General features: G+C 43.0%; 1 protein-coding gene across 1 annotated transcript; it reads right to left on the bottom strand.

The window, feature by feature from the left end:
• Positions 1–7,566: 7,566 nt before the first annotated feature.
• Positions 7,567–55,184, bottom strand: LOC126184077 (protein obstructor-E-like). Its single transcript, XM_049926438.1, has 5 exons — positions 55,102–55,184; positions 37,755–37,955; positions 27,200–27,403; positions 19,895–20,108; positions 7,567–8,196 (listed from the first exon to the last, which is right to left on the bottom strand). Exons 1-5 carry the CDS (start codon positions 55,154–55,156, stop codon positions 8,142–8,144), a joined length of 729 nt encoding a protein of 242 aa, XP_049782395.1. The 5' UTR covers positions 55,157–55,184; the 3' UTR covers positions 7,567–8,141.
• Between the last annotated feature and the right edge of the window lie 16,905 nt (positions 55,185–72,089).

Below are 72,089 nucleotides of genomic sequence, written 5' to 3' on the forward strand. Positions count from 1 at the left end.
TTACCGTGACCTCAGTGCTTAGGATTTCTGTCTACAGGGACACCTGAAGGAATTACTTTTTACTACAGACATTTCAGTTGTATAGATACAACATCTGCGGGTCATGGAATCTTACTAAACCATCCGACACTGTTTGAGGATAATTGAAAGCGTGCGACAGCCTTTTATCTGTTTCAACCTTAAAGCAAGTGGACGATATTTTGAAAATTATCTATAATCTTATCATATTGCAAAGAGATGATTTGTTTTTATGCAGTATTCTTTCAATAACGAAGCTGTTGTGGACTTACGTGCGCATATTATTATTTTTTTTTATTTCGATGTAACGAAAACGCTTGTCCAAATATTTCTGATACAGTATGTACATTAGATGAACAGAAAGGCCAGCACGATAGCACTCCAGAATTTCTATCGACTTCACGTGGGATGCTCTCGGCCGTAGCCTGACTTACTTTACCCACTCCTCGATGCCAGCAACAGTTGCGAAATACTCTCGAAAACAATGGACGTAGGTATCTGTTACACTGCTCCAAATCTTTACCAAAGGCAGGTTGCGTTGTCGTGAGCCACTGTACTGGATGATTAGTTGTCTAACTGCCTTTTGATTACATTTTTGTTGAGTTTACAAAAAAAATGGTTCATATGGCTCTGGGCACTATGGGACTTAACATATATGGTCATTAGTCCCCTAGAACTTAGAACTACTTAAACCTAACTAACCTAAGGATCACACACACCCATGCCCGAGGCAGGATTCGAACCTGCGACCGTAGCAGCCGCGCGGTTCCGGACTACAGCGCCTAGAACCGCATGGCCACCGCGGCCGGCTGTTGAGTTTACACTTCGCTTTCTTCGGATATCAGGCTCAAAAAATATTTCTCATCTAAAAAGTCATCTAATATTAAACATACCTAGTATTAATTTAATGATAACACATGACGTGCACTAGAAATTGTTGTGTTACATTTCCACTGATTTCTATTTGTTGCATAGTCACTGATAAAAATAACAGCAGATGAACGAGATAAAACGGGTCTTACATCGCCTTGTCCCTATCATATCCCATCCTTTGTATCTTCGTATTACAGACCTGTATGGTAATGGTCCAAGCGGACCTCCATATGTTAAACAACTGTAAATGGTCTGCTCTCCTAACCGTATTCCAGATGTCGCAGGAAGAAGATCTATACAGCCTACAGTCTATCTTCTACAGAAAGAAAGTGAATACTTAATGCTGAATGACCATATCGCAATGATTCTTTTACGGAAGGTGTCTAGAAACCGACCTGGTGATGGACACGTCTCGATGTGACGTTTAGAATGAATCAAAGGTGTAACCTGCGAACTCCAAGCAGCCGTATGTTAGATTTGGTCACGTGTCACAATTCTTCTGAGTTGGTATCTTCGTTTGCGTCAAGGTATCTTGGTGGAATAACACAGATAACTCTGTCAGTTTGTTTGAATTATTTAAGAAACTTGGATTAGAGTTTGCCGACGTGTCGACGTAGGAATACGGAGGGAACACTACCTCTGTTGCGCAAGAATAGGAGAAAGTGTTGTCCTAACTAGTTACCGCCTCAGAATTCGTGTAAAGCGATTTAGAGAAAGTAACAGAGATGTTGACAAATTACTCTTGAACATGATGGTCTGATTTGGTACAATATATGATAGAAGTGACGCTATAGATTTCTCTACGAAGGAATAAATATACGCTGTTGCCCATTAAAACTACAACATCACAAGGGTTGTAAAGAAATTTTGGGTATCTATACAGTATGATAGGGAGCATACATGATTAAATTTGTAGGTTATGTGGGTTCATACGCGCGTAGATTTTAGTGCACAGAGCTCCCACCACTGGCAGCAAAAAAGCTTTAACCCAGATGGACATACGGTCGAACTGACCATAGATGATAGTCAGGAGATGTCATTGCATGTTTCTTTACTCTGTGCCAGAGTTCATCAACGGCTGTGGATGGCTAGTGGTGGTTTGTGTCTCTCAGCAACAAATGACCCAATTTTTTCAGTGGGTGAGAGATCTGGAAGACGCCCTGGCGGAGTCAACAATTGGACACACTCTGTATGGGGGAAGCTCAAGACAGCAAAGGTAACCTGCGGTCTTGCGTTATCTTGTTGAAAGATAACAGCACAGAGACCTCTAAAGCAGGGGACAACCACTCTCTGGCCTTAACACGTCAGAAATGCCACGCCTGATGTCAAGATTACCGACTATGTGAACCAGAGGTGATCTTGTGCACCCAGTGGCACTCCATGCCATCACAACAACGATGACGATGACGAATGCAGCCTGGGAACCTTCATTCTCCTAGGAACTTCTACACGGTTATGTCCATAGTGATCTTGTACGCAGAATCGGGATTCTTATGAAAAGGCTAAATGGTGACGCTCCAGATTCCAGTGGTGTCGCTGAAAGCATAATTGTCGGTGCGCCTCTCTCTGCAGCAGCATAAAGAAAGCCTCAGTAGTGCTCGCCGTGGCGACACTCCATGGTGCTCCAAACGTCGACGCACTGTCCATGTGAATAAATTTCCTGCAGCAAACAGGACTATTTCTTGAGTCAAAGTCGCGACCTGGGGCTATGATCCTACACTACAGAGCGAATAATATGTCTATCCTCTCGTGCGCTAGTCGTACGGGACCAGTGAGATCCTGTATAGCGTTGAATATGGCCGTCCTGAACTAATCGATTCGGTATCAGCATGCCAGTCCTGAGATTCTCATCAACGCGAGCGGCAGTATCGCGGGACTATGAACAGCCCATGATAGTACAGTCAAATTCCGAGACATGCTGATGGACGTTGCTACTTCTTATACGAGGCGTAACACGGTCTTTAACCACTATTCGAGTGCAATTTCTATATGATAAACCCGCTGCATAGTCTTTCCTTATATACAGAATGTATATGGCGTTTACCCTCTCTACTTTGTACGCTTACGTTGAAATGCTAATTATTTGTATGTCCAAGCATCGGGTACACCTCACAAAAATTTGACCTTTTTGTACAGAGTGGCTCCGTGATGATATTAGAAAGTTACAGGGAAGATGAAGAAGGGAAAATGTATCAATGTGAGGTAAGAGACCCTTGCAAGGAAACGACGGCGTCAAAATTTATAAATGAAAATGGTTCTGATATCTGTGACACTGGACCTCTTCTACTGCAAGCTCTTTGCTTTCGATAATTTTAGAGGAGGTAGTATAGACCAAAACAAGAAAAAATTGTCCACTAACATGGGCTCTAAAATCCAAATCTTAAGAGCTATGTGCAGCTGTTCATCTTTGCTACTGTGAAATATGTCTCTTCTATTGTACAAATACTCATAGCTCTTAAGTATGCGTTTTACAGCTCATGTTAGCAGAGAGTTTTTTCTTATTTTGGTCCATACTATCTCCTCCCAAAATATGGAGAGCAAACAGCTAGCAATAGAAGAGGTCCACTCTCAGAGATATCAGAACGATTTTGGTTTGTGAACTTCGGTTCTGTCGTTTGTGGACCAAGGCCCCTTGCCTTAGTTTGACACATTTACCCTTCTCCATCATCCCTGAAAGTTCCTAACATCATCATGGAACCAACCATTATGCCTTCTTTATGCTGCTGCAGTTCAGAGGCCAACAGTATACGTTTACAGCCTGTCTTTTGCTCGGCACGTATTCGTTCGTAACTCTGGATATTGCAATCTGAACAGCACTGGAGGTGAGGTATTGGTCCGCTCCAGCCAAGGTGCTCAAGTGACCAAGGTGAGGGGGATCGACCTGCTACGGTGCTCCACATCAATTAGGACAATACTTATTTTGTCTCTTTGTATCTTGGCAATAAAGGACACGATGGAAAAGAAATCTATTGTGGACTGCAGTTGGAATCCAGACGCTTTTATTCTACGTTCTCAGAATGGACATGCTATAAAACTGTTATAGGAGCAACTATAATAACAAATTAAATAAAATTCACAAAATTCTAATATTCAATTCTAACATCATTCGAACTGTTCTTAACAACTGCTATGCAGCATGATTAAAAAAATTTTGGACTGTTAGACGCGTTCAAATGATGACGCGACAGTCGTCGAAAAGTACTACGGACGATTTGCTTATCTCAAAAATAATATCCACGACTCTAAAGATACTGATTGCATTGCAATGTGTGACTATCAGTCAGTTTTCCACGCAAATATCCAGGACAGTACCAGATCCTTAGATGTACTGATGCCTAAATTTCGTAATTCGTTGAAAGATTTTGCCCAAGAAAGCTTTTCTTCTGAAACGTGAGAGACACACGACGAAACATCCGGAGTGAATGTTGCACCGTAAATACGGAAGGCGAGTAGACTCTGTGGAGTGATATCAAAGTTTTCCTTGATAACGATCAATCAGAAACACAAATGTTAATGTTGCATATGCTTCACTTACAGCTTACCCTCAAGCACAGAGTTTTCTCGGTACAACTTTTATATATTTTTTCTGATTTTTTACATTTATAAGAAAGATATTCGTGGACGTTATTCTGCATAGCGTGAGGAGGAGAATCTGGATCCATCAGACCCCTAAAAATTTCTATCAGATGGGAACTGAAAGGTAAGTCTCAAGTTGTCGTAAACGTGCTATCAGTTAAGCAGTAAATTTTGATATAACAGGACCTTGAACAACATAGTTTGATAGGTAATCCGTTTTCATTTATTGTCCCCAATACAACACTGACTACTGTTTTTCCTACGTCGAAATACATTACCGCACACGTCGCCTCGTTAAATATCAAGCCACCTAGTCGAATCAATAAAGCAAAATTAGGAGAAAAAAAAGTTGCATCGTCGTAATTTTTTTAACAGTGTGGGGAGGGGGTTCGGGCGAGTTCCATGAAGAACATATTAAAAACCCTGACTGGTGTGCTGTCAGCGGAGGTGTGAGTGCGTGTGTGTGTGTGGGGGGGGGGGGGATGGGCGTTTACAGGTCACTTTTTTGGATTTTTCTTGAATAACTTTTTTTCTTGAATAACTTTGTTTCCTACGACAAAATTGAATTACATGAAATTTCCAAAAAAAAAAGATCCTATTGAGTTTTTCTCTAGGTGTAATAGTTTCAGGGTAGCAGTGGGTGGAAAAAGAGCAGAATAATAAAAATGTATTAATGGATAAAAGTACTGTTCATTTTTAAACAAATGGGTTTAAAAGCAAATATTAAATGTGTGTACCACGTCTAAGTGGAGTAGAGCCATATTAAGGGATAAATTGTATTCTAGGAGTGTACCAGGTTGGGGAAGGGACGAGGGTGGAGGGTAGGAGCACAAGGGAACGTAGGTCGCTGGATTGTGGTCATAAATTTCCCTTCTTCATAGATCTGCAATCTGAAAAGCGACCAGGTAATTCCCCACTCTATCTATCCCACTACGTCACAAGAAGAAACTACAGAGCGTATCACAAACTTAAACCTGCTCTTCCGCAGCCCACCTTATGAATCACTGACGATGCGGTGCAAGATGCCTGATGCAGTAGGAAGGAATTAGACTCGCAAGAACACCGAAACTGTGGGAGTTTTACACTTCTCTCTTTTATAACGGCCTTCCAATAGCTTAGATTGCTGAAATACGCCACAAGGAGAATCGTTTTTAGATAGTGGATGAAATGTCAACAAGTGAATATTCGACTAACATTATCAGTAACAAAGCTACAAAACTAAATTGATTGAAATGACTGTAGTCAAAAACTCCAGAGACTCAAATGCCTGGGATGCTTTAGAAAGTACGGTCTTTTGATTATACAAGATTTTGCGATTATTGTTAGAATGATTCATATTAAATAGATTCAAAGACTGTTTTATAATGATTCTCCGTGTTGCAGATGTACTACACTTCGCCGAGCGGAGTGGTCGTGCGGTTTGAGGCGCCATGTGATGGGTTGCGCGGCCCCTCCCGGCGGAGGTTTAAGTCCTTCCTCGGGCAAGGGTGTGTGTGTTGTTCTTAGTATAAGTTAGTTTAAGTAGTGTGTAAGTCTAGGGACCGATGACCTAAGCATCTTGGTCCCTTAGGAATTCACACACATTTGAACACTTTTTGTACTACTCTTTGACATAGTTTCAGCGACAAGGAGATCAGTTTTGTCACTCTATTTTGCAATAACGACACAAATCCCAATATTTTTCTTAGTTCTGTAATCCAATAACTTCAAATCAGCTGATACATGAAACCGTAACCTTTGAAGGTTGGAAAATTTCTAGACATGTGCTTTTCTCTGTTAACTGAAACGTGTTTGAAGACTTATCATCTTTATTTAAATATTGACACAGTACAACTGTTTTGATTGTTTGACATATATACCTTGCAGTTTATTTCTGCTACTACTCCTACAAATCAAATCGGTTCTTGTGCGATTCTTTCTTGAGTATATATGGTGAACCAGAACTCCATCGACAAGCTTTCAGAGATGGTCGTGTGGGTGAATACAAGAAAAATTTTCGAGGAAACATGGGCTTTAAAGAGCGTACATTAAGAGCTATGAGCACTTGTTCATCTTCGATACTGTGAAACATCTCTTGTACTGCAAGTTCTTCACTTTCCATATTTTAGGAGATACTACAGAACAAGACAAAACAAGATTAGTTAATATGGGCTCTAAAATGCATACCTTAGGAGGTATGTGCAGCTGTTCAGTAGAAGTGTCCCATTGTAGCAAAGGTGAACAAGCTCTCATACCTCTTCAGGTATGCATTTTAGAGCCCACGTTTTATAGCCCTTTTATCTTGTTTTAGTCCATACTACCACAGCTAAAAGTTTTTCGTTGGCGTTCTGGTCCACCCTGTATCTTCCAAATAAATGAAATGTGGTATATTGAGTGCTCAGTGTTGTACAGTAGTCTAGGAAACACTCAGCAGTTCTCATAACAATTAATCTGCAGCTGTCAATGAGAACAGTGTATTATAGCATCAGACTTCAACAGATAAAGGAGTTCACCATATGTTTTCGTACTGAGAAATTCGAATTTGAAGAATGAGAGCTTTTATATTACAACTGTTGTAGGCGTATAATAATGCAGGGAAACAAAGAGCCCTTTGCACTTCCTTTCTACCCGCAATTTCTCTAACGTTTTAGGCACAAGCCATATAAATTACCATTTTCCTGCAAAAGAAATACAAAATAATAAAACTTATTTATCACGGGCTGTGTAATTTCCAAGTATTTTCTTTTTCTCACTTATTTATGTGATGGGTGTCATTTTTACAAATAGATTTCTGAAATTTCTATGTACATGCAGAAAGGCACGTTCTGAATTCGTATCTACTCGGCACGAACACTTTCAAAACAGATCCAGCATGCAAACCTACAAACAGTACATGGTACATAAATAATAAACATCTGTAGCAAGCTAATAGTAAATGCATCTACAACTATCTCTCCCCACTTCATGTCATAGGACACAACGTCGCAAAGCGATGTCTAATTGTGCAGATCCTGGAAAGGAAACTTTCATTTATGGCCAGACTCATATTTTGAATAGTGAAGATGTAAGATAATACGGCTGGCAAATAATAAAAGAAAAATTCATTAAATATACAAGGCATGAATGGCTGTATATTGTTTATATTTTATTTAGGAAAATGTACATCTTGTTGCTTCAAACAGACAATTTCATAAAAATCTCGTACTTAATATAGAAGGCAATATCTCTACATTGATATATCTGTTACAATTCAGTTTAATAATTGATTCAGGCGCATCAGTCAAGAAATGTAGAACCTTATTAGTAATTCGCTCAAGATTGAACGGGCTTTCACGCCTTGGAAATGTCTCTCAGTTCTTTTACTTCTGTACAAATATGGTTGTGACTGGAATCATTGCACAAATAGAAATCGAAAGATTTCTTTCACAATATATTTCTTATTGCTGTTTAACTTGATGTATCTCAAGAGGCAGTCAGGTCACTTTCAGTAAAAACTGACTGTTCTCCCGAGAGTGGGAACCATGGCTCTATTTCCTTCAGTTCTCACATTCACTCACTTTGCCCAGTCCGCTTCTGACTCGTCGTTTTTGCAATGCTGAATGTTGAAGTATGAAGGCTGGTGAATATCTCGAGACCCGATAGCCCATAATAGAAACTATTTACAAGTGGGTTCCCACAGCAGATGTGCTGAAGATTTATGACTTCTTGGGCTTCGGCTTCACATCTGGACTGTCCTTGTACCAGTCCTCGCTGTAAAACAAGAACCATAGTCTTATTAATCAGTTTCAGTCCACACAGAATCATTCAAGCGTTATTTTCAAGGATATGCAGAGGTTTACAGGAACAGCTTTTACAGATAATGGCAAATCGTAAACAAAACTGGTGGAATTATATGTGTGAACTTATGTCTGTTTTAAAATACTGATTATGGTGAACTAACTATCCAAGATTTCTACGTAAGACAATAGCTGCACTCCATAGAAGCACACTTGACACTGTATATATACGTCACACACAAAGTATCTGAAAGAAATGACGCTAGTGATCAGCAAAAATACAGTTTGCAGTTATGTGAAGTCACAGTTTTTTTACAGCATCATTAGTCAACTACCTGTTTTAAGGTCTTCCTTGCCAACAGAGGGCTTGAACCCAGTTCCGACCAGGTAGATCATGCTTAAACCACTTTTAAGTTTTTGTGATTTTTAACTGAAGCCTACGCTACGCTTCAAAGTGAGAAGTCTAACCTTGGGCTAAATGAAGCTGCTTAGAACTACAAAAAGTTCTTAAAAACCTCATGTTGTGCTCGAATCAGATAAAAAATTCGTCAAAAAACAGTTGTGTCACACGATTTGTAACACTGCCATTAGCGTTTCTGAAAAATTTCCATTGAATTCATAAAGAAAATTTCTCATTAATCAGTTTCAACCACAGTACTAGCATTAGTGTAAGTTCCCTATTTGTTAGATAGTATAACATCATACAAAAGCTACTGCGTTAACAAACATATGATAGTAGAATTCGCATTATTAGTCGTTGTGGAGTAATCCTGGTACAGCGTAAAATTTGAAATAACTAAGAACAGTGGAACTGAAATAATGTCATAAACAACATTCTTAGTAATTCGTCTTTATCTAGCATAAACTGAACACAAAAGATGCAGACGTACAGGGTATAAAGTGACTTCTTCTTGTCATTTATAAAATTCACTTTCAATACGTGTTCCAACTTCAATTCTTTTTTCTTGCGCATTGCAGGTACTTCATCGCTTCGGAAGTCTCGATAGTGATCACCATAGCATTCTTTGTAAAGTCTTTTGTAGGTACCTTATAAGACAACGTGGATGTTAGTCCATTCTACTAAAAATTTCGGAGAAAAACATTTATTTATTTCTGAATAACGTGCGAATGTCCTTTAAATAGGAACGGCAATCCCTAGAGGGAAGACGACGTTCTTTTTGTGAGACACTTCGAGAAAATTCAGATAACCGTCACTTGAACGATTCTAGTACCACCGACGTAAAGACCACGAAGATAAGATACGTTGCGACTCGTACAGAGGCATATAGATAGTCGTTTTTCTCCGGCTCTGTTAACATGTGGAACAGGAAAGTAAATGACTAGTAATGGTACAAGGCACCTCTTGTCATGCATCATACGGCGGTTTGCGGGGCATTTAAAAAAGAAATCCATCACTATTGTATCATGGAAGTTGCATTTCAGCTATCTCTATTACTAATTATATAGAAAAGAGTTTCATTACGAGATAGGAGACTGAGTATTTAATTTGGTAGCTTCAGAACTATTTATCCTATAGAGCTGGCCCTGGCCGAAAGGTGAGATAGTCACAGAATTCAAAGTATAGAATTTGGTACTGAAACGACGCAAGAGAAATCGGCATAATATTTGAAACAAAAAAAGGAAATCTTCCCTCACTTACGGGTGCTCACGGAACGATGAACATTATGTTAACTATTTCCTGTCATTAAATGCTGCCATCCTACTTAAACTCCCTTGGACGGCTTGAACGTAGCGTAAAGTTCACATTTGCTTTGCTCTTTTGTCGAAATTTCTGCTTCAAAGGCGTTCATTTTAAGTGCAAATTTTATTTGTGATACAAGAAAATTACAAGTTTCGCAAGGTGCTGGTCACGCTAAATAGGATTCACGCTACAAACGCCGGCCGCGGTGGCCGAGCGGTTCTAGGCGCTTCAGTCCGGAACCGCGCGACTGCTACGGTCGCAGGTTCGAATCCTGCCTCGGGCATCGATGTGTGTGGTGTCCTTAGGTTAGTTAGGTTTAACTACTTCTAAGTTCTAGGGGACTGATGACCTAAGATGTTAAGTCCCATAGTTCTCAGAGCTATTTGAACCATTTGAACCACGCTACAAACAGTGAAGATAACATATTCATATTTGAGTGCATGCATTCATTTCAGAGGAAACAATGGAAAGTAAAATATTGGATTACTATTGTAGCTGAGCTTTTTTGTCATGCTTAACTGTAAAAAATATTGTAGGATTTGTAAATAAAAGAAAGATAGTTTCAGAAGGGGGAAAAAATTGTAGACTATAAATTTTGTAACCAAGAGAAAAATACACTCAGACACACAAACACAAACACAAACACACACACACACACACACACACACACACACACACACACACACATACACACGCTCGTACACACACAAGTGAAGCTGTAAGTGATCTCCTTTTACATCAGATTACATTCAGGCTCTGAAACAAATACGAGTACAATGTAATTAATTTGAGAGCAAAAGACTTTAGTTTTCTTGATTGTCAATTTTGATGGAACAGCATTATATTGCACTTCAACGCACACTATCTTTGACAACAAACTTTTTATTGGAACACAATTTATCTTTTCAGTTATGAGTAAAGATATTTCTAGAGTACGCTAGTGTGAATATGAGAAATGATCGAGAATTCTGTGCTGCCGTTAAGCGCTGACATCGACAAGATATTTTTCAAATTCCTTTGCAGGGGTCTAGGGGTTCTGTAGGGTGAGTCAGTAGGAAAGGTATATATTTTGAGGGGTGATAGCGATTCTGAACAAAGACCGTCATATGAACATATGTCCTGTTCTTAACAGTTTCCGAGGAAACTAATAAAACCGATGGAGAACAGGACGAATGCAAATGAAACATTGTGATCTAATGTTTTGGTTAATTTTGTACAAAAAATGTTCAAAAAGTACACTGACAACTGCAATGAACTTTTCAGCTCTTGTAGACAATGCATGTATTGCTGATCTAAGCTCATTCGTACGGTCTTTACTTGCACACGCGCATGTGAAATACGAACCAGCCGTTTCTTCTTCATGTCCACTTTGTGCTTGTAGAGTTTGTTCTTAAGCCAATCCCACAATCAGTAATCTAATGGAGTAAGATCGAGTGACCTCGGTGGCAAAGAAATGACTCCACCGCGACCGGTACAGCGTCCAGGATACGCTTCAGTGAGATACTGTCTCATGGGCCGTACGGAATTTGCGCTTTGAAATTGTCAGTAAAGACAACACTAGTACTCCAATGACGCTTTGATTGTATTCGCATTGAGTGCTGGTGAAGAATAAAATGCGACTAACGACCGTGATTTTCAAACAGCTGTATGTCGGATAAGGCTACGAAAATGGCATGCACTGATAAGCCAAAATATTATGACCACTGCCCGTCGCGATGCTGGATACGGTCTGGTGACGTTGCGGTCACGTGACGCGCTATGAAAAGTATGTAAGCGTAGTAAAAATAGATTTGGATAGCCCTAGCGAAGATATGGGCTGCAAATGGGGAAAACATTGAGATAAGCGACTTTGACAAAGGGCAGATTGTTATTACGCAGTGCCTGTGAACGAGCATCTCTAAAACAGCGAAGGAAATTGACGGAGATCCGAAATGTGGAATAATTTGGGTGAAGGTCACGGTTAAAGCAGGCTCAGACATGGTAATTGGATGTCTCTATAGGCCCCCTGGCTCAGCAGCTGTTGTGGCTGAGCACCTGAAGGATAATATGGAAAATATTTCGAGTAGATTTCCCAACCATGTTATAGTTCTGGGTGGAGATTTTAATTTGCCGGATATAGACTGGAAGACTCAAACGTTCATAACGGGTGGCAGGGACAAAGAATCCAGTGAAATTTATTTAAGTGCTTTATCTGAAAACTACCTTAAGCAGTTAAACAGAGAACCGACTCGTGGCGATAACATATTAGACCTTCTGGTGACAGACAGACCCGAACTATTTGAAACAGTTAACGCAGAACAGGGAATCAGCGATCATAAAGCGGTTACTGCATCGATGATTTCAGCCGTAAATAGAAATATTAAAAAAGGTAGGAAGATTTTTCTGTTTAGCAAAAGTGACAAAAAGCAGATTACAGAGTACCTGACGGCTCAACACAAAAGTTTTGTCCCAAGTACAGATAGTGTTGAGGATCAATGGACAAAGTTCAGAACCATCGTACAATATGCGTTAGATGAGTATGTGTCAAGCAAGATCGTAAGAAATGGAAAAGAGCCACCGTGGTACAACAACCGAGTTAAAAAACTGCTGCGGAAGCAAAGGGAACTTCACAGCAAACATAAACATAGCCAAAGCCTTGCAGACAAACAAAAATTACGCGAAGCGAAATGTAGTGTGAGGAGGGCTATGCGAGAGGCGTTCAATGAATTCGAAAGTAAAGTTCTATGTACTGACTTGGCAGGAAATCCTAAGAAATTTTGGTCTTATGTCAAAGCAGTAGGGGGATCAAAACAAAATGTGCAGACACTCTGTGACCAAAATGGTACTGAAACAGAGGATGACAGACTAAAGGCCGAAATACTAAATGTCTTTTTCCAAAGCTGTTTCACAGAGGAAGACTGCACTGTAGTTCCTTCTCTAGATTGTCGCACAGATGACAAAATGGTAGATATCGAAATAGACGACAGAGGGATAGAGAAACAATTAAAATCGCTCAAAAGAGGAAAGGCCGCTGGACCTGATGGGACACCAGTTCGATTTTACACAGAGTACGCGAAGGAACTTGCCCCCTTCTTGCAGCGGTGTACCGTAGGTCTCTAGAAGAGCGTAGCGTTCCAAAGGATTGGAAAAGGGCAAAGATCATCCCCGTTTTCAAGAAAGGACGTCGAACAGATATGCAGAACTATAGACCTATATCTCTAACGTCGATCAGTTGTAGAATTTTGGAACACGTATTATGTTCGAATATGATGACTTTTCTCGAGACTAGAAATCTACTCTGTAGGAATTAGCATAGGTTTCGACAAAGACGGTCATGTGAAACCCAGCTCGCGCTATTCGTCCACGAGACTCAGAGGGCCATAGACACGGGTTCACAGGTTGATGCCGTGTTTCTTGACTTCCGCAAGGCGTTCGATACTGTTCCCCACAGTCGTTTAATGAACAAAGTAAGAGCATATGGACTATCAGACCAATTGTGTGATTGGATTGAAGAGTTCCTAGATATCAGAACGCAGCATGTCATTCTCAATGGAGAGAAGTCTTTCGAAGTAAGAGTGATTTCAGGTGTGCCGCAGGGGAGTGTCGTAGGACCGTTGCTATTCACAATATACATAAATGACCTTGTGGATGACATCGGAAGTTCACTGAGGCTTTTTGCGGATGATGATGTGGTACATCGAGAGGTTGTAACAATGGAAAATTGTGCTGAAAGGCGGGAGGATCTGCAGCGAATTGACGCATGGTGCAGGGAATGGCAATTGAATCTCAATGTAGACAAGTGTAATGTGCTGCGAATACATAGAAAGATAAATCCCTTATCATTTAGCTACAAAATAGCAGGTCAGCAACTGGAAGCAGTTAATTCCATAAATTGTCTGGGAGTACGCATTAGGAGTGATTTAAAATGGAATGATCATATAAAGTTGATCGTCGGTAAAGCAGATGCCAGACTGAGATTCATTGGAAGAATCCTAAGGAAATGCAATCCGAAAACAAAGGAAGTAGGTTACAGTACACTTGTTCGCCCACTGCTTGAATACTGCTCAGCAATGTGGGATCCGTACCAGATAGGGTTGATGGAAGAGATAGAGACGATCCAACGGAGAGCAGCGCGCTTCGTTACAGAATCATTTAGTAATCGCGAAAGCGTTACGGAGATGATAGATAAACTGCAGAGGAAGACTCCGCAGGAGAGACGCTCAGGAGCTCGGTACGGGCATTTGTCAAAGTTTTGAGAACATACCTTCACCGAAGCGTCAAGCAGTATATTGCTCCCTCCTACGTATATCTCGCGAAGAGACCATGAGGATAAAATCAGAGAGATTAGAGCCCACACAGAAGCATACCGACAATCCTTCTTTCCACGAACAATACGAGACTGGAATAGAAGGGAGAACCGATAGAGGTACTCAAGGTACCCTCCGCCACACACCGTCAGGTGGCTTGCGGAGTATGGATGTAGATGTAGATGTAGATGCTGGTGGAATGTCCATGTGCTACTGTCGTGAGCATCTACAAAAGAGGTAGAAGGACAGGGAAACTACCACTAGGCAAAATGGTTGGACGTCCACGGCTCTTCACAGATCGTGGGGTTCGGAGGTTTGTCTACTATGTAAAGTGGGATCTCTGCTGAAAGAACACAGTGCTGGTGCACGAACAAGTGTTTCGGAGCACACCGTTCATCGTACATGGAGCTTCGCACAGACCACCCCTACGTGTTCACATGTTGACCTGACGACAGCGACAGTTAAGATTCCAGTAGGCAGGGGACCGTCGGCATTCGACCGTCTATCAATGGAAATATGGGGGATTTTCGGATGAATCACGTTTTGCCACACTAGGTCGATTGTTGTCTCCCCAAACGTCGTCATCGTCGTAAACGGCGGCTCGAAACGCGCAGCATGCCACGGACGCAGGCTGGTTGGAGCGATATAAAGCCATGGGAGACATTCTCCTGTACTTGTATGGGTACTGTGATAGTAATCGAAGACACGCTGACAGCTTGAACTACCTGCATCCCCTATGCTTGTTGTCCTACCCGACGACGATGTCATCTTTCAGCAGTATGATTTTCCGTGTCTCTGAGCCAGAACTGTGCAACAGTGGTTTGAGGAGCATTATAGTGAACTCACGTTGGTATCTGGACGAGCAAATTCGCCTCGTGTAGATCCTGTGGAATCTATCTGGGACGCTATCGGGCGCAATCACCGCGTACCAAATCAGCGCCGGCCGGAGTGGCCGAGTGGTTCTAGGCGCTTCAATCTGGAACCTCGCGACCGCTACGGTCGCAGGTTCGACTCCTGTCTCGGCATGGATGTGTGTGATGTCCTTAGGTTAGTTAGGTTTAAGTAGTTCTAAGTTCTAGGGGACGGATGACCTCAGATGTTAAGTCCCATAGTGCTCGGAGCCATTTGAACCATTTGAACCCAAATCAGCGGCTCGTTATTTACGTGAACTACACGACCAGCACGCAGACGTCTAACGCCCCACATCTCCGCAAACCTACCAACAAACTGTCGGATCCTTGATACACAGAATCGGGGATGTATTTCCTTCCAATGAAGGACAAATCAGCCATTAAGCAGATGGTCATAATGTTTTGGCTCATCAGTGTATGTCCATTTGCAGTTCCTTTGTTCGGAATCACCAATATTGTCACCCCTCCAAGCATGTACCTTTCCTCCTGACCCACCCTGTAGAGAGGACTTTAGTGCACAAAGTTTTGGTAAAAAGCACATGTCCGGAAATTTACTATTTGGACATAAATTGAGTTTCAAAATTGGATCACTGTTAAATCTTCCGTTTCTCCGTACGCACTGGGAAGAGGGTGCAGTCATCAGTCCCTGAAGTATGTGCCGTCTCTTTATACTCACTACTTTAGCGTTCTGCTCAATTTTATTTAATCGCATGGCTAGCGCCCCACGTCGGGCAGGCCGTTCGCCGGGTGCCGGTCTTTCAATTTGACGCCACCTCGGCGACCTGGCGTCAACGTGGATGATAGAACGATGATGAGGACAGCACAACACCCAGTCCCTGCGCGGACAAAATTCCCTGACCCAGCCGGAAATGGAACCCGGGCCAAGAGGATTAAAAATCCGTCACGCTGACCATTCAGCTACCGGGGGCGGACTCTGCTCAGTCATCAGACCGTCACTGAGCAGTAACAACGACATAAACAGTACAGCATGGTGCAATACACGTTTGAAGAGTACGGTGAGCTGTTGCTAATTTACGGTGAAGCTGGATGTAATGGTAGAGCTGCACAACGCATGTATCGAGAATGTTTTCCGAATCGTCTCGGTCTACCACATTTTCTTCCGCTTACAACAAAGGCTGCGAGAAACTGGTACGTTCGCAGCTAGGAGGCTCGACTGAGGTGCTACGCGATCGCGCCCCACTCTCAACTTTGACGAGGACGTCATTCGTCACGTAGAAAACAACTTGACGACGAATACTAGGAACAATGCCCATGCAATGGACGTCAGAGCTCATTGTCTCCACGGTGTGCGTACCGTGAAGCGGGAAATCTGAAAGTGATCCGATCTTCAAACTTCTTTTACATCCGAGTGGTACATTTCCGAACATGGGTTCATAATGAAAAAATTTTCTACTAAGTCCATTCTACGACCCGTAGAAGCCTGTCATATGAATTACGAAACAACCTTACACGATTTAATTTCAAGGGTGCTCATACTTCAACTGTAAGTTGATATACCATCACAGAACGTAGTGCCTTTCCTCTAGTGCACAACAAAGTGATGAAATACCATTTTTGTTCTTAACTGTAGCATAAAATGGTCCATGACGTGAAAATTGGGCCATCTGTTAATAAAACATTTGTTTGTTACACGAAAATGGAACTTAGAAATATCTCAATGTGATCAAAATAGTTACTGAAATCAGAAAAAGAATAAAGGAGACAACTTTTGTTTAAAAGAAGCTATGCGTAGTCTGCTGGTATGAAAATAATTACAGTGATGTGATTCTTCAAGCTTTCCCGGCGGATGTGTTGTAAATAGTCTTCATGGGATTGCCGCCGGATCACGTTGTGCAAATTCCACAATATTTCCTCGGAGCACGTACCTAGGTACGTACCTAGCCACGAGCAAGGTTGAATCACCTGAAGATGTCGGACAGTTGCTTTGAGGAAATATTGTGGAATTTGCACAACGTGATTCGGCCGCAAACCCGTGAAAACTATTTACAATTACAGTGTTCTTTCTTAACCCCTATGCCTGGAGAGGCACAGGGACAATGTTTGTTTTATTATCAGATTTCGAAAAATTACCGTGGATTACAAGTATACGAAATGGTCTAACGATAATAAGTTGCCATGAAAGGTGCAGTAACAATAAGAACTTTTGCAGTTATTTCAGTCAACGACTTGTGCATGTCAGAAAATATAGTCTCGCATGAACATGTCTACGTGAAGTGAATTATGAAAGTATGGACAGGGGATATTGTTGTGCATTTAACATTACTCGGGCCGTAGTGTCAAAATTATAGCAGAGGTATCTCCCCGAAGGCATTAGTTCTTATCACTAATTTCACAGTTGAAAACAAATTCAGATTAAGGATCATCATGTTACAGCGCAACAATATTTAAAGACGCGATGAATCAAGATTTACGTTGGTAAGGGTTCCCTCAAGCAATGTGCTCAAGGGATCATCAAAAGAGTGCAAGGTGTGGTTTGCGGATGGTTTGAATGCCCTACTGTAACTGAACCAAGCATTCAGTGCAGTTTCCTGCTAGATGATCATCTACTCGCCTTTATACACCTGATGCCCTCAGTTAACGTGACATGCTCCTGGGTGACAAGGCGTTTTTTCGTCAGGTTGTAGTAGTGGAAATCCCTGTATGACCATTTTAATTCCGATTTTCTGCGTTTTCTCTACATCACCTAAACTCGGTCTCGATCCATTTCCCTACCCATCCTACTTCAATCGGAAAATATGCTCCGTCTCTAACGACCTCGATATGAAAGAGCCGTTAAATTCCAACGCGCTTTCCTCTTCTCCTTACCCAGCACATGAAAAATGCTCAGAGCCTTATCAACAATTTCAGTGAGTGATTTGGGCACCTAAAACCATCTAAGTTTGATTTAATTTGATTTGATTTTAACAGGGAAGCTAAAACAGCTTAGGTCTAACCCGCCACTGCCCGCGCCGAAACTAAGTTTATTGTGCGGTATCGCTCCATGTATATCTACTAAAGCCAACCAATGCCCTTAAATAGTGCAAGGAGTCCCTCTACCAGTTTTTTGTTGAACACAATTTCTTTGGGTCTAGTTGTCCCGAAGAGTCTGTATCTTTTTCTCTGCAATGCCATGCATTCGAAGATTACGTGTGATGCAGTTTCTTCACCATCATTACAGAGCCTACATTTAGGTTCCTCTTCCGTTACACCCATTGTGTGTAGGTGTTTTTTGAAGTTCCCACAGCCGGTCATCAGTCTAGTCATGAGTTTGATCTCTTTCCTGCTCAATCTCAGAATTACAGAACTTCTTTTAAAACATGGCTTTGGCATCATTACCTTACCATGTTTTTGTTTATGGACCTTGGTCCAATATCCTGCGTGCTGTTTCCTAAGCCAGTTCCGTAGTTCTAATTTGATCATAGCCTTGGTGATTGTCAGTACAGGTTCCGGTCCAATAAATGGAGTTATTGCCCCCATCCTTGCCAATCTGTCGTGTTCATTGTCACAAGTCCCTGAGTGGCCAGGGAGCCACACTAGGTTTACCCTATTGCTTCCCCCTAGCTCCACAAGAGCCGTGTGGCATTCTGCAACAATCTTAGATCTTGTTGCAGGAGCTGCCAATGATTTCAGGGCTGCCTGGCTGTCTGAATAGATGAAGATGCTATTGTCCTTGTAGCACCTACGTATATTCTCCTCCACACATGCCCTGATTGCAGTAATTTCAGCTTGGAATACAGAGGCCAGTTTTCCTAGAGAGATGATGCCCTACAGTCTCGGCTGAACCTCGTATACCCCTGTTGTGGTGTCACCGCCAGACACCACACTTGCTAGGTGGCAGCCTTTAAATCGGCTGTGGTCCGTTAGTATACGTCGGACCCGCGTGTCGCCACTATCAGTAATTGAAGACCTAGCGCCGCCACACGGCAGGTCTAGAGAGTCTTCCTAGCACTCGCCCCAGTTGTACAACCGACTTTGCTAGCGATGGTTCACTGACAAATTACGCTCTCATTTGCCGAGACGATAGTTAGCATAGCCTTCAGCTACGTCATTTGCTACGACCTAGCAAGGCGCCATTACCAATTACTATTGATGCTGTAAAACATGTACCGTCAAGAGCGATGTTCACCAATTATAGATTAAAGATAAGTATTCCAGCAGCTACGTATTATTTTTGCTAGTCTCATTACCTTGTCCTGTTCCAGACCTCACGCCAGCCTGCGTGAGCTTAAACGCGTGCCTTTCGGCTTCCTCCCAGTGGATTGGCTGTCTTGCCAGTCCACAACACCTGCCCCAACGCCTTGGTCTATTTTCGACCCATCAGTGAACCAAACAATGTCTCCCGTACCATGTCGAACTGTTTTTTCCCACTGCTCTCTGCTTCCAATCGTTATATTTTAAGGCTTGTTGAAGCAGTTGGGAGTTATTATATAGTCGGTAGGCATTTCCGCAGCCATTCCTATATTTACCTCACTCACTATGTTACTGTGTGATTCTGGATATCCGATTGAGACCCCTAGACATTTCTTTTGGACGCAAGAAAGTATTTAACTTCTCCTCTAAATCACACACTTCACTAAGCAAGGAGCTGTAGGAGGTTATCAGAGTCTATTTTATATCTGCCAGAGACTTCCTTCGAGCATTGAATTCCGGGTCACATTGAGCTACAGTACTTCTAGCGGATAGACGACTTCCTGCGAGATATTAGGTAGAAACGACGTGACTTTCAGCGCTTGGAATAAAGCCACTGCAGGAAGCAGATTTGTAGCTACTGACCATCCAGGCACGTTGTCGGGCTGGTCGCATTTCTGGTCCTCGTCATTGTAGACCTCTCCGACGGAACAGCCCAGCTCTCGCGGGTCGACGCCGTTGAGGCAGACGTAGAACTTCTGGCAGTCCGTGGGATGCGCGTACTTGGGGTGGGCCACCGCCTGCCCGTTGCCGTCAGCCTGCGCCTCCTTGGGGCAGGTGAAGCCGTCCTTCAGCTTCTCTGTAACAAAACGTGCGCATTAACGCACTGCTGGACTTTCATCAATATACACTAAACCGTCACCACTGTAATGTGAAAATACTTCTAGTGTAAAATACTAGCGCAGTTAAACAACGTATGGAACAGTTTAAAAGAGAATGTTTGAGTGAGAATCAATTGCAATAGGAGTGAAGTAATGTGCGGGGTGTCCATAAATTATCTTCGCAAAATTAGACATTCATAGCTTTAAAACTATACTAGATAACAACAACTGGCTTTCAACGTGTGACAAGATAATTCACAAAGCTTTTTTTAATTTTCCAGATCCTCAGAACTGATGAAAAATGTGGACATCACAGGAAATCTCATTATGTCATCGGGCTCATAGAGACGAAATCCGATACACAAGTGTAACAAATATTTCGTGAACGGTATGGAAGGGGATAGCACCGTCCCATCGAACTATTTGGGCTTGGCATACGTAATTCATGAAAACAGTAAGTGTTCTATATAAACAGGGGCAGGTCGTCCGTCTGTTTCAGACGCCAACGTGAACGAAATGAAGGTACATCTGCTTCAGGCATTAAAGCCGAGGGACAAACCTCAACTTGAATTGTTTGCCGTGGGTAAGGTAGCCAAGACAGACCCAAACGATGATTTTTAGAAAAGATATTTCCGATGTCTCAACTTCTCATATATTCGGCAAAATGAACGGTTTTAATGTTCGCATCAGATCAGGATGTCTTCATATTACACATGAAATGTCGGTGTGTGGACTTATGCAGAACTGCATCATTGTTCCATTATTTTTTAGCTAGTCTACTGACTGCAGTGATGTTTATCTGCACATATTACGTGAGTCTGTGTACCACAACTGGAAAACACTAAACGGCAGTCTTATTCCAGCGGGATGGAGCACCACCTCATTGGTCCACAATGTTTGCCCGTTTCTGGATGAAAATTGTCCGAATAGGTGGATAGGAAGAGATGGTCCATTTCGGTGATCACCAGGATCACCTGACCTCACATAGATAAACTTTTTCGTGTGGGATTTCGTAGAGGATCAGGTGCACCGAACCAAAGCTGCAGACCTACATGAATTGAAGACACACATTCGCAATTTATATAAACATTCCACCGTGTTCCTACAGCATATATATATAGAAATTAAATACCGACTGGACGTTGTCCGTGCCACTATGTGTGCACGGACAACACAGGCAAATCCAACACCTTCCATGAAAACCCTGACATGATAGCAAATCTGACAATATGTCACATAGTTCCGAATAAATCCTGACATTAAATTAACCAAAGTAATAGTATCAACGAGTGAGCAAATGGAATACCACAAACTAACACATGTCATACCTTCCCACCATGAAACAGACGCAGTTCCGAGGGGAGAAACAAGAACGGAAGCCGAGAGCAGAGCCATGTAGGCTAGAAGGCCCTACGATAAGAGCGGGACAATGGGACACCCACATCACCGGCCGATCGCCGGGAGGTCCATCCCTCAGCCCATGTTAAAAGATAGGGCCTTCCAGAAGAACAGTATTGATCTTACGACAACACTAAAAGGGTCACACCAGCTGCAAGTTTTAGCATGAGACTATACGCATCTCTGTTACGTAGCAAACATTAAAAACATTGCCCCACCACAAAAATATAACGTTCCTCATTGGATAGGCAGACTTTTTGTAGGCAGAGCTTAAGGTTAACATTGAGACACTGATTGGTCAGTTGAAAACACAGCCAGATACCTTTTTCTTAAACCAACTTCGGTAAACAGTAGTAAGGATAAGTTCGAGAGAGATGCTACCGAGACGGTGAGGTGTGTGGAGCTCCGCTACCAGCCGCCCCTGACGCTGCCTAACCACTGACAAGGTAATGAACGCACGCGATGCCACATAAGAGCGCATAAGGCCTCACTCAGAACTGCAGAAGTCTCATCTGCTACATCCCCTTTTTACGTAATACTAGTGTCGATCGTCAATTAAACCTCATGGTATTCACATTTGCTACTTGAAGTTAAAATCTGAAACGCGAAGATTTTTCTGTTCTATAATCTGGATGGAGAAAAGGAACTTTGAGTGCCAGCTTGTCACATCAGAAAACCACTCGTTATACTTACCACAGTTTTAAAGTTATTGAAGTTTAAAGTTGTAAAGATAGTTTATGGACACACTGTAAACTCTACCGAAAAGAAAAGAAAATACACATTAACAATGAAATCATAAACCCAGTTTGGAAGTTTTCTTATTTTGGTGAGTTGAACTTTTACACAGAAGAGTAAAAATGTTCTCGCGGGGTTTTGGTAATGTACTGTCAGTGTGTTCTACACGTGTCTATACATGGCCGTGACATACAGACTTTTAATGCGAAAAATATTCAAATGCCGATGGTAACTGAACGAGAAATGGAAAAAATGCGTACTGACAGTAGAAAGGAGAGGAAAAAAATATGGGACCAGGGAACGCTCTGGCATGGAATACTTAAATATGACTGTAATGATAATGAAATGAAAATAGGTGGCTGTGCGAGAGAGTAGACGCCAAATGATAAAGGGAGCTCTCTGGTGGACTCCAGGAAATAAGAAAATACTGAGACAATCTTACGGAGGGCGTACAGTCAGTTAAAAGACACATTGGAGCAACGTAAATACATATCACTGAAGGTTCTAATGAAAAAGGTCGAGAGGAGGTTTATGCAGCAAAAGATGCCTATTGGCTTATAATGACAGTAGGGCAAGGAGAAATGTTTTCGCTCTGACACAGACACAGAATTGATTTCGATGAAAATTTTTAATTTTTTTTAAACTTGTACATTTTTACAATAACATAAATCAAGTGGTATCTTGATTTGGAGAAAAAATTTATTTTTACTTTTTACTCTTCTGCTCTGTGCGTTTCTTTCAAATGGGTAAACTGGAATATCGTTCCACCATAAAATTCTATGTTTTGTAGGTTTGTCGCCAACAGACCTTATTCAAAGTCACTGAAGGATTATAAGGTGTCTGATATTTTATTATCAACAGTTAATAAGTTGAAAGGTAGTTTTAAGTTCAAACATGTTTCATTCTAATAGAAATTTATGGTATTAACGTTTGCCGGCTTAGAGCAGACGCTAAACACGATAGAGTTTCATACTATTATGGACCAATTTATGCTCATTTCTGTCCCTTTGTTTGTTAATCCCCCTTCATAGAGTTTCTTTCGCGAAGTTTCTTTCTGTTTTAAAAAACTGGAAAATCCCCGACTTACCGGATGGACGGGACATCTTGTGCCAGACTTGTGAATGGGGGTGTTTATTTTGGTTTGTGACATGACGTGAAGTGATGTAGGCTTCCACCCGTTTGCAGTCAGCTGATGATGTCGTTGGTGGAAATACTCTCCTCTGGGAATAGTAACTGAAATGGGGGTGTGGATATGGCCTCCCGTCGAGTAGACCAGTCGCCTGGTGCAAGTCTTTTTAGTTGACGTCATTTCGGCGACTTGCATGTCGATGAATATGAAATGATGATGACAACACAACACCTCATCCCTGAACGGCTAAAATCTCCGACCCGGCCGGGAGTCGAACCCGGTCATCTCGCATGGCTTCCTGCCGCGCTGACCATTCAGCTGTGGAAGCGAAGTTCTGTGAGTAGTTAGACGAGCAGACGCAGCCATTGTCAAGTGGGGTCGACACCATGCAATAGGAACTTCAGGTTTCCATCCAGTTTCAGCTATGTAATCCGTAAAGTAGACATAGATACGAGAGGTTCAATTTTTATTGCCGCGATATAATTCTCCGATTACCTAGTGGAGCTTATCATTTTTGTAGGAAAAAGTCGTTGCATACGTGGGGCTATGACTCACTTCGGTTCGTCGACAAATATTTTGACCGATACGTGAGACGATTAAGTGCAACTCCATGTTCATGGAATGAACGTTGTAAGTTGTTTCTGTTCCTATTATATATGAGAGATTTGCACAAATTCAAATTTAATGTTATTCAAATCGACAGAAAAGGATTATTTCAAATCGTCTGGAGCGAAAAAGGTCAGTTAGGTTAATATCATTCTACATTCATCATTTATAGTGCGTCTGTTACGCATATGACTATCATTACATGTCTTACAAGTTTTAATGAAGGGAGATAAAATGAAAAATTACATTTGAATAAGATCCGAGCCTGAATTTACTGTTAAATTTGGTGTGAGTGTTCTGGGATCACATTGGCAATTATATTCAAGTAACACCCAATAAGTCAGAGAATTTTTACAGTTTGTAATACTGCAAGGATAGTGTTTCATGGGATATTGTGATTAATAACTCTTTTCTTATGCGCTTGTATCGTATCCGATATCATATGACAAGAGTAAAATAATGTAATATGTGCTCCGCCTGTCAAAACTGTGGAAATAGCACTTTATACTATACCCTTTTGTCTCACACTGCCCTCCCACTTTCCATTTAGGTAGATAAAACCTGGCGAAGTTTTGAAGTAAGGCATGCCCCACGTGTGCAGTGAGATTTTCCTACCAAGATTAAAAATTCCACTAGCTAATCGGAAAACTAAATAATGGAATGAGAAGTAAATCTGTCGTAAACAGCAGATATATCTATACCCCACTAATTACATAGCTGAAACTAGATGGAAAACCTTACTAAATTTCCTGCTGCACGCTGCCGATCGTACTCGACGATGGCTCCATCAATCCTCCTAATTGCTCCCATAAGGGCCTTTCCACCAAAGACACAGAAAGTGGTAAAACTAGAGGAAGTGCGCATGACATCACATCATGTGACATATGAAAACAATCATCTGAATTCACTAAATTGCCTTGGGGTGTCCCGTCCTTTTTGTAAGTCTGAGATGTTCCAGATTTCCAAAGAGAATGATTACTTGTCGAAAGCAACTGTAATAGTAACAGAAGGATGTGGAGCGAAAGTGAAAGAGACTGAATACGCATGCCGTGTTCTATGTAGACATCGATCATTGCTACGTCTGTCTTCTACTCCAAGTAGACAGACAATGTTCTATATTTCTGTTATGATAAGAAATTGTGGAATTAACAACCACTTTTCAAACTGTGGTGCTGGATTCAAACACGAAAGTGAAGCTGCAGAAGATGATCCATGTGAAGGACGTCAGGAAACTACCACAAAAGATGTAAACACAGAAAAGTACACAATTTGAGGTATTTGATGGTCGAAATTGTATGATACGCTATATTTTACATGAAGAGTCAATTATAAAAAATGGTTATGGAAGATGAGAACCGCATTTCAGGACTCTTCACAATGATCTAGACACTGTCAAGTGACTGTAAAAAATGGTTTCATTGGGATAATGTATTATGTAATTATATGTGTGGAAACAGCAAGTCAAGAAGGTTTTATTCCAGTGATCTCCAGTAATATGGCTGCAAAACTAACGGAGCAGACATTTTGCGTAATTCAAGCAGCAATTATAAGAGGACATCGATTTCATTTTTCAGCAGGATGACACTCCACTGCACTTCCACAAGGATGATCGTGAGTTCTTGGATACTGAGCTACGACGACGATGGAATGGACGTCCGTCGGCTGGCAATCTCTAGTTGCTGGCGTGGTCCTGTGATTTTTACTTCTGGGATTACATTAAAGATACTGTTTTCACAGGTCCCCTTCCCTACAACATCGCTGTCTTATAAGGACGTCTCAGGGCAGCTGTGACTAACATCGATGCGCACGCTTTAGGGCTTGTAGGCCTAAACAGATCATTAGATTAGATTAGAACAGATTAGATTTAATTTTAGTTCGACAGACGGAAAAGTGAGGTGATTTCCGTGGATGTTGCGCATGTCAGAAAGTATAACATAAATAACATAGAACTCACGTCCCTTATCATTTGTCAGCACATTGTCGAGATAGGTGAATATGTTACAGTAAACTGGAACTTCTGATATGTACAGAATTAATACACTGTCAGAATGAAACATAGTTATACACTTTAATAAATTTATCATACACAAAGTACCTGATCTTGACAGTTGTGACCAAGTCCTGTTAAAATTGAAATCTAACAGATATTTTTACTTAAACTGGTCTAACAGTCCCTATTAAGATACCACCACCACCACCACCACCACCACCATCAACATCCGACGGCACAGCATCGCAAATCTCATATTGTACTTTTAATCTTTAAACTAAGGTGGCCAGACCTCAATTCATGCTTTGTCCTCAATTCCTTTATTTTTTCCCCTCCGTTTGTTAAATACCCCAAAATAATTGAAATAGGAAATACGTGCTGAATACTTTAAAATCTAGAACTCAATATAGCAGTGCTACCAAATTTGGCATCAATTATTTATTTTATTTAATTGCAAGACTATGGACTAATAAAGGCGTGGAACTATTTCCTGGAGAGAATGAATTTTTCCTTGAATTTAGAAATTAAACTATATTGATGGAACATATGCCGAAGCATCAAACTACGCCATCTGGTGGTGTTTTTTCGTTTCTGTTTTAGATGAAATACTTTTCGAATGAGGAATAAATCTGATCTTTTTCAGTATCCACTTTCACCAAAGTAAGTAATTACTTATTAAGTAACTGTTCCGTATATTTTTGTGACCAATTCGGTGTTTTAATTTTTTCTTTTCTTCATCTTTTTCTCCTCATTTGCTCAGATTTTTCGCTTTTGAATTCGAAATTATTTTTTCTGCCCTATAACTATATATACATTATACTCCGCAAGCCAGCTAATAGTGGTTGGCGGGGGATATATTTGTAGCATTAACTGAGCCCTCCAACCCGCTTGGGAAGAATGATTGTCGGTAAGCATCTGTATTGGCTCCAATTTCTCTATTTTTCTCCTCGTGGTCATTACGCGAGACGTGTGTGGGGGGGAAGTAATATGTTGTCCGACTCTTCACGGAAAGCGTTCTCTCGAAATTTCAGTAGTAAACCTCTCCGTGATGCACAGCGCCATAGGCGGCTCCTTAGTCTTGCCTAATGGTAGAAACGGCCCTGTAATTGGATGATTTGTTGGACGTTACCACAGCCGACTTGGTTCTCCTCCCTTCTCTGTGAAGCATGCCGTGTGCCTTGGGAAATGAGCGTTGTGTCAGTAGGACTCACTCTCAGAAGCGCCACAGCCTGTCCTGCCGGCGGTGTCTGGCCACACGCAGATGCCCTGGTATTCGTCGAAGTGCAGGCCCGGCGTGCACGCGATCTCTGTGTACTCGCCCTCGATGCAGTTGTAGAACACGTTGCAGATGGACGGGTCCGGGTGCGCGAAGAAGCCGTTCCTCCTCGGGCAGTTTGCGTTCGACTTGGGCGGTTCTGGAACGTAATACGGCCTACATTAGTCTCAGTTACATCACATTAAATTTTCTTATCTTACCTTACGTTAGATACTTGGGACGTAAAAATGAAAAGAATAGTCACGTCTCGCAGAAGCGAGTTTAAAGCCCCTGAAGGGTTTGATAAACAGCAGGATAACGTGCACAGAAGACTCCCTTCCAGACAGGTGCTAGAAATGTAACGATTTCCATTTCACAGATACATTGCAGAGCCTAAAGCAGCATAAATTACCAGTTCTGAATCATATTACATCCGCGTTTAACTAGTGACCCGTCCCAACTTCACATGTATAGCTGGACGACTTACCTGACGTAGTGTCGAGAACTTACACACACAAACCATCCTCGTGAATCAATCTATCTATCAGTGGAAACCATATAAACTCCCCTACTGTAGTTTCTGCGAACCTTCACCATCAGACAGTAAAACGCGGATGGATACTTAAATTTTAAATTTGCGTATATGTGTATATATACATGTCATTCAGATTCCTGTGTTCAAACATTTTTCATATCTCAGTCTTCACAATTGTACGTCTGAAGAAACGAGTGTTATGAATTGACTTTCTTGTTTCCACAATATGTCTATAAAATCTAGCAAAATTTCTTTGATTCCTTGAATATATGACAGAATATTTAGCAATTTCCTCTTATTTATAGCAGAAATTGGCTTTGACAATGATGTAATGCTGCTTCCTTTGCTTGTTGAACAGTGCTGCTTGATATACGACATATTTTCCAAGTTGCGCGTTCAGTCTTTTCATAGCTGATTACCAATTTTTTGTCATTTGTACATTTCTAATTAAAGTGTGTCTTCAAGTTGTAGTCAGCTTATGGACATGTCTTTGTCGTGAAGCATACATTCTGGCAAGCCTTTAATAGGACCAAATAAAAATTTTTCCATCCATTCGCCTTGATGTTTATGGTTTCTAGAATCTGTTTTCGCTTTCTTCACATATACTGAACGATGAAAAACAATAAAGCACCCAGAAGGGGAAGGAGAAACGAAATGGAAATTTCACTGGTCGAGAGAATATGTAGTGTTATTTGAGTGACTGCAAAAATCGAGAAAATTTACAAATAACTTGGTAGTATGAGCCCAATTATCAGCAAGACGTTGACCTCCTCTGGCAGGATGCAGCTAGACTGCTGCTAGACTCCAACGAATGGTGGAGGATGACACAGAATGTTATAGAGAGTATATTACTTGTTCTCTGATGGCAGGCGCAGATGTGAAAGAGCTATAATGTGTTTGGTGCGTAGTACAGTGATCCTTCCCTGTGGCGGTCAGACATGGTCAATCGGTTCCTTGACGAGAGTATGTCTGCCCTCACGTTCCCACACAATCCAACATCAGGCCGCTGTCACATCCAAATGTCCCACAAATCTGGATATTTCACGATTCGAACAGCGGCCAAGTGGAGGCCGATAATGAGGCCATTTTCTAACTCTGTCACGCGCTTTTAAGATTGTCTCACACGAATAAGCGGCACCTCCAAGAACCTTCACAGTGCTCACTCAAGATCTGACGCTGTTCACGCCCATTATATACCCCAGCAAGCATGGTAACAAAACTAAACATGAAAAACGTAACTGTACTTTGGTGGGTGGTCTAGCTGTCACAGAGCACAGCAACTCTAATGATCTACATACCCATCGAAAGTGCATTGAAATCAATACGATGTCTTTCTGGTACTTGACTTTTTTTGTCAGATAGCATAAAACCTCAAATTGACCAGAATTTTGTAAGAAATACTACCAAACACAGCCGACTACCACACCACAGGCTCTGCGTTTATGGGTTTGTATGGGAAATACTGAGGTAAGAAAGAAAAAAAAATTCTTGGGCTGGCAGATTCTGTCCGTGAAGTGCGTTATTAAAAGTTCTGTAGAATACCCGTCTACAACTGCTCTAACCTCTTCATTGCAACCAAAATATTTTATAACAGCAAATTTCTAAGAGAAGTCAGAGTATGTCAAACCTGATGAACAGGAAATTGTCCCCACAACTCATTTTCAAATAGCGTCAGTTTTCCCGTTGCCAAAACACTATTCTAGGTAGCTGCATTGTCATAAAATATGAAACTTTGGCTTAGAACCGAAGCCACTCCTCGTGTATTCGTCGTGTCCTGTTTTATCCTTGCATTCCAAAAACATTTGCCATCAGGTGTCCGGTAGAGAAAGTGAACTTCATCTTTTTTGGTGTCGAATCGTAGGTTTCCACAAACTATTTTGATTGCAGTTTCTTTTCTGTTGTGACATGATGGATTCATCTCCCGTTCATATTAACAATGGACACAAATAATTTCGTTTAATTCTCCTTAAATGCTGCAAAACGTAGCAGGGATAATTTTTTTCGCATTTTTCTCATTTTTTCGTCATAAAACCAAACAGGGACCAAACTTTCACTAAATTTTCCCATAGTTAATCCTCCATTCCATACGTGTGCCTATGGCGTCAGCGTCTGTCGACCAGTACAATATTGGCTGGCTGGTTGGCTGGTTGGTTGACTGGGATTTAAGGGACTAAACAGCAACGTCATTAGTCCCTCAGTCAAGAGACACTTCATCTGGAGGTATTGATGTTCATCGAATCATGAAAGTATGCAAGAGAGGTAAAATCTGTACACTGAAAGCAATACTACTGCCAGAGCTAAAAAACTATTTAAAGAGAAGTGGAAGTACATGAGTCTGATCAGCTCTTATGTCAGAGAGGACACGAGGAGTCTCTCGAGGCTCATCTGTGACGAGAGAAACCCTGTCAACCCGATTAAAGGCAAAGACAATTACAGAGTAAAGAATGCCTTCTATTCGGAAGATTCGGAATAGTAAAAATGAGAAGGCTAAAAACGCAGTGGATGTCAGTTGAAATGGTAATAATAAAGTGAGGTGAGAGAAATGATTAGATCAGTAGGTGAGTGGGGCAAGGTGAATGTCCCCTGAGGCTCTGCATTCGATGGAGACAATTCCTCAGGTAGCAATCCCACACATATTTCATCAAAGTGCTACACCTAGAAAGAAAAAAAATAGCGTGTGGCAGAGAAAAAGGGCAAACTGTGCCTAAATGCAACTAAAACAGAGTAAAAGAGGGACGATCAAATAAGCAACGCAATTAGCAGGTAGAGTCGAGGGGGTCCCAGACCCAGCATGCTGCAGGAGACACACCAACCCCAACTGCCCTGCCCCACCCCGATAATAAAGGGAAACATGGGAAACTCAGGGGGGGTCGATGCCCCTTGCATCCAAAAGAATCTAAAAAGTTGGATGTTTAGGAAATTGTCGGATGGTGACTGCGTAAGTGCGCAAGCTTAATTAGTTCAGCAGGAAGGGTGGTCATTTCTGCAACTGACACAGACAGGTAGTAGCGCACAAGGTGAGTTTGCGTGGAGTGGTTGACCACAGCCACCACTAATCGGTCGCATGTGCACCAGGCATACGTCCGTCCGAAACGTTAGCACTTTAGGGTTCGCACTGTTGGGAGTGGGAAATACTGCTTCACATCACTGCGGTAAATCGTGAATTTTGGACCGAATTCACCTTGAAAAACCCGAGAATGATTGCTCCAGTGTCAACCTTGTTGTCTGGTGGTGCTCGACGTACGCGACGCACAAAATGGATCTTATGCTTGTGCAAATAATTGCGTAATTCTTCACTCGACTGCAGCGTTAAGTCCTGGTGAGAAATGATACCCTGTACCATGTCTACAACCTTATGGGGTGTTACAGTAACAGCTACATCACCAAGCTGTTTCAAGAGAGTAACGCGCGAGACTGAGTAGGATGCGCCGTTTTAATTGAGATGTGACCACTTCGTAATTTATTAAGCCAAGAGATTTTGCTGAACACATTTCAAATATTCTCCAGAAACAGAGAAAGTAACTCATATTAGGCCGAGTGCAAACCAGGAACTCATGGGAAGTTTGTGCTAGCCGCTCTGGTTTGCTTTCCTCTCATGATGTGGCCGGGTAGAGGAAGTTATGAGGGTCGTAGCGATCAACATTGTATTTCAATCTGTCCGTATAGAATGCCTGCGCCTCGCAGCCACCGGCTGATAACTTTGGTCGTTTCATGACGCCAAACAGTTGCCATGACGCCACCTACTCGGAACGAGGTCTCCCTGTGCGCCAGCAATCACCACCTGGCTTGATGACCACCACTGCCCTTAGACCCTGTGTCCCGAAACGGACGGGCATCTACTCCTCGGCGTGCGTAAGGAGGTAACACCTCGGGCGTCAATAGTACGTTACCCACCGCATGGGTACCCGACACCCCCTCCTCTCCCCCTCCCCCACCCCACAAACGCTGGTTACCATGTTGGGTGTTGGAGGACGACCAGGTCAAGCCCAGATATGGGAACTGAAATTAAATTAATCGAATTAGATGGTGTAAAATAATGAAACAGAGTGGGAAAGGCTTAATCGACATCCTTACGACCAAGCTAGGTAGAAAGAAGGGAATCTACCCTAGAGACAAATTCGAAAAGGAAATTAGTGAGAGAGTTTTGAAAAGCCTTAAAGGACCTAATTATTCAGCAATTCGAGTTGACACTTGGCTTACATTATTGCGCAACATAATAAAACCTAAACTTCATTCATATTAGCTCAATCACGGTGTCACTCCGGGTAATTTCTTCGTTGTCCAATATGTGCAATGAAATGTGACTGCTGGTTCGTGTTACAACATCTCACACTGGCGAACGGTTGAGGTTTATGTTCACATATCACGTGCATACATTGTTTGACTACAGCACTATCCCGACGTCTGTAGTATGAGGAAGACAACAAACCTTCAAATCGCACTTAAACTGTGTCAGAGTGGCTAGATGATATTCCACATAAATGCTTGTCTTCTGAACACAACTAATCTTTATCTTGCTAATCACAGTTAGTACACTGAAGAGGAATTTTATGCCTTTGATCCTGGCCTATTTTCGTGGGCTTTGGGCAGTAATTGAGTGATTTTACGTGTGTGTATCTTCCTAACCCTGAAGTGAGACAGTGATGAAAGAAGGAGTTACTATGGAAGTGTCCCACTCTTCCTTGCTGTTTGCAAAGCACTGATTATGTCATAGCGCTATCCTTGAAATCGTATTTAGACTATGTATAGGAAGCAAAACTTTGTCTTTCCACTTACTGTTTCTTTATGAGTAATGTTATTTACAAAATCCACGCTGTACCGTGACTTGTCTACACGTACGTTATCATCAACAATTCTTACTTTCTTATAATCGTACGGGATACCCTGCCACTGAGGCAAAAAAAAGAGAGGTCAATAAGTTATGCAAACTGGGGAGGCGACGTTTTAATGACAATAAAACACTTGAGGTTCATCTAACGATGATTCATTGTAGCACACTTATCATCATTTGTAACTGTTACTGGGAGGTGAATTTTCGAAGAGCCCTAACACAACTAATCATGAACAAAACATCTTACCGCCTGAAAGCGAAATGCATAAGATAATACTTGTACATATACTCTCAGAGATTCCACACAAGACCTCCACAGTTGCAGAGAAAACTGCATATTTGTTAAGGCAGATAACAATAAAATGTTTTGTTTACCTTTTCGATACCTCAAGATGAGTACCAGTGCATCCAAATGGGTAGATACTTAACAAATATACAGATGCGGGTCGTGTGTATGACTTCCACTGAGATCTCATGAAATGAATCAGGAGACTGCTCCGTTTTGCAGAAACAGCTTAACATAATGAAAAATCGCAACAGCTTCTCAATTACAGACTTTGCGTCACCTTACTGAGCAAATTATACTGAACTGTGATGTCAAGCGTACCAAACATTTGCTTTCGTCGTCGCGTAGCGAATTCAAAGCGAGCCACGTTATTACCAGTTGGCGAGTCGTAACACGCGGCGAGGAGAACGGATTGGAAGACGTAAAAAGCGCCGACATGCTCCATCACTTGGCGAACGCTTTCTCTTTCCTTCCTCCGCTGCAGGTCGCGTCTGGCGGCAAAAATGAAGCGCCGCGGCTACTGCGCCGTCTACTGGCTTCTTCCCGCTACCTGAATTTCTCGGCCTGCCTGCTCGCAAAAACGCTTCCGCCCACCCGCAGAGGTTCATTGTCGGCTTTCTATGCGAGTTTATCTGGGAAGAAAGTAGATGCTTTTCGGTCCTGCCATTCAGAGTGAAACACTATAGAAAGTACGATACACTGTGTAATAATCAAAACAATTCCACATCTTGTGGGAGCGACATAATATGTTTGCTTGTGCAGAAGAGCTGATTTTCAAAATGTACAGATTTGGTATAAAAAGGTCTATCACTGTTCTTGTAACAGTCATCCAGTTTCTAACATCAAATGTAAAGCGCAGCTATACAGAGACCCACTACAGTTATGCCCTAGGTCCTTAACTTCTCGATAAATAATCTATATCTGAGCTACGGCGTGTTGTCCGCTCTCTCGATTTGTTCCTTATATTTTCAAGTAGAGTTAATTTAAGAACTATTTTAAAGCTCACTTCCCTGACCCCGCAACAAGTAACACGTTTTATGTTCAGTGTCATCGCGAGAACCCACAACAAAACAATATTGTATTTTCTCTTCCCACAGAAGACAAAATTTTACCGTGTTTCGTACAATAAACTGTAAAGAGTGCACTCATAGACAGTCGAGCCCGATATGTAACTCTCTTACACTTTGGAGGATACCTAAAGTTGTACTTTATTGAAAAGTTTTCTTCTCTTGAAGTTAGCGAAAGAGCTGCCTCACTTTGCTTTCGTCATTCCTCCTGACACTACCTCATGGACGAAATTTTTGTTACAAGAACAGTTTGTCGCAGTTTCAGTTACATGTAGATGGAATGATGTTTTTTTCCGTTCCAACTTCATACTTTTCTTACCTCGTCTATTTTTCGAGTGGGAGAATATTTTGGTATGTACGCCTCCTTCCCATGTCTCCTCTTTTCTCACCCCGCCACTTTTCGCGCCCCTTGCAGGGACTATTCACCGCATTTCCTCTCGTTACGAGTTTCCGTTGGTCGAATAGCATCGTTGCATCATTTAACTGACGGTCTTTGAAAGATGGCCAGTGACAGGCAGATAGCGAGCTGGTGAAATGTTGAGCCTTCTGTTGCTCAAGGATAACAGTAACTTGTAACTCTAGGTTGGAGGACTCGAACTTCAATCGAAGACGACCAACGGCTGTCACTTCAGCTGCAGAACGTTAATTATTGTTTTGTATTCGTGGGAACAGTATTGCAGGCCCACCTCCACGACGGTCTGGTCATTCTCAAACATTTCAAGGACGATTCAATCGAGTGCGGTGTACAAAAGTCTTTTCGTGCTCGGTATATAACGAAAGCGGCCATCTCCCTGTGTACTCCTTATCTTCCATCACAGAAGCGTTTGCAGTGACCATGTCAGTGTCCAATCTGGATCGTATATCAGTGGTAAACCGTTCACTACACGTATAGCTCCCGGTTTAGTTTCCAAACTGATTTTACTTCTATTTCTATTAGGTGGCACGCCAGAACCTGGTATCACTTACCTAATTTACATCAACTAGAAACCTTCTCGGGAGGCAGTGTCTGTGTGCGAGTTATTCTTAGATGGACTCATAGAAATCCAAGTCTCACCACGTAGTATTACGCCTGCGTAAAGATGACATACATTATGCTTATCTATGCCTTCCTGCCTACAGGATGATAAATCTTACAAGGAGAGGTCCCCAGCGATGGGAATGACTTTTTGAAACCATCTGTAGGATGATGTAGGTTAAGACCCCAGGTATCACTGTCTGCAGCCAGTCATTTGGTGGGCTCTCGTTTGCAAGTAAACAATGAAAAAAATTTCAGAAATTCACTGAATTTTTTTTTGTCGATTAATTACAAACGAGGGCCCACAAGAGCTGCAGATGGTTTCGAAAAGTAGATCCCAACGCTGGGGAGCTCGTCTCGTTAGCCATAGATGGTTCGTGTCGTTCACTAGTAGCTTCGACATCAAACAGTTCAGTACATGAAGTAGCTAGCTTAAACTCCTGGCTTTAAACTCATGAAGCACGTTTTCGGAAGACGAGGTGCTGCTCACAGTAGTACTCTGCACATATGCAGCAGTGACAGCAGCATTTCAAGAATACTAGCATCCACTGACTACGCATGTCATAGGCTCCATCACATAACGATGTATGTGTTTCATTACTGCTCAAACTAACCACATTTCATTATGACATCACATGTGCTACACTAAACTGACACATAATAGTTTTCTTCTTAAAGAAAGTATCATGTATTCCTACGGGAGGTATTACTGGTCCAATATAAAAGAAAAATTCCAATAATGACGTCGAGAAGCCTATACCTGATGAGACGTGGGCCAATCTATCCTCTCATCCCATCTGTCTGTTGTTAGGAAGTAGCACTATAGGCAGCGCTGCAAATTGTTACCGCACATCCTGGCACATGCTTCACCCGTTCTTCGTAGTGAATCAAGCACTCTTTCAAATACACCTGGCTCCATTCGGATGCAGTCACATGCATGGTCACATGATCCTGTAATGTCTGCACACTGTCGGTGGGTTGGGCATACACCTATGCCTTTAAATGTCGCAATAGTCATAAATCCAACGGATTCTAGTGCGCTGAATGGGGAGCTCATGCAACTTGACATCCTCAACCAATCAATCACCCATAAAACCTCGTGCTGAGGTACTGTCGCACCATGGTGTCCCGTCGTGCATAACCCACAGTCGTCTATCTGCAAGGGTAACTTTCTCCAGTAGCACTGGTAATTCGTCGCACAGAAATCAGTCATACGCAGCACCTGTTAATCTATATGGCAAATTGTATGGCTCTATGAGTGTGTAATCGACAATTCCTGCACTTACATTGATGCTGAAGCGATCCTAATGCCTCACATCCACGATTGCTCAAGTATTTGCATCTGCCCACACATTTATATTGTGGTAATTTATATGACATCATTGTGAATCCTGCCTTCACCAACGAATACTATACATTGCCCCTCACAAGTAGTATTGCTTATAACTTAAGAGGTATTGGTTTCTGGACAAAAAAGTATAGGAACTTTTGTTCTAGTTTTAACTAATACTACCCTTTACTATCTGTATCTTATGCTCATTTCAAATCTGCTGTGAGTTGGAAGATACATACTGAATTTGGGTCTGAGTTTTCACGTTTTACTGTTACGTCCATGTTATAAACGTAGATTAACTTGTGTTGCGTTCTATTCTTAATGTTTTTGAATTTGTCTTAAATTTGAAATTTTTTCCTCTTCCCCTCGCACTGTAGCAGCGCCCTCACTCTGAGGTCAACATAGTGTCGAGCTAGCAAGAGCTCTCGCCCAGTTTGTGACCTCACCTGAAGGAGTCAGCATAGTAGTATAGGACCAATGTGACAGTTACAGTTTCTGAGGAACTTGTTCATTTAAATGTAGACCATTGTACTGCTAGAGAACAGTTTGTTAATCTGCGCATCGAGTGATACTTTAATAGTCTATAACAGTTGTAAACTATCAAGCAATCCTTTAGCAAGGATCTGTGTCAAAAAAACGACTCATCGAGCAATCAAAGAACCCACAGTTGTGGCCAGACCATAATAGTTTCGGTTGGTCACAACTGTTTTAACTAGTATATGTTCATGAGACAGCAAAAAGCAATTTCCAGTATGCTCATCGCCTTCAAGCTCATATGCATCCTGACTTTAACAAAGTGCATCACTTCGTATGTGAAACGAAGCAAGATGGCGCAATAATTAAGGCATGAATTCCAAATTCGGGGGCTCAAATTCCCGTTCTTCTATCGAGATTTACCTTTCCATGAATCTCCTGATACTGCTGCCTCAGTGGTTCCTTTAAAACGAATATGGTCAGTCTACTAGTTCATCCTTATCCAGTTCCATCTCGTGCTCTATATGTAATGATCTCATAATCGTCATTCTCTTCCTTCCGGTTATCAACACACGTGGCTGCCATAGTGTTTCGCAAGCTGAATGTGTCACGTTTCTTATATTAACATCATAATTACTATTTACATTTTAGGCTGATTACTTACTATCTGCTACGTTACGTAAAACGAGACTGATGAACCTCCAATGGCCGACTTGTCAACAAGAGTTTGTGTCAGTGTTAAAATTTCGTAACAATACATTTGCTCTTTACTAGTCCACACAAATTCTTTGCAGTAATTCTGCTTAGAAAATTTGTAAGTTAAAACTAAATACTGAAAACAAGTGTTTCTGCAATCATTTATGATAGGCTAAAAACTATTTAACAGAAGTATAGAAAGGGCCATTACAACGACTTCTTTTCGTTTCTAGTGAATAGTTGAACAGAAATGGCAGTAATATGTGAAGCTTACGCAGTTCTATTCTGTCACCGCAGTCGACGTTGAAAGGCTGGTCGCACTTGTTGATCTTGCGGATGAGGGGGTCGAAGACGAGTCCGTCCGGACACAACTTCTCCGTGGCGACCCCGTCACGGCAGTCGTAGAACTTGTCGCACTGGCGCGAGTCCTCGAACAAGCCGTCTTTCTCCGGGCATTTGAAGTTGCTGGCCGCATCTGAAACATTTTTTGCTCATTAATCCTCCGCCACCAACTGAGTATCCTTCAGACACGATAGCTACAACACATTCCAACATTACTTGTCCTCGACCGAATATGTCTACACCACTGCATAAAACTTCATTGTTAAAGTGTGTTTCATTGGGATCACTCAAATAAAGAAGGTAGAGAAAAAGTAGTAAGGGATTCTTAGAAGAAGAACCATAGGTTATGTCCATCCATGTAAGAGGTAAAACATCAAACATTTCTAGGAAGACGTACTACTAAAACAGAAATCGCGGAAAGATTTTATCTTTCTACATATATCATCAAGACTGGTAATTTCCACATTTTAGAAAATGGTACAAATGGCTCTGAGCACTATGGGACTTAACATCTGAGGTCATCAGTCCCCTAGAACTTAGAACTACTTAAACCTAACTAACCTAAGGACATCACACACATCCATGCCCGAAGCAGGATTCGAACCTGCGACCGTAGCAGTCGCGCGGTTCCGGACTGCGCGATTAGAACCGCTACACCACCGCGGCCGGCCCACATTTTAGACTTTGCTCTTGAGTTAATATTGTCATTTTATACGACAGACTATGATATCTGCCCCGTCGGAGGTTCGAGTCTTCCCTCGGGCATGGGTGTGTGTGTCGTCCTTAAACGTAAGATAGTTTAAGTTGCATTAAGTGGTGTGTAAGCTTAGGGATCGATAGCTTCAGCAGTTTGGTCCCATAATATCTTAACACAAATTTCCTATGACATCTGCTGCAGAAAGGCATTAAGAAATCCAATGTTATGCACTCTAAGTTTTTTTTTTAAAAAAAAAAACGTGTGATGCAAATTGGTCACAAATTGACACTCATACAGGTATCAATGAAAAATTAAAAACTGTAGATTTTGGCGGCCGACAAATGAATGTGTGGAGCTGCTGTGCAGTTTCACCACGCAGCTTTGCAAGCACAGTAAATCGGGGACACGTTGCTACCAGGGCATAAAATCTTTGCGAACTTCACTCCGTGTACTCAGCTGTACAGCAACTATGCCTCATAGACAGGCGTGTGAACAATATACGCAGATGAATCTTCCTGTCAGATTAAAACTGTGAGCCGGACCGAGACTCGAACTCGGGACCTTTGCCTTTCGCGGGGAAGTGCTCTACCATCTGAGTTACCCAAGCACGACTCACGACCCGTCCTCATAGCTTCAATTCCGCCAGTACCTCGTCTCCTACCTTCCAAACTTCACAGAAGCTCTTCAGCGAACCTTGAACTATCACACCTGGAAGAAAGGATATTGCGGAGACATGGCTTAGCCACAGTCTGGGGGATGTTTCCAGAATGAGATTTTCACTCTGCAGTGGAGTGTGCTCTGATATGAAACTTCCTGGCAGATTAAAACCGTGTGCCAGACCGAGACTCTTCTTCCAGGAGTGCTAGATCTGCAGAGAAGAGCCTCTGTGAAGTTCGGAAGATAGGAGACGAGGTACTGGCGAAATTCAAGCTGTGAGGACGGGTCGTGAGTCGTGCTTGGGTAGCTCAGATGGTAGAGCACTTGCCCGCGAAAGGCAAAGATCCCGATTTCGAGTCTCGGTCCGGCACACAGTTTTAATCTGCTAGTAAGTTTCATATCAGCGCACACTCCGCTGCAGAGTGAAAATCTCATTCTGCTAATATACGCAGATGTCATCATTTGAGAGAGGATGCGTAGTTGGACTCAAAGAAGTCTGTTGGAGTAATCGACGAATCTCTCGACATTTCAGTAGGAGCGATGCTACTGTTCTACGATATTGTCAGAAATGGGTGAACCATGGCCGAACATAGCATCAAGAAGGAAACAGTCGACCTAGAGAGACGACAGAACGTGGGAACCGAGCAGTCGTCAGAGAGGCACTTGGAGTGCCTGATTCATCATTATCATCGACCCGGCGTGCAACTGACGCTTCAGTGACCACAGTGATTATTATTAGGCGACTCAGAGAAAGCGGGCTGAGCTCACGGAGTTCCTTGTGCCAACTAGCATTGACCTCTGCGCATCAGCAAGCTCACATGAGCCGGCCGGTGTGGCCGAGCGGTTCTAGGCGCTACAGTCTGGAACCGCGCGACCGCTACGGTCTCAGTTTCGAATCCTGCCTCGGGCATGGTTGTGTGTGATGTCCTTAGCTTACTTAGGTTTAAGTAGTTCTAAGTTCTAGGGGACTGATGACCTCAGCAGTTGAGTCCCATAGTGCTCAGAGCCATTTGAACCAAGCTCACTTGAAGTCATGTCAGGCTCATTTGGCCTGGAATCTCGCTGACTGCAGTAGAAATCTCTTCAGTGATGAGTCACGCTTCGAAGTGAGCCCAGATGACCAGAGGAGACATGTCTGGAGACGCCCCAGACAGCGGTGAGATACCAGCCTGACTGCCCCCGCCATGTGGCACGACAACCAGGAGTGAGGGTGTGTGGTGATGTTTCATTTCATAGCAGGACCCCTTTGGTTGTCATCCGCGAGCTCCTTCCATTACAACGGGACGTCGACGGTATTGTACGCCCGGTTTTGTTGTCTTTCATGGTAAGTCATCCTGGGTTTACATTTCAGCAAGTTAATGACCTTCTGAAAAAGGCAAGAGTTTGTACTGCTTGTCTTTGTGCTTGCCAAATCCTATTTTCACCAGCAAGGTCGCTGTATCTAGCCCCAGTCAGGGCCCACCAACCATTTCGGGATGTTGCTGGTCGGACTAGCCCAACTGGACAGAAATTCGATTTTTTTTTCTTGGAGTGTACTTGACTCAAACAGCTAATTGCATCAGCGGTCGCCGAACTCTGCATGCCAGTAAGCATGACGACATGAAATACTAAGGTTCCAGTATCGGGATATTGTACCTGAGCTTCTGGGACCGCATTATTTAGGAACTGATCGATATTAAAGTATCGAGTAATTTAACCAAAGCGACGAACCCTTAATGATAAGAGGCGCAGAAGCTAGCAGCCGGGGAGGGATAAACCAATTTCGGCCATTGAAACCAAGATATTTCCGCTGAAATTAATATTGGAGAAAACCAGTGATACATGAGCACTGATTGGGAACAGTTTATAGGTAACTGAGTAAGGGTAAAATCAGTAAATTAATAATCAATCCATGTTCAAACTAAAATAAAAGATTCTACAGAGTATTTACTGTACAAAACTGAAAATTAATTGTAGGGTGGTTAATTAAACTTTCTCTACTTGAGAGGGCCCCCATGAAGAACAAGTGATCGTAGGACAATGAAACTTTTTGGAAACATTTGTAGGGACATGCAGAAGAGGAACAACGAACGAACCATTGATAGCAACACATTTTAGTGTCCACATGAGAGGGTTCAGATCTGGTGATCCTGGTGGTTAGGAACGATGGGCCCGTGATTTGTTTTTTTCCAAAATTGTTACAGAGTATCAGAGTGATCTCACGAGCAGTGTGAGCTGGAGCTCCTTCATGCATCAAAACAGTTGAGCCCAAAGCACCTCTCTCCCGAAGAGCACGGATCTCCTGTTGGCGAAACAGAACACAGGCTGGCTCTGAGCACTATGGGACTTAACTTCTGAGGTCATCTGTCCCCTAGAACTTAGAACTACTTAAACCTAACTAACCTGAGGACATCACACACAACCATGCCCGAGGCAGGATTCAAACAGAACACAGTAACATGTGTCTTTCACGCTACATACTCTTGGTCCTTGGGGTCCGAGTTCCTAAAACATAAATGGACCAATTATGAACTGCGGCGTGAAGCCACACCAAACAGTGACGCGTTCACTATGTGGGGGAACTTCATGGACGTTCGTTGGCGGTGACGATCGCCAAATGCGACAGTTGTGAGTGTTCACTGCCCCAGTAACCGTAGTGTGCTTCCTCACTCCACAAAATGTTCCAAAGGCACACATGGTCAACTTCACCCCTTTCAAGAACTGTAAGAGCAAAGTCTACTCGAATGTCTGTACCACGTAACAACAGTTGTTAGGCAACGTGAAGTTTCTACGGATACCATTTCACAACTGTTCGCAGCAGTTTTCTAACGGTAGACCGCGGAATGTTCAGCTCTCGTGCACAGCTTGAAAATCGCACATTTTGTTCAGCATTCTCAGCCATGGCAGTAGTAACTTCACCAAGAGTCTGTGACAATCGGGGGCAAACCGAATCACTGACCGATCATTCCAAACTGCGTAACCACCATGATCACCAGATTTGAACCCTCTTACGTGGAAATTTGTTTCTTTCAATGGTTTGTCCGCAGCTCGTGGTCGTGCGGTAGCGTTCTCGCTTCCCACGCCCGGGTTTCCGGGTTCGATTCCCGGCGGGATCAGGGATTTTCTCTGCCTCGTGATGACTGGGTGTTGTGTGCTGTCCTTAGGTTAGTTAGGTTTAAGTAGTTCTAAGTTCTAGGGGACTGATGACCATAGATGTTAAGTCCCATAGTGCTCAGAGCCATTTGAACCATTTTTTTTCAATGGTTTATTCCTTATTTCTCTTCCACGTGCCCTTACAAATGTTTCCACACAGTTTCCTTGTCCTACGATCATTCATTTTTCATTGGAGCCCTCCCAAGGAGCGACAGTTTAATTATAAACCACCCCCTACGTTTTAGGTTCCCTTTATACCTGCTAGTAATTTGATTGCTTACTTACTAATGCCCTAAATCTTCTTATCGTGAATCATAAGAGTGTTGCCTTAGAGATCAGATAATTTCTGCTCTGTGTCGTTGCGCACACAAGAAAAGTAATTTTAAATCAAATTTCAGTATACCTAAGGTGAATTGCATTATTAGTTAATTACATTGTTCATCTTCTGTCATTCGCACTAGGTGTCAGGAGCTATTATTTCACTGCTTCTCAGAAAATTTCTTCGAAGTTTAGCTGAACCACGCGACGCTACTTAAATCTCAGCAATTTAAGCCATTCCGTTTCGAGTATTTTTAGTGTATAGCAACGTTTCATTTCCTAAGAACCATTACAACTTTTTCCGCTAGATTCTTTCTTTTCTTCATAATGCAAGCATCGAGTCCCTCCAACACTGACTTATCGTTTGCTCAAATTTTTGACAACAGGAAGACACACAAGTATTACACATACGCACTTACATGCCTCCACAAACCCTGGCATTGAGCGTGATGGCTCAGTGGTTAGGAAATGGAACTTATATTCGGGAGGATTGGGGTCAAAATTCCATTCTGCAGTTACGAATGGATATCAAATATAAGTGAGTCACAATATACAGTGTTTCTTGATAATCTGTGTTGTCGGCCAACGAACATGAATAGTAATGAAGAGCACTCTGAGTGTATGTGAAAACATGAAGAACAAATAAGTGTTATTCGTTGGAGCAGAACGGTGGGAAAAAATGTTTCAGGTGGTCATTTCACGGCAGCTCACCTGCAAACCGACATGTATGTGTTTCTATGTATGTGTTTTTATAGAAGTCGTCTGACGATGAATGAGTAAATTCGAAACCGGCAACAGTGTTTTTTGGATACTGTTAACTAAAATAAAATTGTAGCTGGTTGCCTCTGTACACTGTCAACATTCTATATGACATTAAAAGTCTGCGGTAACTATGTCAATGGTGAGTGAACTTGATTCACTAGTCTAAAAATTAAAACTTGATAAATTAGAAGTTTCAGATCTGGGATACAGTGCGGTGAAACCAAAATCTCAAGAATCTACGCCTCCCCTCCCCCCACCCCCGTTGCACGACATCGTGGAAGGTGCGTAGATTCTGGTTTCAGGGAGGTTCGAGTAGGCATAATGGTGTCTATTAATGTAGGCATTTTATCAGCAATTTTTTAGAACAATAGTCATCTATAGTAACTGTCATGGTTTGTTGTTACGTAACTCACAGTCTGCAGGTGCCATGTGCTGAGAGCTGCGTGCACTAGTTTGGGGGCCTTGTATGTTTTCATATCCAGTGTGATGTGTGCAACCAGAATATGCACTAAGCCTCCGGCATGTTTATGATAAGCTTTACTGTAGGCCTGATCCCGTTTGGTTCGTATAGGACTGTGACACATGCCGTAATAAGGTAACCTGCCGCTTCCTTCTTATTTCCAGTGTGGGTTGTCAAATGTTCAAATGTGTATGAAATCTTATGGTAACTGCTAAGGTTATCAGTCCCTAAGCTTACACACTACTTAACCTAAATTATCCTAAGGACAAAAACAAACAAACAAACAAACAAACACACACACACACACACACACACACACACACACACACACACACACATACACATTGCCCGAGGGAGGACTCGAACCTCCGCCGGGACCAGTCGCACAGTCCAGGACTGCAGCGCCCTTAAACCGCTCGGCTAATCCCGCGCGGCTGTGTGGGTTGTCAATTTACGAACAAAGTAGGTTACATTTTTTTAAATACATTTCGGTCATCTTCTGTTTTCTTCTATTTACAGAACACCGCGCAGTGTTTGAGAATGTTGACTGGACTATACTCTTTGAAATTGTGAAGGTATCAGGGATAAAATACGGTATCGAAAGGTCATTTGCGACTTGTACCGAAACCAGACTGCAGTTACACGGATTGAAGGACATGAAAAGGAAGCTGTGGTTGAGAATGGAATGAGACAGTTTTTCAGCCTTTGCCAGAAGTTATTCAATCTGTACCTTGAGGAAGCAGTAAAGGAAACCATGGAGAAATTTGGAAAGGGAATTAAAGTTTTTCAGACACGGCAAAGGATTTGGAAAGACCTCTGAATGGAATGGAGAGTGTCCTGAAAAGAGCGAAAGTAAAACGAGGCGATACTGATGGAATTAGATTAAGAAATGAGAAAACAAAAGTAGTAGGTGAGTTTTGCTATTTGGGCAGTAAAATAAGTGTGATGGTAGAGTAGAGGACATATAAAATCAGATTGACAACAGGTAAAAAAGCATTTATATTTCTGAAAAGGAGAAATTTGTTAGCAATTTCACAAAGTTGCATTGTTATGGAGATGTGGTCCTGTTAAATGAAGGAAAGAAGAACATTTTATGAATAGAGCTCTGTTGCTATAACACTTCGTTTACATTAATGGAGTCGCGTCCAGGAATTGAATGCGTGAGTTTAATCATTTCATAACTCGCATATGTCACAAGCTGCAATGTTAATAGTCTCTAAATGGTTTAGCTGTGACATAGAGCACTATATAAGTAATATACATGGTGTTACAAAAAGGTACGGCCAAACTTTCAGGAAACATTCCTCACACACAAAGAAAGAAAATATGTTATGTGGACATGTGTCCGGAAACGCTTACTTTCCATGTTAGAGCTCATTTTATTACTTCTCTTCAAATCACATTAATCATGGAATGGAAACACACAGCAAGAGAACGTACCAGCGTGACTTCAAACACTTTGTTACAGGAAATGTTCAAAACGTCCTCCGTTAGCGAGGATACATGCATCCACCCCCGTCGCATGGAATCCCTGATGCGCTGATGGAGCCCTGGAGAATGGTGTATTGTATCACAGCTGTCCACAATACGAGCACGAAGAGTCTCTACATTTGGTACCGGGGATGCGTAGACAAGAGCTTTCAAATGCCCCCATAAATGAAAGTCAAGAGGGTTGAGGTCAGGAGAGCGTTGAGGCCATGGTCACCGAATCTGTTGTTGAGAAGCGTGCGAACACTTCGACTGAAATGTGCAGAAGCTCCATCGTGCATGAACCACATGTTGTGTCGTACTTGTAAAGGCACATGTTCTAGCAGCACAGGTAGAGTATCCCGTATGAAATCATGATAACCTGCTCCATTGAGCGTAGGTGGAAGAAAATAAAATGAGCTCTAACATGGAAATTAAGCATTTCCGGACACATGTCCACATAACATCTTTTCTTTATTTGTGTGTGAGGAATGTTTCCTGAAAGTTTGGCCGTACCTTTTTGTAACACCCTGTATAGACCATAAAAATTTGCAGCATAACATCAGTTTAAGTTTGACAGCAGCAGGTAAGGAACTGTGCTCTTCCGGAATGTACGCGACATTAACTGGTTGGCATTAGTGACTAAGATATTATCGGAGACGCTTGTGCAATTAATCAACTTAATCTAACGCTCAGCCAGCCGCTGTGGCCGAGCGGTTCTTGGCGCTTCAGTCTGGAACCGCGCTGCTGCTCCTGTCATAGGTTCGAATCCTGCCTCGGGCATGGATGTGTGTGATGTCCTTAGGTTAGTTAGGTTTAAATCTAAGTCTAGGGGACTAATGACCTCAAATGTTAAGTCCCATAGTGCTTAGATCCAGTTGAACCGTTTGAACCAATCTAACGCTCAGCTGTCATTATCTCGCTCACCAGCAGTAGAAAGGGTATCTTTCCTGGAAAAATGGCAGTCCTCATAAAAGATCAGCGTTACTCGAATATTTTAATGAAAGGAACTCATCAGCAATCATTACGAGAAACGAGCCAGACTTCATGTGAGTGCCAAAATCACAAGTGCCATCAAACGAAAGAAAAGAGTATTGGCATGTAACGCTACGTCAACGACGATCTCTTTAGAGACTGAGCGAAAGCTCATATCGGATAAGGATGACGCAGGAAGTCGGTGGTGATTTAGGAAAACCACTGGAAACTTAAATGTAGGTAGCTGTTCGGAGATTTGTGAACTTATACTTCCGAATGCGAATCTAGTTTCTTAAAAATCACGCCACTTCGCTCGGTACAAGTAATATACGATGACGTTGTTCTTCGTCCGTTCATATCGCTTAAAAGTTAAAGTATAAATGCGTTTCGAACAAAGCTGTCACGTCAATATTATGCTGCAAAAAAAGAAAACAGATTCTTTATAGATAATAAGCCTTGCTAATATTCTCCGGTCCGCTTGGTGGATACGCAGGCAAATTTATGTTTAAAATGTCCTACGGTTACTATGTTCTTGAAATCTTCTCGTGGCCGGCCGGTGTGGCCGTGTGGTTCTAGGCGTTTCAGTCTGGAACCGCGTGACCGCTAAGGTCGCAGGTTCGAATCCTGCCTCGGGCATGGTTGTGTGTGATGTCCTTAGGTTACTTAGGTTTAAGTAGTTCTAAGTTCTAGGGGACTGATCACCACAGATGTTAAGTCCCATAGTGCTCAGAACCATTTGCACCATTTGCACCAAATCTTCTCGTGGCGTATATCGTAGACTTAGAATAACTTTTCTCAAGCCAAAGGAACCGCTTCACGACTCCTGAAAAAGATGACAAAGCTGACAACATATGGATCGAAGACGTCCACAAATCACCACCCACGGAACGAGGAAAAGAAGCCTTTGGTGAGACAAAGGTCAACCGAACGTGAACATCGAAGGAAACGTTCCGTGTATAGACTGGATAAAGTGTAAAATTGTGCAGAGGGAGCGAAAGGTTTGCTGTGCAATCAAGTGATTGTAACTGTCCGCTGACGCACCAAGGTCGTAGCCGGGAATGGCGAGTCGTTCGCACGTGTCCTTCGTACCGCGACCCGTTCTCAGACGTGCACTGCCAGCTTAGCAGCTTCGCCTGCATCGCCAGACAGTGAGCTTCCTTTCATATTGCTAAACTGTCTATTCCAAAAACCGAATATAATTAGTCTTTTCTTCACAGTCGGTTGGTCGGTTGGTTTGGGGAAGGAGACCAGACAGCGAGGTCATCGGTCTCATCGGATTAGGGAAGGACGGGGAAGGAAGTCGGCCGTGCCCTTTGAAAGGAACCATCCCGGCATTTGCCTGGAGCGATTTAGGGAAATCACGGAAAACCTAAATCAGGATGGCCGGACGCGGGATTGAACCGTCGTCTTCACAGTCAATGGGATATAATCGTTCTTAGCTAAAGGTGCAAAGGTGCAAATTCTTCGCTAATTCTCTGCATCTCGGCCGCGAGATGACAATGTGCCATGATAGTCGAGAAATAACATTCATAAAATATTAGATAACCTCAATGCTAATTGCTTTTGAGTCATTGTTTAAGTTTCCCGTTCCTTATGAGAAATGTACTAGTTACTGAGTAACTGCCAAACCATAATTCCGCTATTATCATTCTTCCCCACTTTTCAGGTAAAATTGGCTTCTTTTTTGCTGATTTAGTAACATCTTCTCCTCAAATCTTCCAATTTTTCCATGTAAATATCGTTCTGGAAAATGGGAGAACTTCTGTAGAGCATCATAGTAATTGGAAGAAGGGAATGCGAGAAACTACAGAAAAGCGAAACCAAATTTGGATTTGGAAGTGAATCGGTATCCTCTTGAATTTAAAATTAGAGGGGTAACTTGCGAGGTATGTCTGGATGTGGTTGAGTGAGGTACACTTTCACGGTATGAAAATATATGAACTACAAAGAACCAGGCAATCATCTACATGGTTTTCAAAACTGAACACATTACAAATCCAGCGTATGTCCGCGTTTCCTGACCAGACGATTCAATCTACGTGTACGATTTCTATCTCCTACTATCGCTTCTTTCTCTTCCTTTTTTCTCAGTTTTCGCTAATGTCTTGTTCTTCTTTTTCTTTTTTTCTTTTTCAGAACTAGATGGTAGAGTGGTCAATATAGCTCAAATAATAGCCCGGCTATCCAGATCTCGGTATTCCGCAGTTTGCCTACATTGTTTGAGGTGAGTGAGGGGTAGGTTTCTTTGGATATGACTGTCTTTTTTCTTCTCAATCTTATCCGTTCGGATCTCTTCCCCTTGCAACACAGATTCCCAGGAAGCAGTCGAACTCATCCCTTAAAAAGATAGAAACGGTTTTGTGTGACAAGCCTGGGAATCAAACTATTACTTGTCACGCTTCGTCTCTGTTATAAAGTATTGAAACCCCTCTACTCGTGCTTCCGAAAGCTGGTTTGTTTCAGTAAGAAGTTAATGTGCAAGGGAAAATTTGTGAACTCTTTTTCTATGCCTATTTCTCGGTTTTCCACTTGGCTGCACAAGAGAGGCGAATGTTGTATGAAGAACAATTTAAGATTGTGCTCACGTCACGAAGGGAAAAACAAGTACAAACGTAGAATGTCCGAGTGGTGTAGTTGCATAAGATGACGACGCCGGGAGTCCCGTTTTCCGGGGTCAAGCTGTTATGTAGAGGCCTTGGCATTTAAACGGGTCTCATCCTCACTTTCACGCTAAAGGACAACACGAAACGTCGTTAGTTTGTGGCAGGGGGAAAGGTGGGAAACAAGCTTAGCAGAAGATGTTACTGGGACAGCACAGGTCGTCTTAAACACTATAGCAGAGTGCGATGCGGTAAGCGATATTCAGCCAAATAGGTGGGTGGGCCAGATTTAACCCGTGCTCCGTGTTAGTGATTGTCCAGGGAGACGTTGTGTGAGTGTGATTGCAAGGCTTTTTGTCACGCACCTTTAGTCTAATGCAAGGTTCCCGAAATGCACAGAATATATACAACACCCGAGCAACAAAAATATGAAATTCGCAGGGCAGCATCTATACGAACCGCAGAAGAGATGTTCAAATTATGCCGGTCTGGTATAAGCGGTGGCGATGCAGCAACAGGAGCGTTATCTGGTAGCCACATACTGTGATGTGCGCCTACTTATGAACTCTCAGGCCGCACAATAAAATCGGAGCGACGGAGGGAACATTATACAAATAAATAAATAACTCGTTTTCATCAGTACCTCGTTTCAACATTGAAGCGATGACAATTTGAGAGTTGAACCATTGCACCCGGGTAGGTCTTCCGGGTGTCCACCTTGTGGACCTCAACGTTTCGAAAAAGTGAGAGTATGCCAAGGGAAGAGTAATTTGCAGTAGGGAAAATACTCGTAATGCCGTTAGTTACAGGAGATATTAATGTAACTATGGTTATATTAAATACAACTACGAACTCGGCAGTTGAGAAGCCCTCTAAAAGAGGCGTGCGATGCTGTAACACCTGTTAATATTTGCGATGAATCGTTCCGTAGAAATAGCCATTAAATACTCTAAATCTGATTGCCAAGCTGCTCTCAAAATGCCGCCACTGCCATCATTAACAAATTTTATTTCATTTAACACCATTGTTCAAGAGTTCTTAAACGCCACAAGAAAATTACAAGGTTCCATTAAAAAATGCTGCTGTACCTACTTTTTCGCTACTTTAAAAGTTTCTAAAATACTAATAACGTCCATCTTTCGTGAAACAGCCTGCATTTCTAATACAAGTACACATTGATTTACGAAAGATATCGATAATCTGTTAAGAAGCTACTCCCTTTGTCCTCATTCCAAGTGGCCATTATCTGGATATACAAGAATGAAGAAAAATATTGTTGTATAAAATTTCCAAGTGTTTCACATAATATACTGTATAGGACAGAGAGTTCATACTCTTACAACAGACCCGCAAAACATACAACACCCGTGACGTTAAAAGTATCGCAAACGAAATATATTATTCAAAACAAAAGTCTTAGTTTCCGATACTTGCACAATTGAAAGAGACTAGTGAACAGGATTTCATCGTCAGGGCTCTTAATTATTTTCTGGCGAAGAAATCCTCATATTACGTGGAAACAGAAAAAGTAGCGTGTTTGAAGGATCGATTTCTGAAGGAAAAAAATTACCTTTTCTTTTAATGTTAACATTATCGCATCTGAGAATCAGAATTTCTTCCTCGTAATGCCAAAGGCCACCGAGCACTACAGCGAAATCGCCAAAGAAAAGACTTTCGTACGTCACCAAGGCCCAGACTGCGTGTGTTTCTGGTGAACAAGCTCATTACAGTTAGCAAATCACGTCGCGTCTACGGTACCCGAGCGGCCCACTAAGGTCGCCCTGTGGCTGCAATTGCATCCGCATTTCCAACGACCGGCAGAGGTCAGCTGAACCTCGAACTCTTCCTGAATCCTTGAGCTGTGAAACCTGCAGGCATTGCCATCTGAACGCCTTCAGTCTGCAGGCTTGTACCTGGCATATATCAGAGTGTCTACATATGCGCTCTCGAAACCTGCAGCGAAGATCTGACGCGAGAGCCCTTCTGCGCACGAGACTGGGGCGTGTAGTGCGGCGCAGCTGCCGGGACACGCCCAGCGGTGTGGCAACCGCATTAACCTGCAAGCGAGCTCCTTTCCAACTCAGCACCACTCTCGCTTCACGGAAGTCTCCTTCAGCTAACCTCTTATAGCTTATTCTGGCCCACCTTTCAAGACCCAGCTAGTTATTTCTCATTTGGCACGCTCTACGCTCCAGTCAGGATACAACTGAACGACGTAAGTAAGCCATATCCACAGATTAACGATAATTTTCTAATGGCGATTCGTATCGACTCTATAACAACACCTCTGGCAAAGCATTGTTTTTTCTTTTTTTTTTCATGCAGCGTCAAGGTTTGGATATACGGGAGACACTAACCGGTTTAAAAACAAGTACTTCCATTATCAAAAGCATACGTCGTGACTACATATGTTCCACTAGTAGTCTACCAAAGCAAATCTGTTGCTCTGAAACCGATTATCCTCCAACAAATAAGACAATAGAGGTAGTGACTGTCACACAGACAAGTTAAACAGCTGTGGATTCGCACCATTCTAACGTCAAAATGAAGAAACTAAAGCGTTATGGTTGGTGTTGGTCAATAAAAACTGTTCTGCAACTGATCCTCAACTGACCTGAAGACAGAAATGAATCAATCTATATCCATTTCGGTTGATAGTGGATCTACAAGTTAGATTCAGTTGCAAAACTTCACCTCGCCAGCGTATTTCAGCTTCAGACTCCGCCAGGAGTACAGGCATGGTTTGGGAAGAAATTGCAGCAGTTCATACGTCGGCTAACAATAAACGAGTTCAAAAAGAGCGTGACCGACTGCAGTTTTTCCCAAAACATCCTTCACCTACACAAATGTAGTGTGCGGTGTCTAGAATGTATGAGATGTATCAGTCACTCTGATCTGTTAAGGGTACTAGTACGAAAACATCTAAGAGGAAGAAGTTTTAAGACTAGTATTTCTGTATTTCACAATAAGGGGTGATAAAAAAATTTCCGGTAGAATACCACACTTACCCCGTGGCTATACGTCGGTGCTCATATACCCACGTCGTCTGGGTTTCATACGGGCTGCAGCAATGCCCTCAAACACAAACTTTTTGATCACCCCTTGGTAACTTATTTCCCATATAGAACATCTATCTTTCATTTTATAGCTGTTGACGGGGAACGTACTCGATATTTTTATTCCGTCTACTATGTTTATGGGAGCATAAATATTAGTCGCTGCACTACTTACAATATCTGTGAGATAGTATGTCTCTGAGTAATATTGTCGGAAAGGGCAAATACACACAAGATTTCGTAGCCGTTTCGTTATACCACACCTTTTCAATGAAATGACCAGCCATGCTGATTTAGGTTTTCTACGGTTTCCATACATCGCTTAAGGCAAATGCCTGGACGATTCTATTCAAAAGGACTGGGCTGATTTACACTCCCATCCGTCCCAATCAGAGCTTCAGCTCCGGCTGTAATGATGTCTCTGAGAAATTTTATACTTCCTCCTTTTCTTCCAAACAATCAGACATGGACTACTTAGCGACTTCCATTCGGAAGTGGCTGAAAGGTTTGTTTTTAGGCCCCTTGCAGAGAGAGTAATTAAATCCAAGCAAAGTGAGTGGAAAGGCAGCCCAGACGGACTAGGCAGCTGCTTTGCGCAGCAACCTCGGTTACAGACGTGGGCGGAGCAGAAAGTTACCGCTACTCTGAATACATTACAGCCTTGACTGTCTTAGGAATTACAATGTGCCGTTTCATAGATAGATAGGCGTTTAACGAATGTTGCTCTGACTAACAAAATTTTGGAATAGTTTGCGAGAAATTGTAAGTAACCAGTAACGACTACTCTTTTCTGCTGACTATTAACTGAGCATGTTTAATAGCAAACTCTGTAGGCATAGTTCCTCCTGAAAGCTCTTTGCATATGGTGGAAGTTAGGGTGAATGCAGATGGAATATGTCTTTAGCATGATTCTCTATGACTTAACAGATATTCGTGTAACGTTATGCATCTCAGTTACATTCTCCTCAACGAAAAAAGATTACAGACTGTCAAATGAAGTGACTTCAACTTATTCGTTATGGATGGCATAATACTGGAGGTTATAGTAAGTTTCGGTTTTCGTACACTAATAATAATACTAGACTTCAGCCAATCAACAATCCTGCGCTGGAACATGTCAGCTGGCGTGAAACAAAGGAAGAAAGCTGTAAGTCACTCAAAGGCCGTTTCCAATTTCACAGACATTCGTATAGTAAAATTTCGATCAAAAATATTTCTCATAATGTAGTGTAAGTATTAGCATCACTTGGTATTAGATATTACATTCGTAATGAATAAATGACAATTTTTGAAGCATTTTCATTTATATTCTCAGACTATATTCGTCTTGTAAATCTGTCCGAATATATTGTGATGCCGCACGGGATTAGCCAGGCGGTCTAAGGCGCTGCAGCCATGGACTGTGCGGCTGGTCCTGGCGGAGGTTCGAGTCCTCCCTCGGGCATGGGTGTGTGTGTTTGTCCTTAGGATAATTTAGGTTAAGTAGTGTGTAAGCTTAGGGACTGATGACCTTAGCAGTTAAGTCTCATAAGATTTCACACACACATTTTTATATTGTGATATGGTGGATAAATTCTAAATTTTATCTTATTTACACAATAATTCCCATTTGCTGTAAAGTTCAGTAGATAATTAACGCAACGGAAAGTTGAACATAGGTACGTATGCCAAAGGAATTGCCGTGCAAGGCATCTAGTACGCTGCAGACAGCGCCAAGGCAGGAGAAGAAGCAGGTAAGCGCAAGTGGGACAGGTCCCGTAACACTGTGACTTCATCGGCGCGCAGAAGCCAGTAACGCGTGTTACGTGGAGAACTGGACGGGCAAGATTTCCTATTCGCCTGGACTCCAAGTCGGAGTCGACAAGAACGAAAAAATAAATCCCTCCACCTCGGTTAATACTAACGGTTATCTCAAAATATGCATACGGTACAGCCTGCCCTTTTCCAGTTTTAGTTCAAATTTATCTCGACGTTTTTCCGATGCATATAAAAAATAGATCCGTTTCGAAGAATTTCGCAGGGAGGTAACGTCGAATATTTTAATCAGCCGTATCAGGCAGTTTCGATGTTTTTCACTTAATCTCTTGTTTTATTACTTTTTTTACTTCTTTTGGGTTATTACCCAGAAGAGCAAAACTAATATAAAGTACGTTCTAAAAATCGTATAAAACACAGGGAGGTGTGTATTGCAAAAACCACTAATTTAGCACATCTTACGAGTCTTAAATCTCATGTTCATACTCTCCATGCAGTTTACGGCAAAGAAGTGGCGATGTTTCGACATCTACAACCCATGCGTGATTCCAGCATCATTTAGCTTTATCAAGCACCCGATTTCGCTGAATAAGTATCTCGAACTAAACTAAATTGTAACTTATTTCTGAAGGATTCATACAACAAATCATTTGTCTTTGAAAAGTGTCATATAGTATATACAGCTGTCTCTGTCGCGTTAGGCTAGGACGACATTCACTGAAGTAAAATCTCGTTTCGGCGGCACTTTGCTTGCGGCGGCAGAATACACGAGGGCCAGAGATTTTGTTCGTTCGAGCGGTGGTGGAATATCGATGCATGTATAGCAGCTGCTCTATTGCGACCTCTTTGCGAGTTGATGAAAGAAAGCGCCGGGTTCCATACGTTGGTCCAGACTTAAACCGCTATCTCCAGCAATTAAATCCTTCGCTAAACGAATTTCCACTGCTTCTTCCTCAGAAAGACGAAGTCGACTCTACAATTCCAGCACTGTCATACAGCACAGCGACGGGGCTCCTGTGTGTAAAGTAACGAATACGGGCGCTGTATAGCTTCAGTGTATTAGCTCACTCGGATGGTGGAAGAAAGGAATACGGCTGAAATGCCAGTCGAAGAAATTGAGTTTCTGCGGCTGCATGTCGGACCGGTCGATACGCCGCGAAAATATGACGATGCATCTCGTACGGATAGTTCGTAAAGCAAATATAGTCCCTGACAGTAAGAATGGTCTCGAAGGATAAAGAAATGTAGACGGTGGTGTTGCGAGAACGTGTTACCCTATCACGACCGATCGTCGGTGAAGGAAAGCAGCGTGGGGAGGGCCAGGTATTTCGTTGTGTGTCAGAGAGGAAAGGTGCGCCGGGGCTGGAAAAGCGCGCGCTGTGCTGGAGCTGGAGACTCACGGGCGGCGACGAGCAGCAGCGCGAGGCAGCAGCAGCGAGCGGCGGAGGCGGCCATGGCGGACTGAGGCCTGCGCGGCGCGCGCGCGCCCGCTCCACGGCTCGCTTTCTCGCCGGCGCCCCACTACCACCCTCCACGCCGAGCTTTCTCTCGCCGCGACATTCAAAGGCCACGGCCAAAAGTTGACGCTTTCTCTTTCACTTCTTTCGGCAGCATCCCCGCTGCTTCATCGCCACCACCACCACCAGCAACGCCCCCCTCCGGCGCGGGAAGAACCCGGTAGTCGCGACCGCCGTACGACACCAAAAATTATGTGTTCTACTAAGTTCGTCTGCTCGTTCTGCACGTTTCCATTATTTCGAGAAAGTTTACAATAAAGGACTAAACTTTCGCGTACCAGTGAGATATTCCATCAGCAGACGTTGCTCACCTCTTCGAAAACGATGTATCAGACACCACTGTAAACCTCTTGGGGTTTTACACTCAGGCGGAATAAAAATTTGTCATTCTGATGGAAATGAGCCGGCCGAGGTGGCCTAGCGTTTCTAGGCGCTACAGTCTGGAACCGCGCGACCGCTACGGTCGAATCCTGTCTCGGGCATGGATGTGTGTGATGTCCTTAGGTTAGTTAGATTTAAGTAGTTCTACGTTCTAGGGGCCTGATGATCTGAGAAGTTAAGTCCCATAGTGCTCAGGGCCATTTGAACAATTTTTGGGATGGAAAAGTCATAATGATACAAGTCGTTGACCCAGGGTTCAATTCTCTGTGGACCCCGTTTGTTCCTGAATCTCCTAATCCCATAATTATTACCTTCCGTTACCCACATTTTTAACATGCCATGGCTGCTCTCCTTTAACTATATACAGGGTGGTCCATTGATAGTGACCGGGCCAAATATCTCACGAAGTAAGCATCAAAAATGGAAAAAATGGAAAATTGTACTGAAATGCAGGAGGATATGCAACGAATTGACGCATGGTGCGGGGAATGGCAATTGAATCTCAATGTAGACAAGTGTAATGTGCTGCGAATACATAGAAAGAAAGATCATTTATCATTTAGCTACAATATAGCAGCTCATCAACTAGAACAGTTAATTAAATAAATTCTCTGGAACTAGGCATTAGGAGTGATTTAAAATGGAATGATCATATAAAGTTGATCGTCGGTAAAGCAGATGCCAGACTGAGGTGCATTGGTACAATCCTAAGGAAATGCAATCCGAAAACAAAAGAAGTAGGTTACAGTACACTTGTTCGCCCACTGCTTGAGTACTGCTCGCCGGTGTGGGATCCGTACCAGATAGGATTGATAGAACAGATAGAGAAGATCCAAAGGAGAGCAGCGCGCTTCGTTACAGAATCATTTAGTAATCGCGAAAGCGTTACGGAGATGATAGATAAACAGTGGAAGACTCTGCAGGAGAGACGCTCAGTAGCTCGGTACGGGCATTTGTTGAAGTTTCGAGAACATACCTTCACCGAGGAGTCAAGCAGTATATTGCTCCCTCCTACGTATATCTCGCGAAGAGACCATGAGGATAAAATCAGAGAGATTAGAGCCCACACAGAGGCATACCGACAATCTTTCTTTACACAAACAATACGAGATTGGAATAGAAGGGAGAACCGACAGAGGTACTCAAAGTACCCTCCGCCACACACGGTCAGGTGGCTTGCGAAGTATGGATGTAGATGTAGATGTAGAAACAAAAAGACTACAAAGAACGAAACTCGTCTAGCTTGAAGGGGGAAACCAGATGCCGCTATGGTTGGCCCGCTAGATGGCGCTGCCATAGGTCAAACAGGTATCAACTTCGTTTTTTTAAATAGGAACCCCCATTTTTATTACATATTCGTCTGGTACGTAAGGAAATATGAATGTTTTAGTTGGACCACTTTTTTAGCTTTGTGACAGATGATGCTGTAATAGTCACAAACGTGTAAGTACGTGGTATCACGTAACATTCCGCCAGTGCGGACGGTATTTGCTTTGTGATACATTGACCGTGTTAAAATTGACCGTTTACCAATTGCGGAAAAGGTCGATATCGTGTTGATGTATGGCTATTATGGTCAAAATGCCCAACGGGCGTGTGCTATGTATGCTGCTCGGTATCCTGGACGACATCATCCAAGTGTCTGGGCCGTTCGCCGGATAGTTACGTTATTTAAGGAAACAGGAAGTGTTCAGCCACATATGAAACGTTAACCACGACTTGCAACAAATGATGATGTCCAAGTATGTGTTTTAGCTGCTGTAGCGGCTAATCCGCGCATCAGTAGCAGACAAATTGCGCGAGAATCGGGAATCTCAAAAACGTCGGTGGTGAGAAAGCTACATCAACATCGATTGCACCCGTACCATATTTCTATGCACCATGAGTTGCATGGCGACGACTCTGAACATCATGTACAGTTCTGCCACTGGGCACAAGAGAAATTACGGGACGATGACAGATTTTTTGCACGCGTTCTATTTAGCGACGAAGCGTCATTCACCAAAAGCGGTAACGTAAACCGGCATAATGTGCACTATTGGGCAACGGAAAATCCACGATGGTTGCGACAAGCGGAACATCAGCGACCTTGGCGGGTTAATGTATGGTGCGGCATTATGGGAGGAGGGATAATTTGCCCCCATTTTATCGATGGCAATCTAAATGGTGCAATGTACGCTGATTTCCTACGTAATGTTCTACCGATGTTACTACAAGATGTTTCACTGCATGACAGAATGGCGATGTACTTCCAACGTGATGGGTGTCCGGCACATAGCTCGCGTGCGGTTGAAGCGGTATTGAATAGCATATTTCATGACACTTGGATTGGTCGTCGAAGCACCATACCATGGCCCGTCTGTCACTGGATCTGATGTTCCCGGATTTCTTTCTGTGGGGAAAATTGAAGAATATTTGCTATCGTGATCCACCGACAACGCCTGACAACATGCGTCAGGGCATTGTCAACGCATGTGCGAACATTAGGGAAGGCGAACTACTCGCTGTTGAGAGGAATGTCGTTGCACGTATTGCCAAATGCATTGAGGTTGACGGACATCATTTTGAGCATTTATTGCATTAATGTGGTATTTACAGTCTGCAGCTCGTCGTCGTGCGGTAGCGTTCTCGCTTCCCGCGCCCGGGTTCCCGGGTTCGATTCCCGGCGGGGTCAGGGACTTTCTCTGCCTCGTGATGACTGGGTGTTGTGTGATGTCCTTAGGTTAGTTAGGTTTAAGTAGTTCTAAGTTCTAGGGGACTGATGACCAGAGATGTTAAGTCCCATAGTGCTCAGAGCCATTTGAACCATTTTTGTGGTATTTGCAGGTAATCACGCAGTAACAGCAAGCGTTCTCAGAAATAATAAGTTCACAAAGGTAGATGTATCACATTGGAACAACCGAAATAAAATGTTCAAACGTACCTACGTTCTGTACTTTAATTTAAAAAACCTACCTGTTACCAACCGTTCGTCTAAAATTGTGAGCCATATGTTTGTGACTGTTACAGCGCCATCTATCACAAAGCGAAAAAAGTGGTCCAACTAAAACAGTCACATTTCTTTACGTACTACACGAATATGAATAAAAAACGAGGGTTCCTATTTTTTTAAAACGCATATATATATATATATATATATATATATATATATATATATATATATATATATATATATATATATATATATTATATATATATAGGAAGCCCACTTCAGCGTCTCAGCGCAAGTACTTTGCAACAATATGGCGCAGTTACATACACTGAAAAACGACTTTCACGGCTGTGAATATAAGGCAGGTGCTCAGGTAAATAAATACTGTGAGACGTTCTGAAACGTAACCAAATATTATTTTCAAAGTAAGCTTACGTTTTTTTAATGGACACACCATATTATTTCTTACACAAACAATAACATGAAGAATCACAAAAAGAATGGCATTGGTTGCATCGCAATACCTGAATTTCATCCCGAGACATTGCAAATCGAAGTTGACGCTTGAAATAAACGAAACGCGTTTCTTGCACATCGTGAGATGCAAACGTGAACCCCACGTTGCTCGTAATCGCGATGTGATTGACGTACTAGTACGCAACAAACGCTGTACTTACTGCTATTTACGCTGTTATTAAGTGGGCTGGAAATAATACAGACGACCAGTCATACACAATGAAAAATAAGGAAAGGGTTTATTCGTTCGTGCTTTATTGATCTTTCAAACAGTACTAGAACAGACATAACGATAGTGAAAAACAGAGTATCACCGGCAAGGATCTAACAGAGGGTTAAATAGTCGTTGTACGTACTTGTGTGACTGGACATCTGTATTGTTTCCTGCCCGCATCTCGTGATCGTGCGGTAGCGTTCTCGCTTCCCACGCCCGGGTTCCCGGGTTCGATTCCCGGCGGGGTCAGGGATTTTCTCTGCCTCGTGATGGCTGGGTGTTGTGTGCTGTCCTTAGGTTAGTTAGGTTTAAGTAGTTCTAAGTTCTAGGGGACTTATGACCACAGCAGTTGAGTCCCATAGTACTCAGAGCCATTTTTTTTGTATTGTTTCCAGACCACTTAATAACAGTGTTCATAGTAATAAGTACAGCGACTGTTGCATCGTGGCACGTAAATCATATCGCGATTATGGGCAATGTGGTATTCACGATTGTATCTCGGAATGTGCAATAGTGGCGCGTTTGTCTTATTCCAAGCGTCAACTTCACTTTGCAGTTTCTCTGGATGTAACTGACTTATTACAATGCAACCAACGGAAAACCTAAAACCTGGACGCGCATTTGAACCGTCGCCCTCACGAACGTAAGTGCAGTGTGCTGACCACTCCGCCACCTCTCTCGGTAAAACTTTAAGTGAACCACCTTGTATATATACAAGGTGAACGTTAATAAAACCGACAAACTGCAGGGACAGATTCCTGACTGCAAATGGAGAAAAAAGGTCCTATGAACATGTGACTGTAAATGCATCGTTGCCACAGTAGATGTGGTACAGCTGACAAATGAAAATTCCTCTGACCCCGTGTCGTGTGTTCCTTGTGCGTTGCAGGCTGTGTGATTGACGCTGAGTAATGCAAGCAGCAGAATGGTCCGGTATTCATAACGGGAACAAGTCCAGATGGAGTTTGTGTATTCCCAAGCACATGTGAACGGTCGGGAGGAATCATGACTATACCAAAACAATTACCCCTACAAACACCAGCAGCATCACACACCATTTCAAGCCCTTTTTGAGCGTTTGTGTGATAATGGATCCTTTCAGACAGAAAAACGTACAGGGAGACGGCGGACTGTGCATACACCAAATCTGGAGGACCGAATTCTAGAGGATATTGACACGAAACCTACAACAAGTTCCAGGCAAATGGCAGATCTACATGGTGTAAGCCAAAGTATGATTACATGTATCCTGCATGACAATCAAAAATTCAAATGGCTCTGAGCACTATGGGACTTAACATCCATGGTCATCAGTCCCCTAGAACTTAGAACTACTTAAACCTAACTAACCTAAGGACAGCACACAACACCCAGCCATCAAGAGGCAGAGAAAATCCCTGACCCCGCCGGGAATCGAACCGGGGAACCCGCGCGTGGGAAGCGAGAACGCTACCGCACGACCACGAGATGCTCTCTGCATGACAATCGCTGCTATCCTTATCACCTGCAAAGAGTGCAAGGATTCATCAGCGAATCTCCCTCCACAGGAAGGATTTTTTCGATGATTTTTGCACCATACAATAACAATTACGGGATTTCTGTCATCGGTCCTCTTTACCGACGAAGCAATTTTTTCCAAATCTGGCCTCATCAGTCTTCGCAATTGTCGTCTGTGAACTACAGACACGGCAAATATTCAGAGGAACTTCCATTCGTCAGCGCCGTCTACCATGCCAACGATGCATTTCCGGACACATATTCACAGGAACTTTTTTCCTCCATTTGCAGCTACGAATCCATCCCTGCAGTTTGTCAATGTTAGTAATGTTCACACTATATCACAATTCATGTTACACACTTCTAGAGGTTGTAGAGGGAACTTAGTAGATCAAATTTTACACAGGAACCCACGTCCGTAAACGTCATCCAACGACGCTATAGAACGTCAAGTTAGAGGCGACAGTGCCTGTAAATGTATGTGCATACCTTAAGACCGAGCGAGGTGGAGCAATGGTTAGTCACTGGACTCGCATTCTGGAGGACGACGGTTCAATCCCGCGTCCGGCCATTCTGATTTAGGTTTTCCGTGATTTCCCTAAATCGCTCCAGGCAAATGCCAGGATGGTTCCTTTCAAAGGGCACGGCCGACTTCCTTCCCCGTCCTTCCCTAATCCGATTAGACCGATGACCTCGCTGTCTGGTCTCCTTCCCCAAAACAACCAACCAACCATACCTTAAGAGCTACAAGCAGTTGTTCAATAGAACAGGTGTGTTCCATCATAGCAAAGATGAACAAATTCTCGTAGCTCCTCAGGTATGTATTTTGGAGCCCATGTTTACTGGACATTTTTTCTTGTTTCGGATCATACTACTACCTCTGAAAGTTGCCTGTCCTACAATCTTAGCAACAACAAACAGTACCAGTACATGTATTCCACTGTCAGAGGTATCAGAACAGTTTTCGCTTATAACATTCGACTCGTTCGTTTCCGGTATAGGGACCCTTACCTGAAATTGATACATTTACCCTTCTCCATCATCCTAGTAAGTATGTAGCATGATCACGGAATCACCGTGTATAAATATACAATGACAGGCGCCGGCACCTATAACTTTGACGCTTTGCAGCGTTATTGGACGACGTTTCCCATCATGGGTTCCCACGTAAAACTTGATCTACTAAGTCCCATGTACAACCTTTAGAAATGTATAACATTAATTGTAAAACATCCTGTATATACGAGGGTTGGAACTTTAATAGTGGGCCGGCCGGAGTGGCCGAGCGGTTCTAGGCGCTTCAGTCTGGAACTGCGTGACCGCTACGGTCGCAGGTTCGAATCCTGCCTCGGGCATGGATGTGTGTGATGTCCTTAGGTTAGTTAGGTTTAAGTAGTTCTGAGTTCTGGGGGACTGATGACCTCAGAAGTTGAGTCCCATAGTGCTCAGAGCCATTTGAACCATTTTCTAAACTGAAGGAAACACTTCACGGCATTCACTTCAGAACTGCTACAAATTCGTCGGGCAATAGACCGCGCAACTCGAACTATCAACACAACTGGCACTGCTAAGAATATCCTACGACTTTCGCATTGCTGGCACAATGTTGGTGACTACTTTGAAGGTCAGTAAAATTTTGAAACACGTATCTATTTTGTACGAGCTCTAATTAAATAGTTGCCACTATCAAAGTTCCAACACTCGTATAATGTTTTAGAATAACGACCATAAACTCCACCACCGATTCCTTAAAGAATCGATTTCCCATGTTTAAACTGTGGTATATTCCGATCTACGTCTCGTACAGTAATATAATTTTGCAGGTATATTCAGTGGTATATGTAGATACTGTCTGTAGAAGATGTTGGCGCGCGGGGTAGCCCGGCGGTCTGGGGCGTCTTGTCACGGTCCGCGCTGCTCCCCCCGTCGGAGGTTCGAGTCCTCCTTCGGGCATGAGTGTGTGTGTGTCGCCCTTAGCGTAAGTTAAAGTTAGATTAAGAAGTGTGTAAGCTTATGGACCGACGACCTCAGCAGTTTGGTCCCATAAGACCTTACCACAAATTTCCAATTTTAAAAGATGTTGCGAATAGATTTGCTAGTAAAGAAGTAATAAATTAGAAAGTCATGTTTGTTGCTGCGTGAAGAGCGTGAATAGCGAAAATATAGTAAACGTTAAACTTTTTTCTTTTTGTAATACTGTGGGTGTTTTCAGCGAGGAAACTTTCTGAATGATGTGTAAAGTTTACTGGATGACGCTAAGGGCTCTCATTCTCAAATACCGGAGGAATATAGTCTGCGTAATTGGCGTTACTCTGTCGCAAAACATACACACAGTTTCTAACGGCAATACTTGATTTATTTTGCTACATCTTTAACGCAAGATAATAGCTGTTGATCAGTAGATTATGTCATCCATTTTAAATTTTTGAATTCTGTCAATAAGTATACGAAAAATTGAAAATAAAATTTTTGGTGCCCCTGAAAGCAGGTACATAGGCCTCCTGTAAATGTGACTGTGTCCCTAGTTAGCCGTTTAGTAAGGCAGATGATGATGATGATGATGATTATGACGATGATAATAACTTACTAACTAACTAACTCCGTCGGAACAGGCCGTGGAAGGACTCACGGTGCCGACCGGCCGCCGTGTCATCCTCAACCACATGCGTCACTGGGTGCGGATATGGGCATGTGGTCAGCACACCGCTCTCCCGGCCGTATGTCAGTTTACGAGACGGGAGCCGCTACTTCTCAATCGAGTAGCCCCTCAGTTTGCCTCACAGGGGCTGAGTACACCCCGCTTGTCAACAGCGCTCGACAGACCGGATGGTCACCCATCCAAGTGCTAGCACAGCCCGACAGCGCTTAACTTCAGCGATCTGACAGGAACCGGTGTTACCACTGCGGCAAGGCCGTTGGCGATGATAATAATAATAATAATAAAAGGATTGCAGCCAGTACTTAGTGCATCGCTTTAGAATAACTTCCAAGAAATTGCAATTCAAAGGTACACTCCTGGAAATGGAAAAAAGAACACATTGACACCGGTGTGTCAGACCCACCATACTTGCTCTGGACACTGCGAGAGGGCTGTACAAGTAACGATCACACGCACGGCACAGCGGACACACCAGGAACCGCGGTGTTGGCCGTCGAATGGCGCTAGCTGCGCAGCATTTGTGCACCGCCGCCGTCAGTGTCAGCCAGTTTGCCGTGGCATACGGAGCTCCATCGCAGTCTTTAACACTAGTAGCATGCCGCGACAGCGTGGACGTGAACCGTATGTGCAGTTGAGGGACTTTGAGCGAGGGCGTATAGTGGGCATGCGGGAGGCCGGGTGGACGTACCGCCGAATTGCTCAACACGTGGGGCGTGAGGTCTCCACAGTACATCGATGTTGTCGCCAGTGGTCGGCGGAAGGTGCACGTGCCCGTCGACCTGGGACCGGACCGCAGCGACGCACGGATGCATGCCAAGACCGTAGGATCCTACGCAGTGCCGTAGGGGACCGCACCGCCACTTCCCAGCAAATTAGGGACACTGTTGCTCCTGGGGTATCGGCGAGGACCATTCGCAACCGTCTCCATGAAGCTGGGCTACGGTCCCGCACACCGTTAGGCCGTCTTCCGCTCACGCCCCAACATCGTGCAGCCCGCCTCCAGTGGTGTCGCGACAGGCGTGAATGGAGGGACGAATGGAGACGTGTCGTCTTCAGCGATGAGAGTCGCTTCTGCCTTGGTGCCAATGATGGTCGTATGCGTGTTTGGCGCCGTGCAGGTGAGCGCCACAATCAGGACTGCATACGACCGAGGCACACAGGGCCAACACCCGGCATCATGGTGTGGGGAGCGATCTCCTACACTGGCCGTACACCACTGGTGATCGTCGAGGGGACACTGAATAGTGCACGGTACATCCAAACCGTCATCGAACCCATCGTTCTACCATTCCTAGACCGGCAAGGGAACTTGCTGTTCCAACAGGACAATGCACGTCCGCATGTATCCCGTGCCACCCAACGTGCTCTAGAAGGTGTAAGTCAACTACCCTGGCCAGCAAGATCTCCGGATCTGTCCCCCATTGAGCATGTTTGGGACTGGATGAAGCGTCGTCTCACGCGGTCTGCACGTCCAGCACGAACGCTGGTCCAACTGAGGCGCCAGGTGGAAATGGCATGGCAAGCCGTTCCACAGGACTACATCCAGCATCTCTACGATCGTCTCCATGGGAGAATAGCAGCCTGCATTGCTGCGAAAGGTGGATATACACTGTACTAGTGCCGACATTGTGCATGCTCTGTTGCCTGTGTCTATGTGCCTGTGGTTCTCTCAGTGTGATCATGTGACGTATCTGACCCCAGGAATGTGTCAATAAAGTTTCCCCTTCCTGGGACAATGAATTCACGGTGTTCTTATTTCAATTTCCAGGAGTGTATATATACTGCCCAGTCTCATTAATTTGACCACCTGCGTGAAGAGCAACCTTTTGCAGAGCGAGACGTGCAGGAGGACTCAGAGAGGTTCTTAAAGGTATCGACATGGATGCGGAGCCCTGCCGATTCCAGTGATGTGGACAGCTGCACTAGGTTACTCCGTTGAGATTCCATGACGCGAACAGCCCGATCGAGATGATCCCACAGATTCTCGATTGCGATAAATCTGAGGAGTTTGGAGTTTGGTGGCCAGTGCAGTACGGTACACTCATTCTGGTGCTCTTCGAACCATGCACGTGCACTGCGAGCTGTGTGACACATTACATTGTCCAGCTGCTAGATGCCATCGTGCCGAAGAAAAGTAAACTGCATGTAAGGGAGGACATGGTCCCATTGGATAGATACATGTCTGGTTTGATTCACTGCACCTCTCATATTGACGAGGTAAGTCAGGGAATGCCACGATAACATTCCCCAGACTATAATGCTCCCTCCTGGTTGTAGTGTGTTTCCTTTCAGACGTTTCACGCTGTTCGCGCCAACGTCCATCTCTCCGATGCAGTATAAAACTTCATTAATCTCAAAAAGAGTCCTCTCCCGGTAGCTGAGTAGTCATCGCGACAGAATGTCAATCCTAAGGGCCCGGGTTCGATTCCCGGCTGGGTCGGAGATTTTCTCCGCTTAGAGACTGGGTGTTCTGTTGTCCTAATCATCATCATTTCATCCCCATCGACGCGCAAGTCGCTGAAGTGGCGTCAAATCGAAAGAGTTGCACCCTGCGAACGGTTTACCCGACGGGAGGCCCTAGCCCTATTTATCTGAGAAAGTCACCTATCGCCACTCAGTGGACGTCCAGTTGCGGCATTGGTGTGCAAATTCCAGGCATCGTCGCCAGTGAACAGCGTTTAGCATGGGTGTATGAACCAGGCGCCTGAGGCAACAGCTTTCACTGAACGGTGGTTGAGAAGGCACTGCTGTTAGCCCATCTGTTACTTTGCTCATCTGGATATTCAGTTGTTCAATAGTTGCACGTCGATTCGCCTGGCCGGCCGTTGTGGCCAAGCGGTTCTAGGCACTACAGTCTGGAACCGCGCGACCGCTACGGTCGCAGGTTCGAATCTTGCCTCGGGCATGGATGTGTGTGATGTCCTTAGATTAGTTAGGTTTAAGTAGTTCTAAGTTCTAGGGGACTGATGACCTCAGAAGTTAAGTCCCATAGTGCTCAGAGCCATTTGAACCATTTGATTCGCCTGTACACATCTCCGCAGCCATCGTTCATCCTTGTCAGCTATGGCCCATGGTACACCACACTTGCCTCAGCGCCGGTTTTGAATGGCGCCGTTTTTCCATGCACGGTATATTCTGACCACGACGGCACGCTAACGGTTTACAAACTTGGCAGTTTCGGAAATGTTTCCATCCTTGACCCGAAAATCAATGGTTATGTCCTTTTGGCCGTCAGATAAATCGCCCCGTCTCCTCATTACGATAACGACGGCAGTGTTGTCCACGTCCCCCTGACATGCGCTATATACCGTCCACTGCTAGTGTGCCACCTGCCGTCTATAAGTGGTTATTGCATTAGTCGTCGAACATAGCCGGCAGTCACATTAATGTGACGGGACTGTGTAGCATTCGAAGAGTATTCGCCGGAGAGCTTTAAGAATATGTGCCACACAATTAATTTAAGAACTATAAAAAACCAGCCAGCCAAAGTGGCCGAGCGGTTCTAGGCGCTACAGTCTGGAACCGCGCGACCGCTACGGTCACAGGTTCGAATCCTGCCTCGGGCATGGATGTGTGTGATGTCCTTAGGTTAGGTAGGTTTAAGTAGTTCTAAGTTCTAGGGGACTGATGACCTCTGAAGTTAAGTCCCATAGTGCTCAGAGCCATTTGAACCATATAAAAAAACAAACTGTAAAAATTTTGATGACTTCATTAACTACTTAATGCAAAATCTAAGTGTGCACTCACCATTATCTGAAGTCCACTTAGCGCTACGATTGTGATCACAGGTCTGAAGTCTATGGTAATGTGAGCGTATTACGAAGCTTGTTCAAATGTTCAAATGTGTGTGAAATCTTATGGGACTTAACTGGTGAGGCCATCAGTCCCTGCCGCGCGGGATTAGCCGAGCGGTCTAAGGCGCTGCAGTCATGGACTGTGCGGAGGTTCGAGTCCTCCCTCGGGCATGGGTGTGTGTGTTACTCCATAGGATAATTTAGGTTAAGTAGCGTGTAAGCTTAGGGACTGATGACCTTAACAGTTAAATCCCATAAGATTTCACACACATTTGAACATCAGTCCCTAAGCTTACATACTACTTAACCTAAATTATCCTAAGGACAAACACACACACCCATGCCCGAGGGAGGACTCGAACCTCCGCCGGGACCAGCCGCACGATCCATGACTGCAGCGCCTGACCGCTCGGCTAATCCCGCGCGGCAATTAGGAAGCAAACACTGTTTCTTTCACTAATTTTCACCTACGTTAGGGAAATGAGGTTTTTTTTGTTATTTTTTTCCTTCGTATTCGCCTATCTTCCTGTATCGTGGCGGTTCTACCTATGGAGTTAAGAACTGTGTCGGATTTGTTTGGACAAATGGCTGCCTTTACTGGCGGGAATGTTCTCCAGGCCCATCCATTCGGGCTAGAAGCTGAAAGCTATTGTGTGTTAATCATAAAAGGTTGCTGGTAACAGATGTGATGAGCCTGGCGACGTGAACTTCCACCTGGCGACAACGTTACCGCTCAGGTAGTGACCCCCAGTTCATGAATATTTTTTCATTTTATTAGGATTATTTATTTAATACAAGGAAAAGAAGAATGAAGTGATGAAAAAAATAAGGATGGCAAAAAATGAAGCATGGGAAAGAACATGTGCCAAGGTGAATAGCAAATTAGGATTTGGGAGAGCAAAAGAAGCATGGTCAGTATTGAAAGGGCTTCGACAGGATACAAAAAGCAAAACTAATCTCCAACTGATAACACAAAAAGAATGGGAAGAGTATTTCCAAAAATTATTAAATGAAGACAGAGAAGAATATCTAGAAGAAGGAACAGGGGAAGATAAAGGACATGAAGATGATGAGATCCATATTTTAGAAAGTGAAGTACTTCAGGCGTTGAGAACAGGAAAGAATGGTAAATCACCAGGACCAGGCAATATCAATCTGGAGTGTCTGAAATATGGTGGTGACAAAATTGTGAAACTGATAACACAGCTCTTCAACAAAATGATACATGGAGATTCAATACCCAACGAGATGAAGCTAGGTTACATTAATACAATATTTAAGAAAGGGGATCGCAAAATTTGTTCAAACTATCGAGGAATTTGTGTTACAAACACGTTAATGAGAATTTTTGCGAAAGTAATTAAAAACAAACTGGAAAAAAATTTTAGAACCCAAGAAGAACAATGTGGATTCACAGCTGGGAGATCATGTGTAGACCATATTTTCACATTACGACAGATTTTGGAGAAACAGAGGGAAAAATCAAAAAGTATAGGATTAATTTTCATAGATCTAGAAAAAGCGTATGATACTGTTCCAAGAAAATTACTTTGGAGAGCACTACATATGGCAAACATAAACCCTTCCTTGATTAAAATAATACAACAGATGTATAAAGATAACATTTGCCAAGTGAAAGTTGGTAATAAACTTTCACAGAAATTTAGAACAAGCAAAGGCCTTTTACAGGGCTGTCCCATGTCACCATCATTATTTAAAATCTATATAGATATTAGCCTTAGAACATGGTCTCGTAAATGTAATAGTATGGGATTAGAAATAAGAGATGGAGTTTACCTACATCATTTATTATTTGCTGATGATCAAGTAGTCATAGCACAAGATGGGGAGGATGCTAACTATATGTGCAATCAACTAGCAGTAGCATACAAAACTTGGGGTTTGAAGATTAATTACCAAAAAAACAGAATACTTGACTAATGATTCAGATGAGCTATACATTGAAGGAAAGAAAATCAAAAAGGTAAACACTTTCTGTTATTTGGGATCCATTTTAGAAATCGAGGGAAAATCAGAGTCAGAAATCAATAAAAGAATTAGTAGCGGACGGAGGGTCATTGGGATGCTTAACTCAGTCTTATGGAGCAGGAATGTAATGAGCAGAACTAAAAAATTAATATACAAATCCATATTAGAGAGTGTGGTTTCTGTATGGAACGGAGACCTGGACAATTAACATGAAGCACATTAAAAAATTACAAGCTCTAGAGATGGACTTTTGGAGAAGATCGGCAAGAATCTCCAGGAAAGAAAAGATACGGAACACCGAAGTAATAAGGAGAATGGAAATAAAAGAAAGAATATATGACGTAATGGATAGGAAGAAATTACAGTGGTACGGGCATGTACGACGAATGGAGGAAGCCAGAATACCAAAACTGATACTGGAGTAGGAACCGGAGGGGAGAAGAAGAAGAGGACGACCTGTGACCACCTGGCTCCAAAATGTACAGCACACAATGAGGAGAATGGGCACAGAGGAAGACGACACGCAAGATCGAAACACCTGGAGAAATATTTTGAGAGTATAGTTTAAGAACGTTTATTGTTTGTATTGTATTTTCCAAGTAAATTATTATGTTGGAGATAAGCCTCTGTAATGAGGAAAAGCTCAAAAATAAATAAATAATATTTAATTTTCGCAACGACTGAAAGATCGGATGTGTTTATTATCTGATGGCCGGCCGGTGTGGCCGTGCGGTTCTAGGCGCTTCAGTCTGGAACTGCGTGACCACTTCGGTCGCAGGTTCGAATCCTGCCTCGGGCATGGATGTGTGTGATGTCCTTAGGTTAGTTACGTTTAAGTAGTTCTAAGTTCTAGGGGACTGATGACCTCAAATGTTAAGTCCAATACTGCTCCGAGCCATTTGAGCCATTTTTATTATCTGATGATCCTGTTGAAGTGTATGTTTCGGTTCGAGATGATTGATTAAAACAAGTAGATTGTTATAAAAATTACAGGAAATTGTTTGACAAACATCACACCTTTATCGCCCACCTGACAGGTTTCGTTCAAACACGCCATTTCCTACGCCATACACTGGAATATTCATTTAAAAATTATGATAAACCGAGAAATAAACACCTTATCGGGATAGAATTTGGCCGATGATTCAAACGGCCAAAAGCGCACTCAGTCAACGACTAAATTTTCATGCCAATAGAACGAAATCATAAATATCGTGTTCTGAGGCTGCCCCGATTGAAACAGATGTGTCTACGCAACAGGGCGTATAGCTGAAATGGCTTTGCGTTTGTTCCGCACATACTTCCTGCCAAGCCGAACCATCCAAGTTCCTCGCTTCATTACCTAAGATGGTTGACCCGCCAGCTGCTGAGTGTCCATATTCCGTTAACGTCCAGTTGATTCATCAGAACCTCTGCGACTGAGGTCTAAAAAAGCATCGCGGCCCACAGCAGTCAGTCTGCGGGACAGAAACTTCAACATGCTAGAAGCCTGAAACAATCAGTGGAAGGAGCAAACTTCCATGAAGCGCTGCCAATTAATCAAAACTCCCTGCGAGCGACCAACAGGGGCTCATCTACCACGACGACACTGGTGTATATTGGATCGGATCAGTACTGACCGGGGCAGATGAGCAGCACAGCACCAGTGGACACGGAAGCGCTCCCTTGAATGTGACTGCGGTGAAGAGTAGCGAACACTATAGCATATAACATTTAAATGTTCCCTCAGTGTATTCAAAGGAACAGTGGTAGACCTTCACAATTTCCAAACTGAACTTCGAGCTATGAACCCATTACAAACTTGAAATAGCTTATATGTCTATAGAAATTTGTAAAATTGTTGTAAATAGTTGTCTATATTCCTCTTTCATCATACGATAAATAAATAAAATGTCCTGTTGGTGGCATGCCACGTAAACAGGTAGACAAAGGGATAAGCGTTTCTACTCTGTTACGAAGAAGACATGGAAATTGCATCATGAGGTTATGAAACATCTCGTTGGAATCAAGCGTTTACTGAAGGAAAGGTATAAATTAAGCCTTTAAACTTCCTAGTAATAGTGGTTACTCTTGAAAGTACCGGCAATCTGTAGAAGTCGTCATCGTCGATGACCACGCAAACCGCTGCCGGGCACCACGCCAACTCTTGTTCGGTATAACGATTCAGGATGCACGCTGGGATATGACCCTGAACTTCCGATAGCTTTGACTGCAAATGGCGCATGCATAGTCAATGGCGTGCGGCTTGGCAAAAGGTTGCGTTGTCCCGATAGTGTCGCTATCTGTGATGGGAAGTATGGCCATGTAAACACCGCATGTCTGCTATCTTTCTCCATACAGTTCATATAGTCATATTTGATAAATGAAAACTCTTACATCATGCATTTTAGAGCGTATGTTTGCTGGCCTTTTTTCTTTGGATGATCGTTCCTGTTAGATCCATGCTTATTGACCATTCCTCTCGGAACAACATGTACATTCATGGCAGAAAAAAATAATAACTGATGAAACTGCAACTTCTCATTGTTTGAACATTAAAGATAATAACGAGTGACAAGCATGCTGAATATTACAAAACGTTCTAGAAATGTCAATCGCAGCCACGTAGGTGCGCCCGAAACTGCTGCTGCCTCTCGTAGAGGAATAGTAATGGCAACTGCAGGAAGCAGTATAACACAGGATGTGACCGCCGCACCCCAGGCCTTTGTGTTAGCACTGGGCGTTAACCGGAACGAAACAAAAAATGTCTCTTTCAATTTACTCAACCATAAATAACTCCCCTTTTGCTTGGAGAGTCAAGTGAAACAGTAGCATTCATAGGTGGCATTGATAAACACTAGTCTTATTCTACGTAACCTTTATTTTGTAGGAAAGAAAGATGCTCGTTCT

Source organism: Schistocerca cancellata, chromosome 4, assembly GCF_023864275.1.
Source record: "Schistocerca cancellata isolate TAMUIC-IGC-003103 chromosome 4, iqSchCanc2.1, whole genome shotgun sequence".
Classification (NCBI taxonomy): Eukaryota; Metazoa; Arthropoda; class Insecta; order Orthoptera; family Acrididae; genus Schistocerca; species Schistocerca cancellata.

What these genes read in the sequence shown, in the direction of transcription:
- LOC126184077 (XM_049926438.1), bottom strand. Translation starts at nt 55,156, where the DNA reads ATGGCCGCCTCCGCCGCTCGCTGCTGCTGCCTCGCGCTGCTGCTCGTC. An exon ending in CGGTGACAGAATAGAACTGC is followed by an intron (nt 27,404 to 37,754) that starts GTAAGCTTCACA and finishes ATTACGTTCCAG; the next exon opens with AACCGCCCAAGTCGAACGCA. An exon ending in CCCGACAACGTGCCTGGATG is followed by an intron (nt 8,197 to 19,894) that starts GTCAGTAGCTAC and finishes CTTGTTTTACAG; the next exon opens with CGAGGACTGGTACAAGGACA.